The sequence below is a fragment of the Schistocerca nitens genome, chromosome 5 (assembly GCF_023898315.1).
Source record: "Schistocerca nitens isolate TAMUIC-IGC-003100 chromosome 5, iqSchNite1.1, whole genome shotgun sequence".
Classification (NCBI taxonomy): Eukaryota; Metazoa; Arthropoda; class Insecta; order Orthoptera; family Acrididae; genus Schistocerca; species Schistocerca nitens.
Window position 1 is genome coordinate 682,090,334 of NC_064618.1, and position 72,089 is coordinate 682,162,422.

The 72,089-nt window shown below is 45.0% G+C and overlaps 1 protein-coding gene across 1 annotated transcript; it reads left to right on the plus strand.

Moving 5' to 3' along the window:
* Window positions 1–22,023: 22,023 nt before the first annotated feature.
* On the plus strand, window positions 22,024–55,833 carry LOC126260655 (skin secretory protein xP2-like). The gene is made up of 2 exons (XM_049957991.1): window positions 22,024–22,206; window positions 55,168–55,833. Exons 1-2 carry the CDS (start codon window positions 22,024–22,026, stop codon window positions 55,831–55,833), a joined length of 849 nt encoding a protein of 282 aa, XP_049813948.1.
* Window positions 55,834–72,089: the final 16,256 nt, after the last annotated feature.

Genomic DNA, 72,089 nt, shown 5'->3' on the forward strand with positions numbered 1-72,089 from the left:
TTCGGCTGTTCAGTTCAGAATGTGAGATCAACAACCATTCAGCTATCTAATTTGCAAACTGTTATTTTACTGGGCTAACAGTTTCTGCGATGTATTACGCTGTCTTCAAGTCCCGCGATCGACGCAGAGGAAGATTTCAACCTCGGTTCCGGTCAAAACTGGAGCCAGCATTAGAAGACTGGTGTCTATGGATTTCTACTTGATCCAGCGATCACTTCAAACGTCATCTGCCGACACTGTTCTCTCGCTATTTTTTAAATTTTTATTTTAAAGTGGAGTCGACTATCTTTCTCTGTGAGTATGTATGTGTGTGTGTGTATAAAACCTCTCTCTCTCTCTCTCTCTCTCTCTCTCTCTCTCTCCGCCTCCCTCCCTCCTAGTTGGTGGAAAATATAAGCACTCGTAGAACTATAGCAGATGCTTCCAGTATATCAAAACAAACAAAAGGTGAACGCATCCCTCAGTAGTAAAACAAAACACGTGAAATAGCGAAAGAACAGTGATACGTGAAATAGCGAGAGGACAGTGATGCTTCCCAACGCAGGAATGTTACTGTGTTAATTGCAGTGACAGTGGTGTGTGAAAAAACTCAATAATAAATGGAAAACTAAGAAGTAATAATAAACAGTGAGTAACGAAAAGAATAAAGGCTTGTTATGGTAATAAGTAAAGAATGTGAACTGTTAATTATCGTAACAAATAAAATTGTAAGAGGAAAAAAAACATGTTGTTATAGTGACCACTGAAGATGCTTTAAAATAAAGCAAATCGCATCTGGTCTTAATGAGACTGTTATTACAGTTCCTAAACGTGTCAGTTAACCTATACAACTTGATAGACACTCGAACGTTATGAACATGTCTTCGGCCTGAAATTTTACTGGCTGGAAATCAGTTGTCTTCAGTAATGAATTCCGCTCGAACAGAGCCCTGATGACAAGGAAAGATACTTCTGGAGACACCTCAGACAGCGGTCGGATACCAACCTGACTGTCGCCTGCTATGTGACGCGTCAACCACGAGTGATTATCTGGCATGACATTTCTTTTCATAGACAGACCTCTTTGGTTGTCACCAGCCTACCCTTAGAGCATAGCATTGCGTAGACGGTATTCTACGCCCCGTCTTGTTGCCTTTCATGACAAGCCATCCTGGCCTTAAATTTCAGCAAGATAACGGCCACCCACACGCCACGGGTGTTTCTGCTGCTTGTCTTCGTGCTCGCCAAACCCCGCCGTGGCCAGTAAGGTTCACGGATCTTTCCCCAGTTGAGAATGTTTGGTGCATTATGGGCGGGGCCCTCCAACCGACTCTGGATTTTGAAGATCCAGTGCGCCAATTGGACAGAAATTGGCACGATATCCCTCAGAAGGACACGCAGCAACTCTGTCAGTCAGTGCGACGCCGAATAACCGCTTGCATAAAGGCCAGTGGTGGACCAACGTGTTACTGTCTTGCTCAATTTTTGAAGTTCTTTCTCTTGAATAAATCATCGATTTTTTTATGAAATTGCGATCATTTGTTCGTCTTCACATGTACAGCACATGTACCGACTTGCGTCCCATTCGGATAATTCCTTCGTGGTGCGTCTTTTTATGTGTGTGTGTCCTAGAATGTAGCGCCCATCACCCCGTTTTGGAGAAGGTTTCGGGAGGTTTTCCTCAGCTGTAAGCCAATGCTGGAAATGGAACTCTACTCTCAAACATTCCCTCTGCCACAGTACGAAAAGTGCCTGACACTACAGTGTATGAGAAGTCGAACAAACCGCGTTGCCTAGAGAATAATAAGAATGATAAGCACTCTCATTTCTGATATGAAAGTGGACGATCGTAAACTAATTTTCCAAGGTAAATGCAAATCTGATCCCAGAATTTCGTTTTCAAGACTATTTTAGGGACAGTTCACAGGGAAGGAGATTTCTCATAAATACGTCGAATGACATCTCAGTTCTGCTGTTTCCACAATGGAAATAAAATGTCCTCTTTCGCAACTGCGTACACTAGCTCCACTTAAAATGTTTACTAGTTCTTAGGAAGTATGTTAATTTCATTGCAATGCATTGAAAACGGAGGAATAACACTTGGCGACTTCAAAGTAATTGCAGTGGTAGGGCCTACTGGGAATACAAGGGTTCACAGAGTATGCACGTTTATTTTGTGAGATGGGATTCACAACAAAAAATTTGGCTATGTGTCAAAGAAGTTGACTAAGTGAAGTTGGAAAATGAGCAAAAAGAAATGTACCCATTTCCTACCTCTACCACTTGACACTGAACTTGGCCTAATGAAATAGTTCACATTACCATTCATCGAACAGGCAGACTATATGCATATCTAGCGGACACAGTCGCCCATCTTTCAGCTGCAGAGATAAAGGAGTCCGCGAATCAATGATCCCGCATTTCCACTGCTCTCGACCCTCGGCTGACTGCCTGATTCTCGGTGCCTCAGTGGTCAACCCTGTATCAGTCACTGCCTGAGCGTCGCCGTAAATGCTAATGGAAGACGAGTAGCAGTTCGACCCTCCACTTCCTCGGAGCGCGAAAAGCTTTGCGTGCCCGGTTGTCAGCAACACACGCGGCGGCGCTACGCGACCACTAAATACGAGCAACCGTTTGCGTTAAATGACCTATACAGTACTAAAAAAATTATAATCTTTTTCCAAACATGGGACATCTTTATAATTTTACGATATATCATAGCATCTTTGACACTCATATGTTTGTAAGCACTTTGTATATATCAAAACATGTGGTGCATGTTAGAAATCTATTCTGTGACAAATCCAAAGTGTTCAGTGAGAAAAATTTACGTGTGCAACGATAAGAATGCAGTGGGAATGTATTCACATCTGTTGGACGAATGTAATGAAAACAAACACTCCAAACCGACATTTCACGTAAGTCACATCCAATGAAAATCTATAACGCAACCATCTGTGTGGCGTGCGTGTATTATTTATATTTTAGGACAATTAACCTGTAAAAAAACGCACCACATGTTGTAATGAAAGCATGAAAACCGTCTGAAGACGAATCGTAATGATTCGAAACCGGTAACAGTACCCTTTGAATAAAGTAACTGAAAATTTTGTGGCTGGTTGCTGTCTCAACACCATCAACATTTGTCTTCAAATAACAGCCACGGTCTCCAAACATGTCATGATGTGACAAAATTGCATTATTATTCGTGTTCTCACTATTACCAAGTGACCCACAAATGACTATCGAAATCCTTCGACGTGCGAAAGCCGCAGCCAGTCCGTTCCCCCCTGCTGGCCGGTACCTGCCAGACGCGGGGTGTAGGTGTGGAAAGCGGCGACCCCCGGCCTTCCCTCCCCGGTCACGCCAGGCGGCCATTAGCCGGGCTGACAAGTGGCGCCCCTAATCCGGCTATCGCATGCCGGCCGCCCGTTTCCGCGGCCTTGGCCCTGCCTCCACTTCGCGCCCGGCTCACCCCAAACTACGCACTCCCGAGGGGATTACACGGACGACCGAACTCGCTTCCGAGCTCTCTGGTCCGGCGTCCGCCCACCAGGCGACACCGACTCTGTACATCATCTGCCCGCTTACTTGCAAAATTTCATATTCTGCAGAGCGTATTGCCTTCATAATACGCTTCACGCATCAGTTTTTATAAGGCTTTCAGTACTGGTGTCCGAATTCTGTTTTATCCTCGTGTATTTTCCGAACCGAAGCTCGACTTCTTACTTATGGAAATACAGGCTCTTTCACGGGCAAACCCAAATGTTGTGTGTGGCGTTGCGCGGGAAGCTATTACGAGAAAATACACTACTGGCCATTAAAATTGCTACACCAAGAAGAAATGCAGATGATAAACGGGTATTCATTGGACAAATATATTATACTAGAACTGACATGTGAATACATTTTCACGCAATTTGGGTGCATAGATCCTGAGAAATCAGTACTCAAAACAGTCCACCTCTGGCCTTAATAACGGCCTTGATACGCCTGGGCATTGAGTCAAACAGAATTTGGATGGCATGTACAGGTACAGCTGCCATGCAGCTTCAACACGATACGACAGTTCATCGAGAGTAGTGATTGGAGTATTGTGACGGGGCAGTTGCTCGGCCACCAATGACCAGACGTTTTCAGTTGTTGAGAGATGTGGAGAATGTGCTGGCCAGGGCAACAGTCGAACATTTTCTGTATCCAGAAAGGCCCGTACAGGACCTGCAACAGGCGGTCGTGCATTATCCTGCTGAAATGTAGGGTTTCGCAGGGGTCGAATGAAGGGTAGAGCCACGGGTCGTAACACATCTGAAATGTAACGTCCACAGTTCAAAGTGCCGTCAATGCGAACAAGAGGTGACCGAGACGTCTAACCAGTGGCACCCCACACCATCACGCCGGGTGATACGCCAGTATGGCGATGACGAATACACGATTCCAATGTGCGTTCACCACGAAGTCGCCAAACACGGATGCGATAATCGTGATGCTGTAAAAAGAACCTGGATTCATCAGAAAAAATGACGTTTTGCCATTCGTGCACCCAGATTCGTCGTCGAGTACACCATAGCAGGCGTTCCTGTCTGTGATGCAGCGTCAAGGGTAACCGCAGCCATGGTCTCCGAGCTGATAGTCCATGGTGCTGCAAACGTCGTCGAACTGTTCGTGGGGATGGTTGTTGTCTTGCAAACGTCCCCATCTGTTGACTCAGGGATCGGGACGTGGCTGCACGATCCGTTACAGCCATGCGGATAAGATGCCTGTCATCTCGACTGCTAGTGATAAGAGGCGTTGCGATCCAGCACGGCGTTCCGTATTACCCTCCTGAACCCACCGATTCCATATTCTGCTAACAGTCATTGTATCTCGACCAACGCGAGCAGCAATGTCGCGATACGATAAACCGCAATCGCGCTTACCAAAGTCGGGAACGTGATGGTAGGCATTTCTCCTCCTTACACGAGGCATCACAACAACGTTTCACCAGGCAACGCCGATCAACTGCTGTTTGTGTATGAGAAATCGGTTGGAAACTTTCCTCATGTCAGCACGTTGTAGGTGTCGCCACCGGCGCCAACCTTGTGTGAATGGTTTGGAAAGCTAATCAATTGCATATCACAGTACTTTCTTCCTGTCGGTTAAGTTTCGCGTCTGTAGCACGTCATCTTCGTGGTGTAGCAACTTTAATGGCCAGTAGTGTACGTTCCGATCGTCACGTAAGGTGCTGTTCGTTTCTCAGAGTCTGGGAAGTGGTGCATCAATTTCAGCCGAAATGGATGAGTTAGAAGCAGCCTTGCAGAGAAGTCTGAGAAAATACAGGGCTATTCAAAAGGAATAAACAGATTTCAAGCATTCATTGCTTCCAAACTACGAAAGATAGAAACTCAGTTTCAGTGTTCCTGGAAAGGGATAAGTTCAAATTGTTGTGCATTTAGTATGACCACCATACGTTACACGACAAATATCAAAACGGTGATTCTTTTCCTGCCACACACGGAGCATCTGGTCTCTCTTTATCGAGTTCACAGCTTCAACAAGCGAGGTCGGAGACTTACAAGAGTTTCAGGCATAGGGGGAATGAAAACGGTGTCTTTTACGTAACCCCACGAATAAAAGTCACAAGGTGTGAGGTCTGGAGACCACCGGCGATGAAGTTCATCTTCTGCTCCTCCTCTTCCAATCCGACGTTCGGAATAGTGTCATTCAGATAACGTCGGACGTGCTTAGAGAATTTCTCATTGTCAAAGCTTCACCCTCCAGTACCAGTATTGGAGGGTGAAGCTTTGACAGTGAGAATTTCTCTGAGCGCGTCCGAAGTTAGCTGCATAAGAAATTGAACTTTTCTCGTCCCAGAAACGTTGAAACTGTGTGTCTATCTTTTGCAGTTTGGAAGCAATAAATATTTGAATCTGTTCCTTCTTTTTGGATATCACTGTAGTTACAAACCGAAGTGTTAGCAACATCGGCTCACAGAGCTGTGAAGGGCCTACAAGCTGGAACTTAGAAATGAAGGTGGATATTCGACTTAACAATTCAGGTGTATTTGCTCGACATCAGTATTGCAAATGGCTAGTACAGTTTGTGGGTGATGGAAATAATTCTAAGATGCTTTTTTATACCACGTTTTTGTTAGGATACTTTCTTCACTGTATGTTCGGTGCAAATTTCTCAGCTGATTTTAAACTAACTTCCCAAGGGGTTAGACACTTGAAATTTTAAACATAGCCCAGAAATGGATGACTGTGTAATATTAACTCGCTTTCTTGTCGGTCTGTTCAGAAGAGGTGGGAGTAGGGGTGGAAAAGGTTGGTACACCTGACACATAGACTGCCCAGCACGACTTGCATGTTTATGCACAACTGCCGTTTCCCCTTTTTCCTGTTTCAGTCGCGAATGATTCATGGAAAGAACGAAAGCTGGTAAGCGTCCACGTGAGTTCGAATCTCTCTAATTTTTACCTTCATGGTCTTTACGTGGGATATGAATAGGAAGAAGCAATGTATTGGTCAGCTGAAGAGAAACTGAAATATACCTAAAATTTACCACATGTTTCGTTCGCAGCTCGTGGTCGTGCGGTAGCGTTCTCGCTTCCCACGCCCGGCTTCCCGGATTCGATTCCCGACGGGGTCAGGGATATTCTCTGCCTCGTGATGAGTGTGTGTTGTGTGATGTCCTTAGGTTAGTTAGGTTTAAGTAGTTCTGAGTTCTAGGGAACTGATGACCATAGATGTTAAGTCCCATAGTGCTCAGAGCCATTTGAACCATTTTTTTCCACATGTTTCTGTTGTGTTCTCATCAAAGTTTTCGAAATAGGTTGAAAAATTTTATTTACGCAAGACTAAAAAGCAGAAACCTGTATGGGGTTAGGAGGAATTATTTTATACTTTTTGGGCCGATTGAGAAACATGGTAAATAAAAATTTATTTTTATTTAAATGGTTGTTTCTGTGGTACGTCCACACGCAGAACAGTCGACACTGGAGAGTTGAAAATACTGATCAATCAGATCAGGCATCTCCGTTGACATGAGAAAGGACTGTGGTGTGGAACTTTGGTTAAGACGAACTGTTGAAATGATCTTTTTTGCACCAAACTATAGCTTCTGATAGGCGCGTGAACACTCTGTTGTAACCTTTCTTTAGACAACTGACAGTGACAGTTCCTTTCATCAAAATCGCTTCATAACAGTGTCATAGACGCACTGGCTGTGTTCTGTTGCATGTCCTGCGTGGAGTAGCTGTAGTTTTAGGTAGTTTGTGATATATTCGCCCGTAGACGTCAGGCAGCCAGCATACAATGACCGCACTCTGAGGAAGGAGCTCGACGCCCTCTGTGAAAGGCACGTACCTCTTGCAGAGAGGAGTCCTACAGCGCGTCACACAGCTTCTGTTGTACGTGAGGAGAATAAAAACGCTTCGCGCCCTACGAGCGGGCTGTCTGCCATTGAGAAGTGAGAAAAGGGTGCGGACTCTGAACACATTGCCAGGCTGGAGATAAGAAGACGTTATGTATGTTGCCAACGGAAGGAATACTTGCTATGAATGCCTTTTTTAATGTTATTGCGTGATCCTCTGTAGTTAGAATTGTGGGATCCATATACACATTGTCAAGATGGATTGAAAGCAGATGTTTGCAGGTGCAGGGGTAGAGGTGGCGGTGATTCGACAGGACGCATGACGTCTACTCTTAGCTGACAGTGCAGTTTGACAGGCGAGGGACAGCTGTGCGACAGTAACGTGCGTGTGGACATCCTGCGCGAGTTTATTTAACAAAAACGTTGAACAGTAATCTCATTGGCTGGTACGTGAACATGAGGTGGAAAATCGGGCGTATCTACATCTACATCAACATGGATACCCTGCAAATCACATTTAAGTGCTTGGCAGAGGGTTCATCGAACCACCTTCACAATTCTTTATTATTCCAATCTCGTACAGCGCGCGGAAAGAATGAACACCTATATCTTTCCGTACGAGCTTTTCCCTTATTTTATCTAGGTGATCGTTCCTCCCTATGTAGGTCGGTGTCAACAAAATATTTTCGCATTCGGAGGAGAAATTTGGTGATTGGAATTTGGTGAGAAGATTTCGTCGCAACGCCTCTCTTTTAATGATGCCAGCCCAAATCCTGTATCATTTCTGTGACACCCTCTCCCATATTTCGCGATAATACAAAACGTGCTGCCTTTCTTTAGACTTTTTCGATGTACTCCGTCAGTCCTATCTCGTAAGGATCCCACACCGCGCAGCAGTATTCTAAAAGAGGACGGACAAGCGTAGAGTAGGCAGTCTCCTTAGTAGACCTCTTACATTTTCGAAGTGTCCTGCCAATAAAACGCAGTTTTTGGTTAGCCTTCCCCACAACATTTTCTATGTGTTCCTTCCAATTTAAGTTGTTCGTAATTGTAATACCTATGTATTTAGTTGAATTTACGGCTTTTAGATTAGACTGATTTATCGTGTAACCGAAGTTTAACGAGTTCCTTTCAGCACTCATGTGGATGACCTCACACTTTTCGTTATTTAGGGTCAACTGCCACGTTTCGCACCATTCAGATATTTTTTCTAACGTTTTTCAGTTTGTTTTGATCTTCTGATGACTTTACTATCGATAAACGACAGCGTCATCTGCAAACAACCGAAGCCGGCTGCTCATACTGTCTCCAAAATCGTTAATATAGATCAGGAACAGCAAAGGGCCTATAACACTACCTTCGGTAACGCCAGAAATCACTTCTGCTTTACTCGATGACTTTCCGTCAATTACTTCGAACTGTGACCTCTCTGACAGGAAATCGCAAATCCAGTCACATAACTGAGACGATATTCCATAAGCACGCAATTTCACTGCGAGCCGCTTGTGTGGTACAGTGTCAAAAGCCTTCCGGAAATCCAGAAATACGGAATCGATCTGAAATCCCCTGTCAATAGCACTCACCACTTCATGTGAATAAAGAGCTAGTTGTGTTTCACAGGAACGATGTTTTCTAAAACACCTGTGTGTCAATAGACCGTTTCTTTCGAGGGAGTTCATAATGTTCGAGCGCAGTGTATGTTCAAAAACCCTACTGCATATCGACGTTAACGATATGGGCCTGTAATTTAGTGGATTACTCGTACTACCTATCTTGAATATTGGTGTGACTTGTGCAACTTTCCAGTCTTTGGGTACGGATCTTTCGTCGAGCGAACGGTTGTATATGATTGTTAAGTATGAAGCTAATGCATCAGCATACTCCGAAAGGAACCTAATTGGTGTACAGTCTGGACCATAAGACTTGCTTTTATTAAGTGATTGAAGTTGCTTCACTACTCCGAGGATATTTACTTCTGCGTTACTCATGTTGGTAGCTGTTCTCGATTCGAGTTCTGGAATATTTACTTCGTCTTCTTTTGTGAAGGCATTTCGGAAGGCTGTGTTTAGTAACTCTGCTTTGGCAGCACTGTCTTCGATAGTATCTCCATTGCTATCGTGCAGAGAAGGCATTGGTCACGCCCAAGGATATGGCTCTGGAGAAAGGAAAGATAACGTCCTCGAAGACACTTGTCGTGGAGCAGGCAAAGGGGACAGTTGGTGTCCGGCGTGTGAACGGCAGCTGTCTGTGCGCCGCCAGACATCCAGCGCAGGCGACTGACAGGGGCGCACGCTCCGCCCGCCGCGTGCCACCGCCGAGACCTGGCCACCCCTAGCACGCGTGCCCGCTGCCTTCACAGTTCACACCGCTACAGCTTGAAGCTAACCGATTCCAGCGCGTCTACAGTTTCGCCACCAGCAGCCCGGTCATCGTCCGATAAAAGCACTACAACTTTCTCATCAAAGTCCGTCCGAAAATTCATCTACATCTACGTGATTACTCTGCTGTTCACAATAAAGTGCTTGGCAGGGGGTTCAACCTGTCTCTCTACCGTTCCACTCTCGAACAGCGCGCGGGAGAAACGAGAACTTAAATTTTTCTCTGCGAGCCCTAATTCCTCTTATTTCATCGTGATGATCATTTCTCTTTGCGAAGGTGGGAACCAACAGAATGTTTTCGCAATCGGAGGAGGAAACTGGTGATGGAAATTTCATGAGAAGATCCCGCAGCAACGAAAAATGCATTTGTTTTAATGATTGCCACTCCAATTCTCGTATCATGCCTGTGGCACTATCTACCCTATTTCGCGATAATACAAAACGTGCTGCCCTTCTTTGAACTTTTTCGATGCCATCCGTCAGTCTCACCTGATGCGGATCCCACACCGCACAGCAATACTCCAGAATAGGGTGGACAAACGTGGTGTAAGCAGTCTCTTTGGTAGACCTGTTGCATCTTCTAACTGTTCTGCCAATGAATCGCAGTCTTTGGTTTGCTCTACCCACAACATTATGTATGTAATCGTTCCAATTTAGATTATTTGTATTTGTAATCCCTTTGTATTTAGTTGAATTTACAGCCTTCAGATTTATGTGACTTATCGCGTAAACGAAATTTAGCGGATTTCTTTTAGTACTCATGTTGATAACTTCACACTTTTCTATATGCAGGGTCAATTGCCACTTTTCACACCATACAGATATCGTATCTAAAGCATTTTGCAATTAGTTTTGGTCATCTGATGACTTAACAAGAAGGAAAAATCACAGCATAATCTGCAAACAATCTAATAGGGCTACACAGATTGTCTCCTATGTCGTTAACATAGACCAGGAACAATTGAGGGCCTGTAACACTTCCTTGGGGAACGCCGGATATTATTTCTGTTTTACTCGATGACTTTCCGTCTATTACTACGAACTGTGACCTTTCTGACAGGGAATCACGAATCCAGTCACACAACTGAGGCGATATTCCATAGGCACGCAGTATGGTTAGAAGACGCTTGTGAGGAACGGTGTCGAAAGTCATCTGGATATCTAAAACTATGGAATCAATTTGACATCCCTTGTCGATAGCACTCATTACTTCACGGGTATAAGAAGCTAGTTGTGTTTCACAAGAACGGTATTTTCTAAACCCGTGCTGGCTATGTGTCAATAAATCGTTTTCTTCGAGGTACTTCATAACGTTCGAACTCAGTAATGTTCCAAAACCCTATTGCAAATCGACGTTCCCTTTTTGTGTATTGGTGTGATTTAAGCAATTTTCCAGTCTTTAAGTACGGAACTTTCTGTGAGCGAGCGGCTGTATATAATTGCTAAACATGGAGCTATTGTATCAGCATACTGTGAAAGGAACCTGACTGGTATACAGTCTGGACCGGAGGCCTTGCCTTTATTAAGTGATTTAGGCTGCTTTGCTACACCGAGTATATCTGCTTCTATGTTTCTCATATTGGCAGTTGTTCTTGATTGGAATCAGGAATCTTTACTTCGTCTTCTTTAGTGAAGGAGTTTCGGAAAACTGTGTTTTTAGTAACCCTGCTTTAGTGGCACTGTCATCAGCGATTTCACCGTTGTTATCGCGCAGTGAAGATACTGATTCTATTTTCCTCTTAGTGGTCTGTCCAGTAGTTTCTCGCTGTCGTCGGTCATAGTCTGTATTAAAGAGTGGCACCATTCCTATACTGAAAGTGTTTTGCGAAGTGCAGTATGAGTGAGGTACAATGCTCCATTTACTTTAAAAGATTAGTTCAAAAATGGTTCAAATGGCTCTGAGCACTATGGGACTCAACATCTTAGGTCATAAGTCCCCTAGAACTTAGAACTACTTAAACCTAACTAACCTAAGGACATCACACACACCCATGCCCGAGGCAGGATTCGAACCTGCGACCGTAGCAGTCCCGCGGTTCCGGACTGCAGCGCCAGAACCGCACGGCCACCGCGGCCGGCTTAAAAGATTAAGGATTAAAAACGGGTGGATGCACAACAGACTGCCGAGATCAGATGAAGAGAAAATTTTAAAAAAAGAAGCTATTCATAGTTTAAAAAAAAGTAGAAAGTAGTCTGCTGCCTGTGTCTACATAATATGCGTTTCTGTGCTTGTAATCCCTGAAAAACGGACAAATTAATACGAAGAAAAAGAGTTCTTCAACCTCAGTTTTCACCCTTTAGTGCTGACTATTCCTAACGCCAAAATAGTGTTACGATCCTCAGTTACAATGATTATTGAGCGGAGTTTCAAAAAATTTGAAACAGCAAGAGAATACTGGTGACTTTTGTAGTATATCACCTTTTACCACTTTTACAAGAAGAGAAGAACCATGGACGGACTATTTTTCTCTTTTATTTGCGTATTTAATTTAATATTTTGATCCTATGTATCTTGAAACCGAGGAAGTCAAAATTTTTCAACCTTTGTTCGATTTCTGCATTTACTACAGGGGAATAAAGGATGGAAGATAGGGTTTAATGTCCCGTCGACATCGAGGTCATTATAGACGGAGAACAGGCTCGAATTGTGTCAAGAGTGGGGATGGAAATTGGGCGTGCCCTTTAAAAGAAACCGTCCCGGTATTGGGCTGGAGTAATTTTAGGGAAATCACGGAAAACCTAAATCTGGGTGGCTGGACGCAGGTTTGAACCGTCGTCCTCAAGAATTCGAGTCCAGTGTGCTAACCACCGCACCAACTCGCTCGGTAATAAGAGGAATTAAAATAAATAAATAAATAAAAGAACGAAAATCGGTTATTTCAGAAACTATTTATTATGGGCCATTTTAGCAGTCAGGTGGAACTGGCTTTGAAAAAGCGGATATAACCTAAAACCGGTTGTTTCCGCATTAACTGTCATCTCTACCATACAACGCACCACCGTGGTTTAGTAAGGTTTCAGTTTTAGCGGTGGACAGCTATGAGAGTATTTCCTGCCTGCCTGTAGTGTTACATGTGTCAATGATTTCCTCGAGCTTCTTTCCAAATCCACCTCTAAGGTGACTCCAGTATAAACGAACGATTAAGAACTAATTCATAAAATTGCAGACCAGCACCCTTAACACCAGTTTGATGCAAAGTTCTCGAACATATTCTGAGTTCGAATAGAATACATTTCCTTGAGGAAGAAAAGATTCTGTTCACAAATAAGCACGGACTTAGGAAACATCTCTCGTGCGAAACTAAGGGTTCACTTTTCTCGTAAGATGTCTTGCAAATCATGGATAAAGGGCATTACCATATTCGTAGATTCCCAGAAAGAGTTTGACACAGTGCCCGGCGCACAATGTTAACTAAGGTGCGAGCATACAGAATAGGTTTCCAGATATGTGAGTGAACTGAAGACGTTCTAAGTAATGCAAACCAGTACGTTATCCTGGACAGCGACTGTTCATAGATGAGGTTAAGCAGCAGTTTGAGTGCATGTAGGAGGATACTGGATGACTTCGACATAGTATTATTTGACGCGATGACTGTCAGCTTGCTCTAAATGTGGTGAAAGTGTAAATTAAGGAAGGTGAATAGGAAAAATAACCTTTTATTGTTCAAATACAGAATTAGTGCTGTGCTGCTTGTTAAAGTCACGTCGTTAGGTCGTTGCAAAGCGCTATGAAATGGTATTAGCACGAAAGGGCGATTGTAAGGAAGATGAGTGGTCGATTTCGGTTTATCGGGAGAATTCTAGGAAAGTGTAGCTTATCCATAAGGGAGACTGTGTACAGTAAACTTTGGCGACCCATTCTTAATTACTGCTCTAGTCTTTGGAATCGCTACCACACAGGGTGAAAGATAGACGTGGAAGCAATTCCGAAGTGTGCTGCTAGCTTCTGTTACCGGTATGTTCACTCAGCACGCTAGTATTATGGAAGTGCTCCATTACCTCAAAAGGGAATTTCTGGAGGGAAGAAGACTTTGTTTTCACGGAACACAGTTGAGAAATTTTAGAGAAGTAGCATTGGCGACAGACAGCAGCGCGATCCGACTTCCACCAAAATACATCTTACGAATGTATTAGCGTTCTTTTTAACATACAACGCACCTCTCATTGCCACAAGCTCCCCTAACTGTAACTCACTCACACCCACTAGTCCACCGCTGTAAGTCGTTCATACCCATTCACTCGCTCTTGACGATTCTCACACACTCATTCAGCCCAACTCACTATCATTATCTCTTTGTGTCCCCGTGCACTGTCTCCACGTCACAGCCACACAGCCACAGTGCCATTCCTCATGCCTTCCTAATAGTGTCTCCTCTCATTGTCACTATTCCCCTTGCTCTCTCGTTCTGCTATCTCGTTCATTACTTCCCACTTCTGCTGTCTCTTCTCAGTGTCACTATCTCTCTCTTCCTCGTTGTCGTTGAAGATGAAGACGAAATGGGAGATATGATACTGCGTGAAGAGTTTGACAAAGAACTGAAAGACATAAGTCGAAACAAGGCCCCCGGAGTAGACAACATTCCATTAGAACTACTGACAGCCTTGGGAGAGCCGGTCCTGACAAAACTCTACCATCCGGTGAGCAAAATGTATGAGACAGGCGAAATACCCTCAGACTTCAAGAAGAATATAATAATTCCAATCCCAAAGAAAGCAGGCGTTGACAGATGTGAAAATTACCGAACTATCAGTTTAATAATAAGTCACGGCTACAAAATACTAACGCGAATTCTTTACAGACGAATGGAAAAACTGGTAGAAGCCGACCTCGGGAAGATCAGTTTGGATTCCGTAGAAATATGGGAACACGTGAGGCAATACTGACCCTACGACTTATCTTACAAGCTAGATTAAGAAAAGGCAAACCTACTTTCTAGCATTTGTAGACTTAGAGAAAGCTTTTGAAAATGTTGACTGGAATGACTGGAATGACTGGAATACTCTCTTTCAAATTCTGAAGGTGGCAGGGATAAAATACAGGGAGCAAAAGGCTATTTACAATTTGTACAGAAACCAGACGGCAGTTATAAGAGTCGAGGGGCATGAAAGGGAAGCAGTGGTTGGGAAGGGAGTGAGATAGGGTTGTAGCCTATCCCCGATGACATTCAATCTGTGTATTGAGCAAGCAATAAAGGAAACAAAAGAAAAATTCGGAGTAAGTACTAAAATCCATGGAGAAGAAATAAAAACTTTGAGGTTCGCCGATGACATTGTAATTCTGTCAGAGACAGCAAAGGACTTGGAAGAGCAGTTGAACGGAATGGACAGTGTCTTGAAAGGAGGATATAAAATGAACATCAACAAAAGCAAAACGAGGATAATGGAATGTAGTCGAATTAAGTCGGATGATGCTGAGGGAATTAGATTAGGAAATGAGACACTTAAAGTAGTAAAGGAGTTTTGCTATTTGGGGAGCAAAATAACTGATGATGGTCGGTGAGGACACAAAATGTAGACTGTCAATGGCAAGGAAAGCGTTTCTGAAGACGAGAAAATTGTTAACATCGAGTATAGATTTAAATGTCGGGAAGTCGTTTCTGAAAGTATTTGTATGGAGTGTAGCCATGTATGGAAGTGAAACGCGGACGATCAATAGTTTAGACAAAAAGAGAATAGAAGCTTTTGAAATGCGGTGCTGCAGAAGAATGCTGAAGATTAGATGGGTAAATCACATAACTAATGAGGAGGTTTTTTTTTAATAGAATTGGGGAGAAGAGGAGCTTGTGGCACAACAAGACTAGAAGAAGGGATCGGTTGGTAGGGCATATTCTGAGGTATCAAGGGATCACCAATTTAGTACGGGAGGGCAGCGTGGAGGGTAAAAATCGTAGAGGGGGACCAAGAGATGAATACACTAAGCAGATTCAGAAGGATGTAGGCTGCAATACGTACTGGGAGATGAAGAAGCTTGCACACGATAGTGTTGCATGGAGAGCTGCATCAAACCAGTCTCAGGACTTAAGATCACAACAACAACAACGACAACAGCAACACCCACTTCCACTTCCTCTCTCTCTTTATTCCTCCCCACTGGCAGTGTCTCTTTCAACTCTTTTCCTAGTAATGTACCGCCACTGTAAACTATATTCCACTGCCACTGGGTCCCTCTCTTTCTCTCACACTGCCACTGTCTCCTTCGCTGTTTCTATATCACAACCACTGTCTACTATGTCCAGTATTTATTACTTTTTCGTCTTCTTGCCACTGCCACTGTCTTCTCTCTCATGATGAGAAATCGTATGTATGTTCGCGTGCTATTTGTAGGAAAATTTTTAAAGGTGCTGAGGAAAGTAGAATGAGGCAGCTGGACCCCACTTTTCACTCAGTATTTTAAATAACCAGGAATATATTCGCATTTTTTGCGTTCCGATAGGAGCGTTTTTCCTCTGGTTGCATTCATTTCGCTGCTGGAACAGATAACGTAAATCAAATGAAAAGAAATGTGTTGCTTAGTAAAACGTAGATACTTTTCTGAGAGCTCTGCATATGTTTCAGTACTACAACATGGAGTTCCCAGATAGTAAGTGAGACACTTTACAGCACATTTCTCCTTGCCTCATCACTTTATCAACTACATTCTTATCTCACACCGGACGTAAAGTGTACAAGTAGGATAATTTTGAATCTATGCGTCTCGGAAATGGATAAAGTTATGCAGAATTTTCAAGGTTGTTCGATATTGGGGTTTTTGGAATACATCGTGAAAATTTCAGCCATTTGTTGTGTATAGCTTCTTTGAATCCTCGGCTTGGTTTTGTTCCACCGGTGACGGAGAAAACATATTAATAAAGTCCTTTGTTGGTGGTTTTCCGAGGAACTGTCTATGAAATAATGGTGCCTCCATAATTCCCATGCAGCCCACCGTAGACAATATCAAATTCAAAAATTCTGTTTCATTTGCCTAACCAGAAGGAAGTGTGTAATATTTGTGCTTTGACCCTACACTGTAGGATTCTGATACCAAAACGATTTGTCTGTTCAATAAACAAATGGTCCCTAGCCCAATGGGCATCGGAAACACTTGATACTACCTTTTTATCACCTATAGAACCTGAGGTATGAACACTGGAAAATCCCGTTTTTATGCGCGGTGTTTTGGATCGTATTAGGTACGTACGCTGTCGCATGCATAGCAGCAGGAAGAGACTGTGACTACCAGATTTTTCCTGGAGTGCCTACTTATCCACAACGCTTGATCGCCAAGATCACTAGTGGCCCGTATCTAATTAAGAAATGGTTCAAATGGCTCTAAGCACTATGGGACTTAACATCAGAGGTCATCAGTCCCCTAGACTTAGAACTACTTAAACCTAACAAACCTAAGGACATCACACACATCCATGACCGAGGCAGTCTAATTAAGAAGTAGTTGACACTCTGGGTGCTTTAAAGTGATACTGTCACTGACGGAAGTACCAGCCTGAATATTGAAGGCGCTAGGGGCATCGAATGTGTTGAGGGAGATGTGCACGACACGATGTTACTGATATGACGGTAGTAAAAACGTTGGGCCAGTGGGTAGCCGTGGTGGAAGAAGTGCCTAGTCAGCACGTTTCTCTGATATCAGAGATGTCGCATTTCCAACCACAGTTTCATTACTCGGAAGTGATAGACAGCGACCTCTTCCCCCCCCCCTCCTTCCCCCTCTCCCCCTCCCACAGACACTTTAACGGCAGTGACACATGTTTCTGTCCTCGCCGTACCGGAGCAGGCTGTAGGCGCCGCAGAATGGTAGCGGCCCTGACCAGCTGCCAGCCGCCCGCGCGTTATAAAGTGCCTCCTCGGGGGTTCCCCGGCGATACGTCGGCGCGACGACACTCGGCGCCCTCTCAACTGCGGCGCGGGAAAGCTTGGCGCAAATAAAAGTCGCTATGAAGTTATAACGCAGGTATTAACATTTCAGCAGCGGCGTTGGCGGCAGCTCGTAAAGCGAGCGCTGTAAAGCCGCCCCTTTACGACGCCGGCCAGGGGAGTTGCGGTGCGGTGGCAACGACTGCGCCGCTACTGCCGGCCGTGGCGCAGGGGGCGGCCGGCTGCGTGCAGGCCGGGAGCGGGGGCTGACCACCGCGCTGCCCGGCGTTGTTAAGCACGTGACACGAGCGTCTTCGTGCCGGTGTTGAAGGACATCTTCGTGTTTCACTCCCAAATGGCCGTGGCAACAACAGTATCCTGCAGGCGAACTACACTACTGGCTATTAAAATTGCTACACCACGAAGATTACGTGCTATAGACGCGAAATTTAACCGACAGGAAGAAGATGCTGTGATATGCAAATGATTAGCTTTTCAGAGCATTCACACAAGGTTGGCGCCGGTGGCGACACCTACAACGTGCTGACATGAGGAAAGTTTCCAACCGATTTCTCATACACAAGCAGCAGTTGACCGGCGTTGCCTGGTGAAACGTTGTTGTGATTCCTCGTGTAAGGAGGAGAAATGCGTACCATCACGTACCCGACTTTGATAAAGGTCGGATTGTAGCCTATCGCGGTTGCGGTTTATCATACCGCGACATTGGTGCTCACGTTGGTCGAGATCCAATGTCTGTTAGCAGAATATGGAATTGGTGTGTTGAGGAGGGTAATACGGAACGCCGTGCTGGATCCCAACGGCCTCGTATCACTAGCAGTCGAGATGACAGGCATCTTATCCGCATGGCTGTAACGGATGGTCCAGCCACGTCTCGATCCCTGAGCCAACAGATGGGGACGTTTTCAAGACAACAACCATCTGCACGAACAGAGCACTTGCCCGCGAAAGGCAAAGGTCCCGAGTTCAAGTCTCGGTCGGGCACACAGTTTTAATCCGCCAGGAAGTTACAGAAAATGTTCGACTGCTGCCCTGGCCTGCACATTCTTCAGATCTCTCACCAATTGAAAACGTCTGGTCAGTGGTGGCCGAGAAACTGGCTCGTCACAATACGCCAGTGACTACACTTAATGGACTGTGGTATCGTGCTGAAGCTGCATGGTCAGCTGTACCTGTACACGTCATCCAAGCTCTGTTTGACTCAATGCCCAGGCGTATCAAGGCCGTTATTACGGCCAGAGGTGGTTGTCCTGGGTACTGATTTCTCAGCATCTATGCACCCACATTGCTTGAAAATTTAATTACAAGTCAGTTCTAGTATAATATATTTGTCCAATGAATACCCGTTTATCATCTGCATTTCTCCTTGGTGTAGCAATGTTAATGGCCAGTAGTGTGTATAGCGAGGATGCGAGAACACGACATTGGTTCAATTGGCTCTGAGCACTATGGGACTTTACATCTACGGTCATCAGTCCCGTAGAACTTAGAACTACTTAAACCTAACTAACCTAAGGACATCACACAACACCTAGTCATCACGAGGCAGAGAAAATCCCAGACCCCGCCGGGAATCGAACCCGGGAGCCCGGGCGTGGGAAGCGAGAACGCTACCGCAACACGACATTCCTCCCCCCCCCCCCCCCCTCTCTCGCTCCCTGTCTTTTCAAACCACAACATTACACAGTGAATCACATCTGAATAGGAAAAAAGTGACAAGACTGACACTTTTAAAAGACAATCCATGTATAGATTATAAATACAGAACGCAATACTTATCCGTCTTAATGGATGCATATTCACAGTCTCCAGCTAAATAGATGGATCGATTTTGCGTTTTTAGCATCGTATAGTGTAACAATTCTCTCGATAAATTCGTCTTTTTCACTTAACTGCCAATAATATTTTGTAGGGAGCACATTGTGCTCATGTGGGAGCGATCTAGGTGCTTGTAAAACAATAAACTGATAGCCGAAAAAAATGCTACTAATGCAAAACATTTCATATGTATTATCTGAACTCTCCTGAGTGAGCGCGCCAAGTTTCCGTCACTTCCGACAGACAGCGTAGCTGCAGGACAGTTTCAAAATGGCATCTATAGGTGATGTACGTTGCAAGCAACTTGCCGTCATTGAATATCTCGATGCAGAGAAAGAAACTGTGGGGAATATTCACAAACGCTTGTGCAAAGTCTATGGAGCATCTGCTGTCGTCAGAAGTACAGTTAGTCGCTGGGCACGGAGGGTGGGGTCATCAGAAGGCGGTTCGGCGGAGCTCCACGATTTGCGGCGGTCGGGGAGACCATCCACGTCTATCACACCTGACCTAGCTCCCTCGGACTTCCAGTTGTTTGGGTCATTAAAGGACGCCATTCGTGGAAGACATTTTGAGGACGATGAGGATGTGATTCATACCGTGAAGGACTGGCTCCGGCACCAGGACAAGGAATGGTACCAAAAGGACATACAAGGTTTCGCGCTATAGGAAAGCCCTAGAACGGGTTGGAGATTACTTGGAAATATACGATGTTTAGATAAAACACCATTGTTTCGTGTGTGTCAATAAAGAATTGTTGAAGAAAAAAAATGCGGTTCATTACTTTCTGAGCAACCCCCGTAGTTATGATTTTTTAAAATTCGGATGATTCTTTTTGATAAACCTATATTTGTTTCTCCCTGTGCGGTAATCAAGAAACGTACGACCATAAGAATTGTAAACCCCTTGATATATGGAGGTTTGGATCTATGCTGGAAGCATGCTTGGATAGCCCAAGTGATTAAAGTGACCATTAGCGATAAGCGTAAAATACAGGTTCGACTGCCGACACGGCATTCGTCACTTATCTCAAATTGTTGATGTACATTCGTATCTTGCCAGAAGAACTGATATAAGAAGATCTGCCGCAAAGTTTGTTCTAAGATTGTTTTAAGACAGTCAGAATTAAAATCGTGTGAAAAGAGCCACAAGACGATCGAAACTTACTCTGTTGTTATTGTGATGAAAGTAGGATTCATGGCTACGACCTTGAAACTAAGCAGCAGTCGTAGCAACGGAAGAGTCTTTGTTCATTTCGGCCAAATGTAGCTCGACAGGTCGAAAGTAACAGTAAGTCCCCGTTGACCAGTGTTGTCCTCATATCGACGGGATTTTTCTAGAGAGGTTGAACGTCGTGGTCAAATATTTAAAAAGAGTTCTGTCGAGATGTTCTGAGACGTTTGCGGAAGGATATGAGAGGAAAGGCCCACAAAAGTGGCGTAAAAACGACTGAGTACTCCACCATGTCAGTGTACAAGCACCCGTGGCCTACATTACTCAGGAAATTTTGACTAAAGATGGGATGACAGTTGATTCATACCCGAAGTAGTCACTACACTTCGTGTAACCTCTTCCTCTTCTGCAAGAAGATCAGTCAAGTTATCAAAGATGTGGTACAGTGGACGGTATTCCAGCGCATCCGTAAAGGGCACTAAACACGAACAAAGACAAATTTCAAGTATTCATTTCAAAATTGGCAGAATCGTTGGGATTGGTGTATTCGCTCCGAAAGTGTAAGTTTTGAAGATTGTGGTGCACAATAAGATCTAGGTAAGGTGTAACAATTTTAATTAATATATTTCAGGAGCTCTAGGATACCACCTCTTATCTGGAAGGAAGTAGTACGTTGACTGAATATTTTGACACATGCCCCTTGTATTTTAACAGTATACCTTTTCTTGAGGTACTACGTCTCTTGCTCTTGCGTTTGCCGCTGAAGTTTGTGGAGCATATCAGTGTTACTATGGCGCTGAGTAAACAGACCCGTAAAGCGAAGTATTCCGCTCGTATTTGAAGTCTTTCAATCTCAGGAAGTTTCAGTGCAACAGACACTCCGCAGCATAGTGGAGGTTACATTTAGGGAAGTCCAGGATTATTCCACAACTTTTTTTTTCTTTTTTTTTCGAATATTATCATTACGGAAATTCGGTCAGCTGGTGCCGTTGAAAAAAATTGGTTTAAATGGCTCTGAGCACTATGGGACTTAACATCTAAGGTCATCAGTCCCCTAGAACTTAGAACTACTTAAACCTAACTAACCTAAGGACATCACACACATCCATGCCCGAGGCAGGATTCGAACGTGCGACCGTAGCGCTCGCGCGGTTCCAGACTGAAGCGCCTAGAACGGTGCCGTTGATTTTGACTGATGCTGGTAGTGTTGCACAGCAGCAAACTAGAGTAAGTGCGGCACGTGCTGGCTTGTACTCATTTCGCAGGGGCGCAGTGCGCGCTCTCATTTGTATGCAGGGGTAGAAGGTCCGCGCAGAGTTACCGGACGCGATACTGGCTCACGAGAATGGCACCGCGTTACCCCGCAAAGAGTCCGCACAACTCACAACAATGAGCGGGCCCGCAGTAATCCATTAGCCGGCGCGCGGCTGCCCGGCCACCCGGCTACCTGCGTGATTAGATGGGCAAGTTACTGGCGCCAACTTGCGCGCCAGCTTTAAATTCCCCGCCGGGCGCCTGGGCGCGCTCGCGTCCTTGCGCCTCGCCTTCTACACGGGCCGCCGGTAATTATATTTGCAGCTCCGTGCCACTTCTGGACGGACCGGGCTTTCCAATTAACGGTGAAAAATGTCAGTTGGCTCAGGTAACGCAATTGCAGCGAGACGAGGTAACTCAACGGCCACACCTTACCAAACCGGGCGACCCTCTGTGTTACTGCGTCCCCTTTCGTCGTTCGCGAAAGGAGCGTAATATCAGCACGGTGCCTATGGAAACCAGACCAGTTCGTCCAAGTGCAGTTTATACGTTACCGCACATGTTACGATTGTCCATCGATCCTTCCAGTAGCAACATATGTATGAGCCATGTGCCAGTTTAAACAGCTGATCGAGGTGACGCAATGGTTAAGGTTCTGAACTTCTATTCGGAAGGAGCGGAGTTCAGACCTCCCAGGCTATCCCGATTCGCACGAAAATGAGTCAATAAATAAGTCGCAAGAGACAGAGTACCGCATATCGCTTTAAATTTGGCGCCTATACGTATCTAGAAGGTGGCAGCAGACGTCGCGTGGACAGTAGCCAATACAAAGCGTTCCGCGGTAATTGGTTACTGATCTGCAATCAGCTTAAGATGGCAGATGAGCTACGGGTATGTATCCGACTGGAACAACGCCACTTTTGCGAACCGACGGACTGTCCACAGAGCACGTCCATTGTGAAATTCGTCCCACGTACTGTTGTAACCGTATTTCAAGGTAATATGTGTTTAGTTGGATACAGGAATTCCACAAAGGACAAGAAAAAGTCACAAACGTCTTTGCCACATTGGTTATCCAGTCTAGGGAATTTGGACACATCGGTCTTGTGGGCTGCAGCTATTTAAGGAACCAAATAAACCTGTTATGTCCCGATATGCCACTCGTTAGATTCGAACGCTGTCAAAAGAATTCTATGCTGCAGGCTTTCGACGCCTTGTCGAACGGTGGGTGACTGCTGAAGTTCACAAGGGAAGTATGGTAAAATAAATTTCAGGCTCATTTCCATGGTCTGCTTATTTCGCTTTAGCCGAATATCCTGATAGTTCGATTGAAAAGGACACGACCAATGTTCCGTCCCTCTTCATTGTTTTCATGATGGATCTCGTGAACTCCGCGGCCGTTGATAACGCATCCAGCCACAAATACTTCCAAAAAAGCTTTTATTTCAGTGCCGTAACTAGTTTCGGAGTATCACGCCCACGACCAGTGTTTACGATTACACTAATATTTTCATCAGCAGCATGACGCCCGCTCGTGCACTGCACAAGAATATTTGAAAATTTAGCGCCGCTTTGGATGTTTTTTCGACAGTAAAAAAACCTAACGTGTCTGTATTGGATTACATGTATAGTGGAAACAGTTGTAGGCATTTACATATGTTGCAGCTGACGGTGCTTTGTACGCATTCGTCCACTCAGTTTTTAACCCTGTTTGATAGCACCACATTTCAAATGCTTCCAGTTTATTCCTCTCATTTCTAGATGCCAATAGTCTTGCCGTAGTGATAACACCTGTTCCCGTCGGATCACCGACGTTAAGCGCTGTCGAGGTTGCGTCACACTTGGATGGGTGAACGTCCGGCTCTACCGAGCGCTGTTGGCAAGCAGGCTGCACTCAATCCTTCTGAGGCCAGTTGAAAAGTAATTAAGTCATTTTTCCAGACGTACACTTTCAGCAACTTCTTCCCTAACCAATATCAGGTGCCAATAGCACTTTTATTGAAGAAAGCTTGCTTGGCCTGTGTCACTGTATCTCCGATACCTTTCTTGCATCTCGTCTAATTCTGTTTGCCAGTTTTGAAATAAAGCTAGTGGTCCTCCTTTTTACTGTTCTTCCTCGCTTTCGTCTTTCCTGTGTTCACCTGTGAGCATTTCCTGTGCTCAGTATGCTGTCCATTCCTCTCGACATGTCTTCTAAATCTTGTTTACAAATGAGCCGCGTCGTGTCGTCCGCAAAATTCAGCGTTCCTGTTCTTACTGTCACATTAATTTTGATCTATCCTTGTATACTCACAGAATGTATTCTTCCTCCATTGAACTTCCTAGCCATCAGATCGTTACAGCATATTCTTCCTTCCCCCTTGTCACTTATTTTTCGTATGCTACATATTGACCTTACGGATACCAGCTTGGTGTAATATTTTCTCTTGAAAATGTTTAGTGTTGACCATGTTTTATCGATAAACTGGATATAACTAATGTTCATTTGGGTGAAACTGAACCAGCACGGGGTACTTTATATTATTCTTATTCTTATGACAACAAATGAGTTCACTATCCTGGATTTCGTATTTTTTCACTAGTCGGACACTTTCAAAGCGTCTAGGACTGCGTGATGTGTCGGCGGATAATTCTTGCAGATCCCAGTGAATTGGTTGTTGCATTTGTATTTGGAATTTTATCGATGACAATGGTTTTCAAGTGCCCATTAAGACCTTACGGCACTGTTTCCAGTGAGCCGAGGGCCATTGGAACCACTTTCACTGGTTTACGCCACAGTCGCTGTAGTTTGATTTTGAAGTCTTAGTATTTTCCAAATTATTTGTTTCTCATCGATTCTGCTATCACATGGGATGGCAGTGTCAATGATCCACAATTTCTTTGTCTCCACAAATGTGATGTCTGGTGTGCTTGTGTTCCAGCATTCGACCTGTCTGAAGTCAGAAGTCCCATTTGGCATGTCCGTTTTCGACAACTGTTTCTGGCTTATGGTCCCATCAGTTTCTTACCACACGCAGATACTAAGTTTGACATAGATTGCAGATGACTATTCGTGACACATCATTGTATCTCTGCTTGTAATCAGTCTGCGAGCTATTTTTGCACCAGTTAAGATATGGTCAGTTTTTTCTCCAGCTTGTTAGCAGAGCGTACACTTTGAGTCTTTTGCTGATTTCTTGATGGCGTTCTGATGGCTTGTTGCTGTGCAGCAAAAATAAGTCTTTCAGTTTCCTTCCTTAGGATTGCTTGGTCAGACAAGACCAGATTGTTTCTTTATCTGTATTGCCTTCAATCTTCTCCAAAAACTGCCCATGCGATGCTTTGTGGCGCAACTCTCAGTCTGGCACTGGCGTACAGCTGTCCTGTATTGATTCTTAGTTTGCTATACCATGAGAGGATTACTGTTGTTCATTTTAGTCAGAGCTGATTCTTTGATGTCTTTCACATAGTCTGTCAATGTATGCTTATCATCTCCCTATCACTGCTCACTTGTAAGAGTTCTGTACAGCCTGCTGTTCTGTGCAAGTACAGCATGTCGTCCATCACCGCGAGGGAAGTACAGGCTGAACTCTCATGAGTTTCCTTGTTTTTCCTGTCCATGTTATGCAGCTATACTTGTGTACAGTCGAAAATGCTTACAGCGTGTCTGACCAAGGGAATGACCCAGGTATTGAGTGCCTTGATGGTATTAACATGATTTAGTTTGAATCTCAGAATTTTTCCAACCCTTTTTGTGTACTTTTTGCTGACCACATTTCTTACGTGCCCATGCTTGACATTGTCCTAATTGTAAAATTCCTAGGTTTGATTATTATTATTATTATTATTATTATTATTATTATTATTATTATTATTATTACTAAAAGCGTTTAGTTTCAATTGCTCCTTAATGTGTAAATTACTGTCCACTAATTTGGTGCATGGTAGGAAATTTCGTTCCCTTCAAGCATTAAGGAGTAACTAAAAGTCATATTCCTCAATATTTCATATAGAATATAGTACTTCACGGAAGTCTGCAGTATAATAGACACTGAGTGCGATTGGAATAGGCATTAAATAAGGTCTCATCTTTAAAGTTCAAAAAGGCTCATATTTATTGAATGACGAGCGTCCATTTGTATGCTCGACTTCGTGCAACAGAAGCGAGTGAAACGGTACAGTATTTAATATGCCCAGAGTGCACTAAAAATGTAATGGAATTTACTGGCAACAATACTTACTTAAAATTAAAAACAAGCTTATACTATCTCAATACGTTTTGTGGAATTAATTCTTTAGGTCGAGTTTTCTCAAGTGTTGCATTTTTTATTTGCTTCGCTGTTCTCACCGGGGTGCGATATGGGAGGCGTAATGTTCAGCTGTATTGTGGCCATCAGCTTAAGTTCTGCAGTTTCCCTAAATCGCTGAACAGGAATGCCGGGCAAAGGATAGAGCCATTTTCCTTCCCCAACCGAGACTGTGGTCTGTCTAATGACATCGCCGTCGACAGGACTTCAAACGTATATCCTCCTTCCTTAGACAACCGAAACGCTCATCGCAGGCATTGATAGCGCGGCGGAAAAACCGGCGTCATAACCCGCCGCGCTGCAACACGCGTCGGCCGGAGCCGCTCTCCAATTACGGCGGTCACGGCCGCTTCCAGGAACGGCGCGCCCTTATCTCCCTCGCTTATTAGCCGCCGTAGGATGCGGCGTTTTTCGTCGGAAGTTCTTTCTAGCACTTTATTTCCGGAGATAACTGTGCGTGACTGTTTGCCGTTCTTCATCTGCTTCCGAGAAGTGGCACGTGTTAGTGCGATAGGCGGCAGAAGTAATCCGCGTTACTGCCTCCGAGCGGTGAAATTTAATTCAGTGCCGAACATCATCACCGCTCTCTCCGCCTTCCGTTACGCTATTACTGCTTCAAACAATGTATTTATTTACACGCATCTGAGGCAGACCTAAATCATGACTCCCCAATCGTCCACTGACCTGTTTTGCTTCTACAAAAGGGGACATTTCCTTGCTCAGTTTCTACGTCGTGCTTCCATAATGTGTATATTTCCTTCTGCAGTAGTATTCTAGTTATTTCGTCCAACAGTTGCTATATATTTCTGGAAATAATCCATTTTCCAGCGTGAGGAGTGTTTTTCATTTCGAATAAACAGTTTATTTAATTTCATTTCCGATTAGCTAATATGACCCACTTCGGAATTGTCAAACGACATCACGCAGTATGTATCATGAACCGCAACAACCAGAGTTGCTGGGCATTGCAACAGTTGCCCGATGTTGGACTGCTTGGAACGTGAGGCCAGGCGTATTGGCCGTCGATTACCACAAGGTGGGATTGGAGCATCGTGCAACAATTACATCGTAAAACCGTGACTTCACCGCACCTGCCGTTTGAGAATTGTAATGAAACGTTCTGTGTCATCCCGAACCATTGGTGGAGGACTAGCAGCAGCGGAGAAGGGAAACAAAGTAATAGCCTACGGAATATCAGACCAGTTGTGCGGTTAGATTGAAGAGTTTTTCTCAATGGAGAGACGTCTACAGACGATAAAGTAACCTCTGGCGTGCCACAGGGGAGTGTTATGGGATCATTGCTTTTCACAATATACTGTATATAAATGACCTAGTAGATTGTGTCGGAAGTTCCATGCGGCTTTTCGTGGATGATGCTGTAGTATACAGAGAAGTTGTAGCATTAGAAAATTGCAGCGAAATGCAGGAAGATCTGCAGCGGATAGGCAGTTGGTGCAGGGAGTGGCAACTGCCCTTAACATAGGCAAAGGTAATGTATTGCGCGCGTGACCACTACGGTCGCAGGTTCGAATCCTGCCTCGGGCATGGATGTGTGTGATGTCCTTAGGTTAGTTAGGTTTAATTAGTTCTAAGTTCTAGGCGACTGATGACCTCAGAAGTTAAGTCGCATAGTGCTCAGAGCCATTTGAACCATTTGAATGTATTGCGAATACATAGAAAGAAGGATCCTTTATTGTATGATTAAATGGTAGCGGAACAAACACTGGTAGCAGTTACTTCTGTAAAATATCTGGGAGTATGCATATGGAACGATTTGAAGTGGAATGATCATATGAAATTAATTGTTGGTAAGGCGAGTGCCAGGTTGAGATTCTTTGGGAGAGTCCTTGGAAAATGTAGTTCATCAACAAAGGAGGTGGCTTACAAAACACTCGTTCGATCTATACTTGAGTATTGCTCATCAGTGTGGGATCCGTACCAGGTCGGGTTGACGGAGGAGATAGAGAAGATCCAAAGAACAGCAGCGCGTTTCGTCACAGGGTTATGTGGTAAGCGTGATATCGTTACGTAGATGTTTAGCAAACTCAAGTGGCAGACTCTGCAAGAGAGGCGCTCTGCATCGCTGTGTAGCTTGCTGTCCAGGTTTCGAGACGGTGCGTTTCTGGATGAGGTATCGAATATATTGCTTCCCTCTACTTATACCTCCCGAGGAGATCACGAATGTAAAATTAGAGAGATTCGAGCGCGCACGGAGGCTTTCTGGCAGTCGTTCTTCCCGCGAACCATACGCGACTGGAACAGGAAAGGGAGGTAATGACAGTGACACGTAAAGTGCCCTCCGCCACACACCGTTGGGTGGCGTTCGGAGTATAAATGTAGATGTAGAATTATCGTCCCACGTGTAGGTTGCCGTTAACACCACAACACACACGGCTGCTTTTGCAGTTGAGCCGTAACAGGGAAACATTGGTTGCTGGTGAATGGCGTCGCATTGTCTTCAGTAATGGTCATGTCGTCGTCGTCGATGGCAACCTACCGAGAGGTCTCATTCTTGCAACGGTTTGGAAAGGCAGAACAGTGTTCCTGCTGGCCTCGGGTACAACTGAAGGTCACGGTAGGTAGTGATAGAGGAAACACAACGGTGCGTCATTGGCATCCTGCGCCCTCATGTGTTACCTCTCATTCGACAATATCGTAGTGCCATTTTTCAACATGGCACGTGTCTCTACGAACTGTCTGCGTGATGATGAGGTACTCCTGTGGAGAGTAAGATCCTCAGGTCTGTTTCCGATGGAACGTATGTGGGACCAGGTCAGACGTCAACTCCGTCTCAGTGCCATTGTCCAGGATATCAAGGTCCTGTTGCAACATGTGTGGGCCCTTTAGCCTCAGGAGACGATAAAACGGCTTTAAGACACCTTTCCCAACTCCATAAGTGCATCAGCGCGTCCAGACCAGAGGAGGTGCAATGTCAAATTTCCAAGTGAGCTCATACTGGCAAGATCCTTGTAACTGTGACTCGATATTGTAGTCACTCAGATAACATCACCAGAGTTTTTTTAGTTCTGCCCTCTCCCTTCTGGGTGCTTCAGTTCTTCTTTCAGGCAGTGCACATAAAGCGCATATTCTGAACATCTGAAGGTGAGTGATTACCTACTTGAAACTACACAGTCCAGTCACATTAATGTGACCGCCGCCTATATTCGACATCAACGTGCAATAACCACTCACAGAGGGTGGATGGGAGCACTCGCAGTCATTAAATTTTCTCACACGTCGTCTCTCACTGCATTTGCCTTGTCGAAATATCTGCGGTTGTCGCAGACATCACCCGGTATGCATTCCCGTAAGTTGTTTGACTGTTTTACACGCCGAGACAAAACACAAGTTCCATACTAGTTCAGAATTATCTACCGTCTGTGTAATGGTTAGGTGCTCTCTGTAGTCACTGGTTCATTACACACATAATTAAAATGTTGTGTTAAAATATCTTTTCAACTGTTGTGTACGCTAGTCTTTTAACCGGCATTGAGAAACTGTAGCCCACCATATAACTACTAGTACTGCCAACATTTTTCTCGGCACCGTTATTGAAACCGACTTCCTCGTCTTCGTGTAATAGTTATTTCAGCACAAAGGTATGTGAGCTGCTTCTATCATGGGAGGAGTACCTGCATATACACCCTGGAAATTGAAATAACAACACCGTGAATTCATTGTCCCAGGAAGGGGAAACTTTATTGACACATTCCTGGGGTCAGATACATCACATGATCACACTGACAGAACCACAGGCACATAGACACAGGCAACAGAGCATGCACAATGTCGGCACTAGTACAGTGTATATCCACCTTTCGCAGCAATGCAGACTGCTATTCTCCCATGGAGACGATCGTAGAGATGCTGGATGTAGTCCTGTGGAACGGCTTGCCATGCCATTTCCACCTGGCGCCTCAGTTGGACCAGCGTTCGTGCTGGACGTGCAGACCGCGTGAGACGACGCTTCATCCAGTCCCAAACATGCTCAATGGGGGACAGATCCGGAGATCTTGCTGGCCAGGGTAGTTGACTTACACCTTGTAGAGCACGTTGGGTGGCACGGGATACATGCGGACGTGCATTGTCCTGTTGGAACAGCAAGTTCCCTTGCCGGTCTAGGAATGGTAGAACGATGGGTTCGATGACGGTTTGGATGTACCGTGCACTATTCAGTGTCCCCTCGACGATCACCAGTGGTGTACGGCCAGTGTAGGAGATCGCTCCCCACACCATGATGCCGGGTGTTGGCCCTGTGTGCCTCGGTCGTATGCAGTCCTGATTGTGGCGCTCACCTGCACGGCGCCAAATACGCATACGACCATCATTGGCACCAAGGCAGAAGCGACTCTCATCGCTGAAGACGACACGTCTCCATTCGTCCCTCCATTCACGCCTGTCGCGACACCACTGGAGGCGGGCTGCACGATGTTGGGGCGTGAGCGGAAGACGGCCTAACGGTGTGCGGGACCGTAGCCCAGCTTCATGGAGACGGTTGCGAATGGTCCTCGCCGATACCCCAGGAGCAACAGTGTCCCTAATTTGCTGGGAAGTGGCGGTGCGGTCCCCTACGGCACTGCGTAGGATCCTACGGTCTTGGCGTGCATCCGTGCGTCGCTGCGGTCCGGTCCCAGGTCGACGGGCACGTGCACCTTCCGCCGACCACTGGCGACAACATCGATGTACTGTGGAGACCTCACGCCCCACGTGTTGAGCAATTCGGCGGTACGTCCACCCGGCCTCCCGCATGCCCACTATACGCCCTCGCTCAAAGTCCGTCAACTGCACATACGGTTCACGTCCACGCTGTCGCGGCATGTTACCAGTGTTAAAGACTGCGATGGAGCTCCGTATGCCACGGCAAACTGGCTGACACTGACGGCGGCGGTGCACAAATGCTGCGCAGCTAGCGCCATTCGACGGCCAACACCGCGGTTCCTGGTGTGTCCGCTGTGCCGTGCGTGTGATCATTGCTTGTACAGCCCTCTCGCAGTGTCCGGAGCAAGTATGGTGGGTCTGACACACCGGTGTCAATGTGTTCTTTTTTCCATTTCCAGGAGTGTACTAAGATACCTCCTAAGTAGGTAGGTCTTTACGTAGTCCCTTGCAAATATTGTACGAACCAGCTACGGGCAGTAATATAGCTAGCTGATGGCAGTGTGTAAGTAAATGCGTATTGGCTTCACGGAAGGCGTGCGTAAGACCTGAAAGTTCATTTCTTTTCCTTAATTCCTTTCTCATCCTTTTGTGGTTATGTTTGAGTGGTGTCGTGCGTAAAGACAACTGAACTGTTATTAATTTGTAGAGCAGATGTCATAATGGAGGAATGTGAAGGCGATATCGCTTCGGTTGCTGGACTGGAGCGCGCAGTATCCGTACGTGGCAGTAGTGGAGTGTATACAAGCGTGTGGGGGGAAGGGGGGGAGGCGGAAAAACAGTGCAGTCGTTGCCGTAATGCGGAAACGGAGCGATTTATCTGACGTCAAAAAGGCAATATGATCTTCAGGAAACATTTCCGAAACTACTGAATTTTAAAACTTGTTCGCGCGTTGGAATGGTTAAATATATCGCGCATAGCGAAATGATGCTATCTAGAACTGGCACCGAGGCAACTGTGGTACACCGTGGCCGTAGATGACAGGGTCGAACGACGGCTGCGGAGTGTGTACGAGCGAACAGACGTGCAGTTGTTGAGCAACTAATTGGCCAGATAATCCAAGAGACTACCAACAATGTTAAAATTCATGGCTAAAACTTCCAGCTGTTATTTATTTTGCACAGTTCGCTAGTAGTTTCGGTCAATGACCATTATCAAGCGTAGGTGGCATAGACAAAAGTAATTTTCTCTTTTAAGCCCACCATAGTACGTAAATAATAACTGTGTACGATAATTTTCGTCGAGAAGCAAGCCCACATCGGCAGCTACTTTCGCACTGTATTACTTGCTGTAAAACACTGTGTTACTAGCTGTCGATGTGGACTTGCTTCTTGACGAAAATTATCGTACACAGTTATTATGGTGAGAAATTTTTTACGTACTATGGTGGGCTTAAAAGAGCAAATTACTTTTGTTCAAATTATGGTATAGCTTCCGTGCCGTTTATGCCAGCTAAGCTCGGTAATGCTCACTGACCGAAACTAGTAGCGAATTGTACAAAATAAATGACAGCTGCAGGTTTCAGCATTAATTTTAACAGCTGTATGGCGGATGAATATCCCCATCTGCAAACACACATATACTGCCAACAATGTCTCCTTAACGACCGTTGAGGCGACTGTTTCTTGCACCCATACTGACTGCTGTTTATCGACGACGAGGGCTGGCATTTGCACTCAGCTGGACGTCCACTATGTGGGTACAGGTGGCCTTTCCAGATGACAGAGTGTACGGTGTGAAACGTCCAAAAACAAACACCTCGGTTCTAGATGCTTCAGTCCGGAACCACGCGGCTGCTACAGTCGCAGGTTCGAATCCTGCCTCGGGCATGGATGTGTGTGATTTCCTTAGGTTAGTTAGGTTTCAGTAGTTCTAACTTCTAGGGGACTGATGACCTCACATGTTTAGTCCCATAGTGCTCAGAGTCATTTGAACCATTTTTGAACAAAGACCCTGCAACAGTCGTACGAAGATTCCAGGCCGCAGGAGGGAGCAATATGGTCTGGTGAATGTTTTTCGTGGCATTCCCTGTGTGACCTTGTCATTCTGGAAGGCACAGTGGATCAAAACAAGTGTGCATCTCTCCTCGCGGATCATGTCCACCCATACATGCGGTTTGTGTTTCCTCGGCACGACGACGTCGACCAACAGGACAATGCAACTTGTCACACAGACATCAGTGTACGAGCACGAGTCGAAGAACAGTTGGGCGAGTTTACCGTACTCCAAGGCTACCAAATTCCCCAGATTAAAACCCAATCGAGAATAAGTCGAACCACCTCGATCGGGTTGTTCACGCTGTAGATTCTCAGCCTAGAAACCTATCGCAGCTGGTCACGGCGCTAGAGTCATCATGGCTCCACATCCCTGTCAGACCCTTTCAGAGCCCCATTGACGCTCTTTCTTCATATCTAGCAGCGGGCCGCGCTGCAAAAGGTGGTTATTCAGGCTATTGACAGTTGGTCACATCAGTGTGACTGGACAGTGTAGTTGTGCATTGTAAATAAACAAAGAGGAGTCAAAAGTAACTGGCAGCGGAAGTTACATTAATACTTAAAATACACATTTAGTTTTTCCGGCCGATTTCCAGCCCCATCTTTGTCCAGTCTGTGCTTCGTCTCCAATAACACCATCGCCAACGTGACGTTAAACCGTACTTTCCTCTCTAGAGCACAATGCACATCACTAAAACTTGCGTTTCCTTTCTCTGAGGGACTGGTAGCCGCCGCCTCCTTTCACCGAGCGTTTCTCGAACAACGACCGCCCCTCCAGCCTGTAAACTTAACATTATGGCCGTCCGACTGGCGTAGCTAAACAGTACATAGTGTGCGTTCAACATCGGTAGTCCTCTCCTTGTTTTAGTGGAGCAGCAAGGCGATAGATTATGTCGAAAGCTAACCCGTACAAGCTGAAGGTTACACTCCCAGCACCTGTGTGGCAGCGTAGCCGGGCTCCCATTCCATTTATTCATGGGAGCGGTGCCTGCAAACAGCGCGGTCCCGCCTTTACAGGTAGGCAGCCTTTGTCCCCGGTGGGACTGCAGACCGAATCGATGCGGGTCGCGCCTCTACGACTCCAGCGGGCAGACATCCTCGCTACTGCCACGTACGGAAACTGCGCGCTCCAGTCCGGCAACCGAAGCGAATCGCCTTCACATTGCTCCGTTACGACATTTGCTCTCCAAACATAATCGCCCACTTATCCTTGCTTACGACACCACTCACACATGAACACAGAAGATTAAGAAGGGAATTAAGGAAAGGAAATGAACTGTCAAGCCTTATGCATGCCTTCCATGAAGCCAATAGGCATTTAGTCACACTGTGCCGTCTCCTAGCTATATTACTGCCCGTAGCGTGTGTCGTACAATATTTGTAAGACACGGCGTAAAGATCTACCTACATAGGCGGAATCTTAGTATAGGCAGGTACTGATCCCATGATACACTACTGGCCATTAAAATAGATACACCACGAAGATGACGTGCTACAGACGCGAAATTTAACCGACATGAAGAAGATGATGTGATATACAAATGATTAGCTTTTCAGAGCATTCACACAAGGTTGGCGCCGGTGGCGACACCTACAACGTGCTGACATGAGGAAAGTTTCCAACCGATTTCTCATACACAAACAGCAATTGACCGGCGTTGCCTGGTGAAACGTTGTTGTGATGCCCCGTGTAAGGAGAAAAAATGCGTACCATCACGTTTCCGGCTTTGATAAAGGTCGGATTATAACCCATCGCGATTGCGGTTTATCGTATCGAGACATTGCTGCTCGCTTTGGTCGATATCCAATGACTGTTAGCAGAATATGGAATCGGTGGGTTCAGGAGGGTAATACGGAACGCCGTGCTGGATCCCAACGGCCTCGTATCACCAGCAGTCGAGATGACAGGCATCTTATCCGCATGGCTGTAACGGATCGTGCAGCCACGTCTCGATCCCTGAGTCAACAGATGGGGACGTTTGCAAGGCAACAACCATCTGCACGAACTGTTCGACGACGTTTGCAGCAGCATGGACTATCAGCTCGGAGACCATGGCTGCGGCTACCCTTGACGCTGCATCGCAGAGAGGAGCGCCTGCGATGGTGTACTCAACGACGAACCTGGGTGCACGAATGGCAAAACGTCATTTTTTCGGATGAATCCAGGTTTTGTTTACAGCATCATGATGGTCGCATCCGTGTTTGGCGACATAGCGGTGAACGCACATTGGAAGCGTATATTCGTCATCGCCATACTGGCGTGTCACCCGGCGTTACGGTATGGGGCGCCATTGGTTACACGTCTCGGTCACCTCTTGTTCGCATTGACGGCACTTTGAACAGTGGACGTTACATTTCAGATGTGTTACGACCCGTGGCTCTACCCTTCATTCGATCCCTGCGAAACCCTACATTTCAGCAGGATAATGCACGACCGCATGTTGCAGGTCCTGTACGGGCCTTTGTGGATACAGAAAATGATCGACTGCTGCCCTGGCCAGCACATTCTCCAGATCTCTCACCAAATGAAAACGTCTGGTCAATGGTGGGCGAGCAACTGGTTCGTCACAATACGCCAGTCACTACCCTTGATGAACTGTGGTATCGTGTTGAAGCTGCATGGGCAGCTGTACCTGTACACGCCATACAAGCTCTGTTTGCTTTAATGCCCAGGCATATCAAGACCGTTATTATGGCCAGAGGTGGTTGTTCTGGGTACTGATTTCTCTGGATCTATGCACCCAAACTGTCTGAAAATGTAATCACATGTCAGTTCTAGTATTTTATATTTGTCCAATGAATACCCGTTTATCATCTGCATTTCTTCTTGGTGTAGCAATTTTCATGGCCAGTAGTGTCGAAACAGATAATGACATACCTTTGTGCTCAAATCACGATTATTCGAAGACGAGGAAGTCGGTTTCAATAACGGTGCCGATAAAAATGTAGGCAATACCGATAGTTATTTGGCGGGCTGTATTGTCTCAGTGCCGGTTAAAAGACTAGCTTACACATCAGTTAAAAGGCAGTTGAATGAAATCATTAAGTATTTGAAGTATGTGTGCAACGAACTAATAAATACATGGAGCACCTAACCATTGTACAAGACGATAGATAATCCTAAACTGAGTATGAAACTCGAGTTTTCTCTTGGCGCGTAAAATACTGAAACAACTTACGGGAGTGCAGCGGGGTGACGGCGACCACCTATATTTCGACAGTGCAAATGCAGTGAGAGACCGCTGTGCGAGGACCCTCCTTTTTTGTAATAGTCTCTTTCACTACCTATTAAGAAAATAAGTCTCTTTCCATATCATCTAAAATCTCCTTCTCCCTCGTCCTGGCGATCTTCGTTCTTGCGGGATTTTTTCTGCCACAATCTCGATGCATCTGTTTTTTACTATCTCATCTCATAACCCGTGTACCTAATTTGCCTACAGTGTCAGCTAGTTCAGTAATTTTTTTGCCAGGTTAGGCTTTGTACACTACAGAATCCTATTTTATTGCTCCAAGACTTTTCTAGTGTTGTACCCTCACATATCCTCATGATATTTTCATCTTTTGTTGTCAGAGCCCGCATTTCACAAGGACGTGTAAGAACGTAAGTGACTTATATAAGTTTCCTTTTGGGGGCGTAGCTGCAGCTTATATGCAACCCAGCGCGACTCCGATACGGTTCTGTAAGCACCGACATTTTGGCAAGAGGGTGGTGAGGCCTTCGTACGGAAACTTATCATCGTCCATTATAGACACGTAGTTTGGTTTTGCTGTTTAAAGTATTTGGCAGGTTATAACATGTTTCATTTCCTGTTTTGAATCCTTTTTTTAAATTTAACCTCTTACCTTATTTGCAATATATAAAAGAAGATTCTCGGATATTTAAATTCGTTTACGTGTACATATGTTTCAAGCTGGCCTTCCGTAATCTTTGGGAGTACAGTTGAACATAAAATATTTAGTTTTTTTGGCATTTAATTAAAAACAAATACATCTGAGGGATTCGATCACCTGCTGCATGAGACCTGTAATTTCTCGTTTGTTGTTGTTTTGGTCTTCAGTCCTGAGACTGGTTTGGTGCAGCTCTCCACGGTACTTTATCCTGTGCAAGCTTCTTCATCTCCCAGTACGTACTGCGGCCTACATCCCTCTGAATCTGCTTAGTGTATTCATCTCTTGCTCTCCCTCTACGATTTTTACCCTCCACGCTGCCCTCCAATACTAAATTGGTGATCCCTTGATGCCTCAGAACATGTCCTACCAACCGATCCCTTCTTCTAGTCAAGTTGTGCCACAAACTCCTCTTCTCCCCAATCCTATTCAGTACCTCCTCAATAGTTATGTGATCTACCCATCTAATCTTCAGCATTCTTCTATAGCACCACATTTCGAAAGCTTCTTTTCTCTTCTTGTCCAAACTAGTTATCGTCCATGTTTCACTTCCATACATGGCTACACTCCATACATATACTTTCAGAAACGACTTCCTGACACTCAAATCTATACTCGATGTTAACAAATTTCTCTTCTTCAGAAACGCTTTCCTTGCCATTGCCAGTCTACATTTTATATCCTCTCTACTTCGACCATCATCAGTTATTTTGCTCCCCAAATAGCAAAACTCATTTACTACTTTAAGTGTCTCATTTCCTAATCTAATTCCCTCAGCATCGCCCGACATAATTCGACTACATTCCATTATCGTCGTTTTGCTTTTGTTGATGTTCATCTTATATCCTCCTTTCAAGACACTGTTCATTCCATTCAACTGCTCTTCCAGGTCCTTTGCTGTCTCTGACAGAATTACAATGTCATCGGCGAACGTCAAAGTTTTTATTTCTTCTCCATGGATTTTAATACCTACTCCGAATTTTTCTTTTGTTTCCTTTACTGCTTGTTCAATATACAGATTGAACAACATCGGGGAGAGGCTACAACCCTGTCTCACTCCCTTCCCAACCACTGCTTTCCTTTCATGCCCCTCGACTCTTATAACTGCCATCTGGTTTCTGTACAAATTGTAAATAGCCTTTCGCTCCCTGTATTTTACCCCTGCCACCTCCAGAATTTGAAAGAGAGTATTCCAGTCAACATTGTCAAAAGCTTTCTCTAAGTCTACAAATGCAAGAAACGTAGGTTTGCCTTTTCTTAATGTAGCTTCTAAAATAAGTCGTAAGGTAAGTATTGCCTCGCGTGTTCCCATATTTCTACAGAATCCAAACTGTTCTTCCCCAAGGTCGGCTTCTACCAGTTTTTCCATTCGTCTGTAAAGAATTCGCGTTAGTATTTTGCACCCATGACTTATTAAACTGATAGTTCGGTAATTTTCACATCTGTCAACGCCTCCTTTCTTTGGGATTGGAATTATTATATTCTTCTTGAAGTCTAAGGGTATTTCGCTTGTCTCATACATTTTGCTCACCAGATGGTAGAGTCTTGTCAGGACTGGCTCTCTCGAGGCTGTCAGTAGTTCTGATGGAATGTTGCCTACTTCCGGGGCCGTGTTTCGACTTAGGTCTTTCAGTGCTCTATCAAACTCTTCACGCAGTATCATATCTCCCATTTCATCTTCATCTACATCCTCTTCCATTTCTATGACATTGCCCTCAAGTACATCGCCCTTGTATAGACCCTCTATACAGGGTGTTACAAAAAGGTACGGCCAAACTTTCAGGAAACATTCCTCACACACAAATAAAGAAAAGATGTTTTGTGGACATGTATCCGGAAACGCTTAATTTCCATGTTAGAGCTCATTTTAGTTTGTTCTTCCACCTACGCTCAATGATGCACGTTATCATGATTTCATACGGGATACTCTACCTGTGCTGTTAGAACATGTGCCTTTACAAGTACGACACAACATGTGGTTCATGCACGATGGAGCTCCTGCACATTTCAGTCGAAGTGTTCGTACGCTTCTCAACAACAGATTCGGTGACCGATGGTTTGATAGAGGCGGACCAATTCCATGGCCTCCACGCTCTCCTGACCTCAAGCCTCTTGACTTTCATTTATGGGGGCATTTGAAAGCTCTTATCTACGCAACCCCGGTACGAAATGAAGAGGCTCTTCGTGCTCGTATTGTGGACGGCTGTGGTACAATACGCCATTCTCCAGGGCTGCATCAGCGCATCAGGGATTCCATGCGACGGAGGGTGGATGTATGTATCCTCGCTAAAGGAGGACATTTTGAACATTTCCTGTAACAAAGTGTTTGAAGTCACGATGGTACGTTCTGTTGCTGTGTGTTTCCATTCCATGATTAATGTGATTTGAAGAGAAGTAATAAAATGAGCTCTAACATGGAAAGTAAGCGTTTCCGGACACATGTCCAGCCGGCCGAGGTGGCCAAGCGGTTAAAGGCGCTAGTCTGGAACCGCGCGACCGCTACGGTCGCAGGTTCGAATCCTGCCTCGGGCATGGGCGTGTGTGATGTTCTTAGGTTAGTTAGGTTTAAGTAGTTCTAAGTTCTAGGGGACTGATGACCTTAGACGTTAAGTCACATAGTGCTCAGAGCCATTTGAACCATTTTGAACACATGTCCACATAACATATTTTCTTTCTTTGTGTGTGAGGAATGTTTCCTGAAAGTTTGGCCGTACCTTTTTGTAGCACCCTGTATACTCCTTCCACCTTTCTGCTTTCCCTTCTTTGCTTAGAACTGGGTTCCCATCTGAGCTCTTGATATTCATACAAGTCGTTCTCTTTTCTCCAAAGGTCTCTTTAATTTTCCTGTATGCAGTATCTATCTTACCCCTAGTGAGATAAGCCTCTACATCCTTACATTTGTCCTCTAGCCATGCCTGCTTAGCCATTTTGCACTTCCTATCGATCACATTTTTGAGACGTTTGTTTTCCTTTTTGCCTGCTTCTTTTACTGCATTTTTATATTTTCTCCTCTCGTCAATTAAATTCAATATTTCTTCTGTCACCCAAGGATTTCTACTAGCCCTCGTCTTATTACCTTCTTGATCCTCTGCTGCCTTCACTACTTCATCCCTCAAAGCTACCCATTCTTCTTCTACTGTATTTCTTTCCCCCATTTTTGTCAATTGTTCCCTTATGCTCTCCCTGAAACTCTGTACATCCTCTGGTTTAGTCAGTTTATCCAGGTCCCATCTCCTTAAATTCCCACCTTTTTGCAGTTTTTTCAGTTTTAATCTACAGTTCATAACCATTAGATTGTGGTCAGAGTCCACATCTGCCCCTGGAAATGCCTTACAATTTAAAACCTGGTTCCTAAATCTCTGTCTTACCATTATATAATCTATCTGATACCTTTTAGTATCTCCAAGCTTCTTCCATGTATACAACCTTCTTTTATGATTCTTGAACCAAGTGTTAGCTATGATTAAGTTGTGCTCTGTGCAAAATTCCACCAGGCGGCTTCCTCATTTATTTCTTACCCCCCATCCATATTCACCTACTACGTTTCTTTCTCTCCCTTTTCCTACTACCAAATTCCAGTCACCCATGACTATTAAATTTTCGTCTCCCTTCACTATCTGAATAATTTCTTTTATTTCATCATATATTTCTTCAATTTCTTCGTCATCTGCAGAGCTAGTTGGCATATAGACTTATACTACTGTTGTAGGCGTGGGCTTCGTGTGTATCTAGGCCACAACAATGCGTTCGCTGTGCTGTTTGTGGTAGCTTACCCGCATTCCTATTGTTTTATTCATTATTAAACCTACTCCTGCATTACCCCTATTTGATTTTGTATTTATAACCCTGTATTCACCTGACCAGAAGTCTTGTTCCTCCTGCCATCGAACTTCACTAATTCTTACTATATCCAACTTAAACCTATCCATTTCCCTTTTTAAATTTTCTAACATACCTGCCCGATTAAGGGATCTGACATTCCACGCTCCGATCCGTAGAACGCCAGTTTTCTTTCTCCTGATAACGACGTCCTCCTGAGTAGTCCCCGCCCGGAAATCCGAATGGGGGACTTTCTCTTTTATTGTTTCCTAAACCATATATTTGAACAGTTTTAGTTTGTATTGTAATATTGTTTTTATAATTTTGTGCCCTCATTTTAGTTGTCTGAGATGTGTATTCATTTTTCTCTGACACTAGGGTGAAGGGAACTTCCCTTTTTGACACTGGATTGTATATTGCTGCCATCTACAATGAAATTTTTAATTTTGGCGAGGAACGCTACATTTTTTGTATATATTTTGGTTTCATTTCTAATTTTTTTGTGGCTGTCGAATTCTGTCATAGTCTGCCACAAATAGTGTCTATTAAAACTGCCAAAGGCTTTTTTGAAATTAACTTGAACATACTGATATTCACTCTTCTCTACAATATATCCATCTATTAGCAAATTAACTGTTCTCTTAAGTCCCAGGATATATTCTGTCAGAAAAAGACTTAATAATATACTACTTAAATTTATATTCAGTGTTAACGCGTTCCTCATTTACAGAAAAGCTTTTCTTTATGTTGTGTCTGCATTTTACTTCTTTATTTCTGTCGTCGGTTGCTTTCCAGTCCAATTAGCAAAGCTCGTGTACTATTTTTAGTCGTTTCCTAAACGTATACAAATGAAATTGCTCTGCGTGTGTAGATGGACAATTTTGGGGAACTTAAACGTTTGAGCGCAAATGTCTCTGGAACAACAATAGATATTGAAAAAAGACTTTCACGGGAATGAACGTAAGGCACGGTCTCATGAAAGAAAGTATTATGAGACGTTCTAAAACGTAAGCAAATATTATTTTCAACGCAAACTTACAATTTTTTAATGGAAACCAGGTACTACTTCTTACGCAATCAATAATACGAAAAACCACAAAAATAATGGTGTTGGTTGCAACGCAATACGTCAATTACCTCCCGAGAAATTGCAAAGTGAAGTTGACGTTTGAAATAAACGAAACGCGCCGCTGTTGCACATCCCGAGATGCAAGTTTGAACTCTATGTTGCTCGTAATCACGATGTGATTGGCGTACTACAATGCAGCCTACGCTGTACTTTATAATGTACACTCCTGGAAATTGAAATAAGAACACCGTGAATTCATTGTCCCAGGAAGGGGAAACTTTATTGACACATTCCTGGGGTCAGATACATCACATTATCACACTGACAGAACCACAGGCACATAGACACAGGCAACAGAGCATGCACAATGTCGGCACTAGTACAGTGTATATCCACCTTTCGCAGCAATGCAGGCTGCTATTCTCCCATGGAGACGATCGTAGAGATGCTGGATGTAGTCCTGTGGAACGGCTTGCCATGCCATTTCCACCTGGCGCCTCAGTTGGACCAGCGTTCGTGCTGGACGTGCAGACCGCGTGAGACGACGCTTCATCCAGTCCCAAACATGCTCAATGGGGGACAGATCCGGAGATCTTGCTGGCCAGGGTAGTTGACTTACACCTTCTAGAGCACGTTGGGTGGCACGGGATACATGCGGACGTGCATTGTCCTGTTGGAACAGCAAGTTCCCTTGCCGGTCTAGGAATGGTAGAACGATGGGTTCGATGACGGTTTGGATGTACCGTGCACTATTGAGTGTCCCCTAGACGATCACCAGTGGTGTACGGCCAGTGTAGGAGATCGCTCCCCACACCATGATGCCGGGTGTTGGCCCTGTGTGCCTCGGTCGTATGCAGTCCTGGTTGTGGCGCTCACCTGCACGGCGCCAAACACGCATACGACCATCATTGGCACCAAGGCAGAAGCGACTCTCATCGCTGAAGACGACACGTCTCCATTCGTCCCTCCATTCACGCCTGTCGCGACACCACTGGAGGCGGGCTGCACGATGTTGGGGCGTGAGCGGAAGACGGCCTAACGGTGTGCGGGATCGTAGCCCAGCTTCATGGAAACGGTTGCGAATGGTCCTCGCCGATACCCCAGGAGCAACAGTGTCCCTAATTTGCTGGGAAGTGGCGGTGCGGTCCCCTACGGCACTGCGTAGGATCCTACGGTCTTGGCGTGCATCCGTGCGTCGCTGCGGTCCGGTCCCAGGTCGACGGGCACGTGCACCTTCCGCCGACCACTGGCGACAACATCGATATACTGTGGAGACCTCACGCCCCACGTGTTGAGCAATTCGGCGGTACGTCCACCCGGCCTCCCGCATGCCCACTATACGCCCTCGCTCAAAGTCCGTCAACTGCACATACGGTTCACGTCCACGCTGTCGCGGCATGCTACCAGTGTTAAAGACTGCGATGGAGCTCCGTATGCCACGGCAAACTGGCTGACACTGACGGCGGCGGTGCACAAATGCTGCGCAGCTAGCGCCATTCGACGGCCAACACCGCGGTTCCTGGTGTGTCCGCTGTGCTGTGCGTGTGATCATTGCTTGTACAGCCCTCTCGCAGTGTCCGGAGCAAGTATGGTGGGTCTGACACACCGGTGTCAATGTGTTCTTTTTTCCATTTCCAGGAGTGTATATTACCAAACGTCTCGAAAAGTTAATTCTTGGCCGATATGCTTGAAATTTCTACATGTAATAAATTTCGGAGGATACATTTGTATAACTAACATTTTTAAGTGGTTAATGTCACAAGTTCAAAGGTTAATGTAACTGCGAGATAAATCATTGAAAACGTGAAATGCTGGTTCATTAATAACCTGTGTAGCCGCCAGAATGCTGAATGCAAGCATGCAAACGGGCGAGCACTGTGTTGTGCAGGTGCCGGTTGTACTTGGTCGATCTATTCAGGGACGATTAATGCTGTTTGTGGATGAGACTAGAGTTGTCATCTGATGATGCCTCCTAAGTGCTCGACTGAAGACAGATCTGGTGTCCGAACAGGCCAAGGCACATGTCGACACCCTGCAGAGCATATTGGGTTACAACAGCAGTATGCGGGCGTGCGTTATCCTGTTGGAAAACACCCCAAGGAATGCTGTTCAGCCGGCCGGGGTGGCCGAGCGGTTCTAGGCGCTACAGTCTGGAACCACGCGACCGCTACGGTCGCAAGTTCGAATCCTGCCTCGGGCATGGATGTGTGTGATGTCCTTAGGTTAGTTAGGTTTAAGTAGTTCTAAGTTCTAGGGGACTGATGACCATACATGGTAAGTCCCATAGTGCTCAGAGCCATTTGAACCATTTTTTTTGAATGCTGTTCATGAATGGCAGCACAACAGGTCGAATCACCAAACTGTCGGGGTGTGTGGGGTAACCACGAGCGTACTCTTGCTGTCATACGAAATCGCTCTCCAGACCATAACTCCAGGTCCAGTTCGTCTAGCACGCAGACAGGTTGTTTGCAGGCTCTCAACAGGCCTCCTTGTAACCAACATACGGGCATCACTGACACCAAGGCAGAACCAGCTTTCATCAGAAAACTCAACAGACCTCCATCTTGCCTTCAAATGAGTTCTTCCTTGGTATCAATGTAATCGCAAATGGCGGTGGTTTGCGATCAGTGGAATGCACGCTACAGGGCGTCTGGCTCAGAACTTTCCTCAAAGTGATCAATTTATGACAGTTTGTTGTGCTCAGATTGCTGCTGCAAATGCTGCACGATGCGCCAGACCTGTCTGCAGAACACGATGGTGCTCCATTCCTGAAGCCACATGGCCTTCCGGCGCCCAGTCTTCTTGCGACGGTACATTTCTCGTGACCACCTCTGCGACCTATCGTGTACAGTGGTTCCACTCCTGCCAAGTCTTTCTGCAGTATCGCAGAAGGAACATCCAGCTTCTCCATCTCGTTCAAGATCAGTGAGGTGTTGATAGTTACGTCTTCGTAGCCTTGAAGACATTCCTGACTAACGTCAACTCACCACGTCCAATCTCAAAGATAACTAAGGCTCACGACCGTTATACCGTGTATTTAAAGCAAACCTCATACGTATCCTCATAGTGGCGTCACGAGCGCCGCTCTTATGCAACTGGCCTGAAGTTTGAATAGACTTAATATTTAAGTTGTAGAAACACTCCTACCAACCGTCGTTTATGTCGCACAACTCCTCCTTGGTGATCCGTGCAAGATCCCCTCGCTTCTAAACTGATACTGTTATTGCTCAGCTTAGCCGCGTGTCCGTAGAGGGTGGTATATGTGACGTACAGTATGACTGGTCAGCATTTCCAACCGGAATTTGCGAGTGTAAGTCGGACCTTCCTTGATCCGCCTTGGTGGGTCGTGTCGTCGGATTTCCTCCTACCTGTGCGCGGTGCAGCTCTCGTAAATGTCGTCCCGTGCAGATTCTTCATTGGCGCATTGGATGTCTCTGTCGGTGGAAGCTAATTATCTGAAGTTGCTGTCGATCAACTATGGGGTATCTATTTACTCGAAATTAACATTCATGATGCCGTAATATCACTCTTATTCCTATCAGATCAATAATGAAACACTCATGTCACGAAATACTCGTAACCGAGAGCATGGCTACCATCGAACAAGACAGGAAGAGCTCTTAATGCCGACTGCCGACTATGGCGCGCAGTCTGTATCTCTTACTAGTTTCTTTATAGTTCTTGGATTTCCGATCAAGTTCGTACTTACTAAAATATGCATTTGCTAATGAACGGGTGTGAATTTTAACGAGGCAAAATTATGATAAATAGTATTAAACATCCAGAAGCTCCTCTTAGTTCAAATGGCTCTGAGCACTATGGGACTTACCATGTATGGTCATCAGTCCCCTAGAACTTAGAACTACTTAAACCTAACTAAGGCCGGTATTACACTATCAAATTTCTTTGTCCAATATCTTTGTCCAATAACTTTGTCAAAGATATTTGATAGTGTAATAGGGACTTTGTCAAATGTCGTCCAATATTTGATCAAATCTAGGGCCTCGCCGTATATTTGATCAAAGAAACCGCTTGTCTTCTGTTCACTGCAATGTGACATGTTACCACATGGAGCGCTAGCATCGCTGCAGCATTCTGTCGTCTGTAGTGTTTTTAAAACCATTGCCGGTAAATACAGTTGGTGTGTGCCGACAACTGCCGGCCGCGGTGGTCTCGCGGTTCTAGGCGCGCAGTCCGGAACCGTGTGACTGCTACGGTCGCAGGTTCGAATCCTGCCTCGGGCATGGATGTGTGTGATGTCCTTAGGTTAGTTAGGTTTAAGTAGTTCTAAGTTCTAGGGGACTAATGACCACAGCAGTTGAGTCCCATAGTGCTCAGAGCCATTTGAACCATTTTTTGTGCCGACAACTACAAAATTAATAGAGATGTCTGAAGCTGATGAGGCGCTTTACAACGTGAGGCACCCTGAATACAAAATAGATTAAGAAGATTGGAGACCTGACCTGACCTAACCTAACCTAACCTAACCCTCTCCTGTGTCAAGGAATCGGAGTGTTACAGTGAGCCTGTCTTCTGAAGATGTAGCAGTTCTTAAATGAATATTGTGCTTTGTGATATGAGGATACACGTCATTGAGCACATAGAGAAATGTATGCTCATCCATTCTTAAATAATTGATGTACGACTTGACGTCTTCCACTGTAAGCTCACGTAACAAGTTTTGTTGAATGCTTTTATCGTGTCGTCGTAAAACCCACGGCTTCACCCAGATTAGATTAGATTTTCGTTCCATAGATCCGTGCTGAGGAGATCCTCGTGGATGTGGAACACGTCGATTTTTTTAAAGCTGAAATAACAATACTAATAGTAGGAATAAATACAATACATCATTTGTTTCTATTAAAAATTTCGCCAATGGATTAGAAGGAGTTGGCCAGTAGTAAGTCTTTCAGGCTCCTTTTAAACTGATCTTTATTTCTAACTAAATTTTTTATGTTTCCTGCAAATTATTGAAGATGAGTGTTCCTGAGTAGTGGACCCATTTTTGAACTAAAGTAAGTGCTTTTAAGTCCTTGTGCAGATCATTTTTGTTCCTGGTATTGTATGTATGAACTGAGTTGTTTGTTGGAAAAAGAGATATATTATTTACGACAAATTTCATTAAGAAGTAAATATACTGAGAGGCAGTAGTTAGTATACCCAATTCTTTGAAGAGGTTTCTGCAGGACGTCTGTGAATTTACTCCACAAATAATACGTATTACACGCTTTTGGATTCTGAAAACTTTTGTTTGACTTCAAGATTTATCCCAAAATATTATCCCATATGACATTATGGAATGAAAGTAGGCAAAGTATGCAAGCTCTTTCATTTTTATGTTGCCTATGTCTGCTAACACCCGAATTGCAAATACAGATTTGTTAATTATCAAGTTGTAATCCCAGGACTTTTAAGACTGTCAACCTCGTATGTATGGTTCCATTTTTTCCCCCACTTCTTTTCCGCATGTGCACACAATGCAATTGGGGTACGTACAACTGCTGAGGTTAATAACAAGTTGTTGTCAGCCATCTTGAACTTTGACGAAAAATTTGATGACAGTGTAATACCCCTTCTAGCGCTACGTCAAAGATCTTTGTCAAATATATTGGACGGAATATTGGATCACATCTTTGATCAAATCTTTGACAAAGAAATTTGCTAGTGTAATACCGGCCTAACCTAAGGACATCACACAACACCCAGTCATCACGAGGCAGAGAAAATCCCTGACTCCGCCGGGCATCGAACCAGGGAACCCGGGTGCGGGAAGCGAGAACGCTACCGCACGACCACGAGCTGCGGACGGCTCCTCTTAGTATTCATGTTGTCATGAATAACTTTAATTATTAAATATATATAAACAAAATCGGTGACTTTGGTGCCAAGATGGCGGTACTCCCCGTCATGTATATTTCCCACGCTGACGCTTGTTGCTACGGTCCAGCGCCGAGCCCCACCCCACTACGCGCGACATATGGTCGCTTCGTCACTTAAATCTTATTATTAAAATCCACAGCGCCATACTGACGCTGAGGCAGGTCGTGGATATAGTACCAACAAAAGCCACTAGATCGCCGTCTCATCAAAAGATCGAACAGAACCCGAGATTTATCGGACTGTGACGTAATCTGTCCGAACAGTTCGAGTCGTGCTCAAACACAACCCTACTGTAAACAGTGAAAACTGAGTTGAAACAATGGGAGACGAATTGTCCAAAAACTCAATGAGATACTTATCGCACAATGTAACAACAGATGGCGCAACAAATTATATTTTCATACAGGTGAAAACCAAAGTATTCATTCGTCGCTTTCTGTTGACATCCAGTGATTCAAATATGCTCTTCCATTTTATGCGACTGTAGTCTTCCACGCAGCTTGCATTTGCTGTACCAAGGCACAGGGCTAATCACTTTGTATGGCAGGTATTTAACATCCCAGGTGACGCCGAACACAGCAGCTGGTGCATAATAAAACGAAAGTGATTGCAGTCACACGTTTGGTACGAATAAACATCGTCTGCAGGTGGTATACGGGAAATGGCTAACCAGCCACGGTAGTACCTTTCTAGAACCCACAAATCCAGCATTAGCCAGAGAGTTCGAACATTAATTACGTTTAAGTCAACTCTCATGAATATACGTTTAAACAGAGGATACGACTAGTTTTTACGGAGAGGAGGAATATGACGCACCATCTAACAGCCCTGTCAGCTGCCGAGAGGCTGAGAGACAGTTTGGCAGCTGCCGCCAGCATCTACTGCAGAACGCGGTCCTGATTTATGGCCGAGCCGCCATTTAGATGCGGCACGAACGACGCTACCTCCAACGTCGCTTGATAATTGCTAATGACTCTGCTGGCTCACCGATGCTGGACACTGCTTTAATGCGAGAGTAAGAGCTACGCTGAGGTATGACGAATGACTGGGGCAGCAGTTAAGGAGCGAAGCGGGACGTAAATCACAGGCTGGCGCCGTGTTTTGCCGCTGCCGGCTCCCGCCCCACCTGACGTGTAGGGCAGGCTGGCCTCTTTGTCCGGCTGCGAGTGACAATCGTCCTGTGCAACTGCGGGAGCAGCAGCGCGCTCTATTAGGGTACGCACTAGCACGAGCTGCACCCGGCTCTCTCGGACAGTCTTCACGTTTATGTTCGTGATGGCAAAGGAAATGGCCTTGCAATACATATTTACACTACTGGCCATTAAAATTGCTACACCAAGAAGAGATGCAGATGATAAACGGGTATTCATTGGACAAATATATTATACTAGAACTGACATGTGATTACATTTTCACGCAATTTGGGTACACAGATCCTGATAAATCAGTACCCAGAACAACCACCTCTGGCCCTAATAACGGCCTTGATACGCCTGGGCATTGAGTCAAACAGAGCCTGGATGGCGTGTACAGGTACAGCTGCCCATGCAGCTTCAACACGATACCACAGTTCATCAAGAGTAGTGACTGCTCGACCACCATTGACCAGACGTTTTCAATTGGTGAGACATCTGGAGAACGTGCTGGCCAGGGCAGCAGTCGAACATTTTCTGTATCCAGAAAGGCCCGTACAGGATCTTAAACATGCGGTCGTGCATTATCCTGCTGAAATGTAGGGTTTCCAGGAACCTAATGAAGGGAGAGCCACGGGTCGTAACACATCTGAAATGTAACGTCCACTGTTCAAAGTGCCGTCAATGCGAACAAGAGGTGACCGAGACGTGTAACCAATGGCACCCCATACCATCACGCCGGGTGATACGCCAGTATGGCGATGACGAATACACGCTTCCAATGTGCGTTCACCGCGATGTCGCCAAACTCAGATGCGACCATCATGATGATGTAAACAGAACCTGGATTCATCCGAAAAAGTGACGTCTTGCCATTCGTGCACCCAGGTTCGTCGATGAGTACACCATCGCAGGCGCTCCTGTCTATGATGCACCGTCAAGGGTAACCGCAGCCATGGTCTCCGAGCTGATAGTCCATGCTGCTGCAAACGTCGTCGAAGTGTTCGTGCAGATGGTAGTTGTCTTGCAAACGTCCCCATCTGTTGACTCAGGGATCGAGACGTGGCTGCACGATCCGTTACAGCCATGCGGATAAGATGCCTGTCATCTCGACTGCTAGTGATACGAGGCCGTTGGGATCCAGCACGGCGTTCCGTATTACTCTCCTGAACCCACCGATTCCATATTCTGCTAACAGTCATTGGATCTCTACCGACGCGAGCAGCAATGTCGCGATACGATAAACCGCAATCGCGATAGGCTACAATCCGACCTTTATCAAAGTCGGAAACGTGATGATACGCATTTCTCCTCCTTACGCGAGGCATCACAACAACGTTTCACCAGGCAACGCCGGTCAACTCTTGTTTGTGTATGAGAAATCGGTTGGAAACTTTCCTCATGTCAGCACGTTGTAGGTGTCGCCACCGGCACCAACCTTGTGTGAATGCTCTGAAAAGCTAATCATTTGCATATCGCAGCATCTTCTTGCTGTCGGTTAAATTTCGCGTCTGTAGCACGTCATCTTCGTGGTGTAGCAATTTTAATGGCCAGTAGTGTAAATACACTTAATGTTATTTGGAAACTTACGTCTTTCCAGATATCTATAATCTGCGAGGAACCTTAAGCCGTCCATTCACAGGCTGACCGGTGCGACGAAGCGCTCGCCGACCATCCTGACTGCGGGCAACGGCGACTGCTCGACGGTCCCTGCTTGCTCCCTCCACTGAGTGTGGGCTAGCAGGTAGCGGTCGGGGCTAGCACGTAGCCGTTTAGCCGTCAAGCGGACGCAGCCAAACCGTGGACCCGACCGCTAAAAAATCGCCCACACACAGGCGTAGACGCGCACGAAAGTGGGGGGACGGCCGACTGGTCGGCCTATGTATTTTTGCAGTGTTTGTCTGCCAGTCTACCTCAGTGGTCAGCACGCCTGGCTCCTATGCGGAGGACCAGAGTTCGATCCCTGACAATTCCTCGGTGGTAGGGCTGGAACGAGCTGCGCTCGGGTCTCGTGATACCAGCTGAGGAGCCATGTGAGTGAGAAGTAGTGGCTACGGCCGGAAGAGCATTTTACTAAGCCCATGCCTCTACACACCAATGACTCAACTGGCTGAAGATGACACAGAGGCCAGTCCCAATTCGATGATCTGCGCCAGAACGCAGAGCTACCTTGCAGTGTGTAGCCGGGTGATTCAAAAGTAGCTGTACACCCTTCGTGAGTGTAATGTATGCATTTAAATAAGAGTAAAACGTTAAATAAAGATTTGTCTGAACCTTCTTTATTTCAGCATTATGCAGATAAGTAGGGATCACAAGTGCAACATATAGAACACAAAATTAACTGTTCTCGGAGAGCAATGACGTGAAAGGATCCGAAATTCAACTCGACTCTGTACTGTGCATTTTGCCCTGGACATGTTCAAAATTATGTCCATGTAGACAGAGGCAATGATGTACTCGACTTCTTACCACTTTCGGAATGTTGCAGGCCCCGTTCATCTCATTCTGCACAGCTTCACAGCTGTTTTCAGTTCACTGCTGTAGTTGTGCTACATTCTCATCTGCAACACCATACATGAGCACCTTCAGACGGCCTCAAAATTAGAGATGCAGGAGTTAAGATCTGGAGATCTTCCAGGTCAAGCACCTGGTCCTTCATGACCTGTCCACTTTGAGATGCTCTCCTGCATCCCAACTGAAATGTGCAGGTGTGCAGGTGTGCAGGTGTGCAGGTGAACATGACATGCCAAAAGCCTGCACTGGCTCATGACTTAATGCCTACCACAAATGACATTATGCACCATAACTCGGAAATAAAGCAGTTTCAGACATATATATATATATATATATATATATATATATATATATATATATATATATATATATATATATGCGTTGAGACCCTATAGGAACCCATAGAGCATTCTGCCTTCTTTGAGCATGCTTTCTTATCTTCCACGATTCTCTGATTTTTTTCTCCATGGAGTCTCTTTCTTTTCTCAGGCCACTTTGTCCCTGGTTCCATTGGGACTACATTCTCTGACCCAACATCCCATTTGTATAGTTTTTCTCTGCATATGTTCCTCTCTTGAACTTGTACTGGATGGATGTGTGCTTTTTCTAGGTAGAGATTGTCTTGTGTGAGCCATGGTGTTGTTGTCTTGACCCCTTGTGTATAAGTCAGAATTCTGTTGGTGTGTCTCGTTGGTGGTAGCCTGCATATGTACACATAGAACCTTAACCTTCTTTTTCTGACATCTGCTGCTAGGTTTGACATCTTATCCGTGGTTTTCCTAGAGTGTAAGCTTCGGGCAGAGAATTTTTCTCATGATTTTGCGTTCTTCCTTTGGTATACTTCCCATGTCACTTTTCGTATGGAGCGTTAGTGTCTCACTTCCATACAGTATTTCAGGCTTCATTGCTGTGCTGTAGTGTCTGATCATTCTTTGAATAGACATGCATTTCTTATGTCTTGTGTCCTGCCATAAGCTCTCTTCATTTTTTGTAGTCTACTCTTCTGTGAGATCTTTACTCCTGTTGTAGACTCGAGGTTGTCAACTCTGTTTACCTTGCCGTATTTTGCGTCTAATTTTTGTATTTTTAATTTTGAGCAGAAGAATTCAGACTTATGGTGAGACTTTTACAGGCCAACTTTTTCTGCACATTCTTTTACTATTTCTGTTTGTTGGCTGCTGTTGCCTCGTTATCCGAAAGTATGGCCACGACGTCGGCGATAGCTAGTTTTGTTTTGTGACATGCACAGAACGAACAGCGTATCAAATCTAATCTATAAATGTCACTGACATGATTTTCTTCACACCTGAACGCGTCCATGGGGACATCTTGCGGTGTCTTGTGGTTTATCACTGGCCATAAGTCAACTGCGTGTTCCACGAACGTGTGGCGTCGCTTCGTGCAGCACATCGGGCATCTCGTACCATTCTTCTGCCTGAGGTGTGCCATGTGGGGTGGTACAACACCCTACTGAGAAACACTGTCATGTTTAAGGCGACAATGATAACTGTGCAGGGTAGTTGTAATTACATTTTTGCCCCTTGAACCAGTGTTGGATGGTAAACTACATTTACATCTACATACATACTCCGCAATCCACCATACGGTGCGTGGCGGAGGGTACCTCGTACCACAACTATCATCTTCTCTCCCTGTTCCACTCCCGAACAGAACGAGGGAGAAATGACTGCCTATATGCCTCTGTACGAGCCCTAATCTCTCTTATCTTATCTTTGTGGTCTTTCCGCGAAATGTAAGTTTGCGGCAGTAAAATTGTACTGCAGTCAGCCTCAAATGCTGGTTCTCTAAATTTCCTCAGTAGCGATTCACGAAAAGAACGCCTCCTTTCCTCTAGTGACTCCCACCCGAGTTCCTGAAGCATTTCTGTAACACTCGCGTGATGATCAAACCTACCAGCAACAAATCTAGCAGCCCGCCTCTGAATTGCTTCTATTTCCTCCCTCAATACGACCTGATAGGGATCCCAAACGCTCGAGCAGTACTCAAGAATAGGTCGTATTAGTGTTTTACAAGTGGTCTCCTTTACAGATGAACCACATCTTCCCAAAATTCTACCAATGAACCGAAGACGACTATCCGCCTTCCCCACAACTGCCATTACATGCTTGTCCCACTTCATATCGCTCTGCAATGTTACGCCCAAATATTTAATCGACGTGACTGTGTCAAGCGCTACACTACTGATGGAGTATTCAAACATTACGGGATTCTTTTTCCTATTCATCTGCATTAATTTACTTTTATCTGTATTTAGAATTAGCTGCCATTCTTTACACCAATCACAAATCCTGTCCAAGTCATCTTGTATCCTCCTACAGTCACTCAACGACGATATCTTCCTGTACACCACAGCATCATCAGCAAACAGCCGCACATTGCTATCCACCCTATCCAAAAGATCATTTATGTAGATAGAAAACAACAGCGGACCTACCACACTTCCCTGGGGCACTCCAGATGATAACCCTCACCCCACTAATTACCGTATGAGTACCCATCTTTATGGGAATGATATTCAGGCTGTGCGCTGCAGGATTTGCCTTGTTAGTAGTGTCAGTGTCGTGATTTGTCGTTAGGTGTCGGTGTTAGCACGACGAGGAAGGGCCGAAACACAAGCATCAGCGTGCATTACAGTTGCTCGCACTCAACACAGGCCTGGACTAGGTGAAGAGGGCTTTACTCATAAAGCTGTTTTATCAAAACAACAGCAGTTGTCCTGTTGCTCTTCGCGAGAATCGACGCGTTTAAGGAATACAGAGAGGTCCTCTTTTTCGCTCCGGGGTTGAAGAAAAGGATTCGGAAGTTCAAATTAACTGGCGATGTGGGAGCTGCTCCTGGGAGGAGCCAACAAGCAATTGGGCCACAAGTTGTTGAAGAAGTTTGGTGTCGCCATGGCTGAGAATGCTGGACGCAATGTGCGCTCTTCAAGAATGGCACGAGCTGTGTGTTTCGAAAGCTAACATTCCACGGTCCACCGTTTGAAAAGCGCTGCGAACAATTGTGCAATGGTACATGTAGCGCAGTTCGATAATGTCGCGGACGCAGTTCGTCGTCACATTGAGCAACGTTTGTAACCTGGAATATAGGCATAGTATGCTGTTAACAAATGGTTCAAATGGCTCTGAGCCACTATGGGACTTAACATGTGAGGTCATAAGTCCCCTGGACTTAGAACTACTTAAACCTAACTAACCTAATGACATCACACACATCCACGCCCGAGGCAGGATTCGAACCTTCGATCGTAGCAGCAGAGCGGTTCCGGACTGAAGCACCTAGAACCGCTCGGCCACAACGGCCGGCTGTTAACAAATCTTACCCTCTCATGTGGAAATTGAAATGTGTTTCTTTCGGTGGTTTATTCGTTATTTCTCTTCTGCAAGTGCATACTAGTGTTTCCTCTAAAGTTTCATTGTTCTACGATCACTCGTTTTTCAAGGGAGCCCTCTCAACTAGCGGAAGTTTAATTACAGTTGATAACTACCCCGTAGATTTCAGTTTGTCTGAATGACGATCTGGGTGGTCTAAATAGCTGAACTGTGGGAAGTTGGCTATTTTGCATATCAGTTTGTGTGGAATAGTAGTCCTGGACAGTGAGCGATGCGTAAGGAGAGTAGTGCGGTTTTTGTGGCTTCCAGAGATGACGACCGTATATGCTAGTGTACTGCTTCCTGGATCACTGCACATTACACCAGTCGCTGAAACGAGTTCCACAAAAATTTTTCCTATTTTTGAGAACCACCTCACTTTCGATCAGTGACTGGAACATCAGCAGATCCGTTCATTTTCTGACATTTACCACTTCTTCGGCAGTGTTCACAATTTTATGACTATGAAACGACCACTGTATCTTATTTAGTCGGAGAGATAATCTTTGTGACTACAGCGCATGCTTTCTATAGTTAGTCGTTTTATTGGTAGTAGTGCCTCGCACTAGCTGTCTTCATCATCAAAATTGCACACGGAGAATTAAGAGGTGGAGGCGGCACAAAACAGACAGCGCTCAGCGCCCATTGCAGCTGCAGCACCGCTCCCATCTGTTCCAGGGGAATCGACTGAGGTGGCGTGTGGTCTTTGTCTTGTTTCAGGTGAAGATCTGGTTCCAGAACCGGCGCACCAAGTGGAAGAAGCAGGACAATATCAGCAACGCGGAGGCCGCCGAGCACAAGAACCAGGCGACGGGCAAGCCAGAGGCCGGCGCCGCCAAGCCCAAGGAGGGCGCGCCCGCCAAGCCGGCGCAGCCGGGGGCCAAGGCGGCGCCGTTGGCTGCGCTGCCCGGCGCCAAGCTGGGGGCGGGGGGCGGCGCCGCGCCAGCTCCCGCGCCGTCCACCGGAGGCGGGGGGCCCGCGGCAGCTCCAGCGTCGCTACCGTCTCCCAGCAGCGGGGAGGACCACTCCAACGCGTCCGTCTTCACGGCCGGCGACGGCTCCGCCTCCGAGTCGTGCTTCGGCGACCCCACGCAGCCGCCGCCCCCGCCGCCACCGCACCACGTGCTGACGGTGAGCGTGCAGGACAGCAGCCGGTCGCCCACCGTGTCGCCGCCCAAGACGCCGGCGCTGGCGCCGACGCCGCCTTCCGTCGCCGCCCCCGTGCCCATGGTGGTGGATCCCCTGCCGGCGCCGACGCCCCCGACGCCGACGCCCGCCCCTGCCGCCGTCTCGACGCCGCCCCTCGCCGTGCAGATGCAGATGTCCGCTCCGCTGGCGCAGCCCGAGCTGATGGAGGCGCCGCGGCCCGTGTCGCCCTCCAGCTAACTACGCGACAAGCAGCGCCGACAAGCGGGACTGCAGGCGCACCGCGAGCTCTGAGCGCTCACTCCCTACAAAACTTGTGTCTTTGTAGCTCCGAGGACGGTCCTTCCCGAAGATCGCCAAAGCTGGAGGAATTTGCGACGGCAGTGTTGTGCCACGCTTGTGACGAAATGACTCAGGACGGAGCGTTTCAGGTCCCATACGGGGGACAGGACATGACAGACGTGTGCCATACGTTTACGATGCTATTTTTCCTTATGTTCTCGTTACAGTGTTTGTTACTACAGCGCCCACCTGTCAGGGCAGGTAAACTCTTTGTACCGCGCCGTCACCAATCATTTTTTGCTTTTATCGGATAACGTTCCAAATTTACGGGAATAGTTGTTTCTTTTGCCAACATATTCAGTAAGCCACCGTTAGTGATAGTTAAAACTGGGCATGTCAGATGCTTACTTTTTTTTTTTTTAATTCTTAGCCCAGTGTCTCCCAGGACACTTAAAATGAGGGGGGTAAACGAGAAAACGGGAGGGGGAAAAATGAAGGGGAAGGGTATCTCGCAGCGATACGTCGGATGCCAAATTATTTATACTGTTGGTCCAAACTGTAATCTAAGTGTAGGCCTTATTGGAGGTAGAATCATCTTCTATGTTGATCCTTCTGGTCCACGGTACTGCGTCAAGCTCCAAAAACCAGCAGACTTCTCTCTCGGACTTCGAATTTCCTGGAGCATTCGTTGAAAAAGGCGTTTTAATTAGGTAAAGTCCTTTATTGTACACACACGGTAGTGCAGGGACGCACGTATCTATGACGGTTTTTTTTATCTACGACGTTTCAATTTCAGTCCAGTGTTTCCGAGTCCTTCGTGTAGTAATTTTCGTCCCGTAGCTTTGCCAGAGATGAGAGTGGTGGCCGAGAGCCCGTGGCGTTGAGCGGGGCGTGTTTTCTCTTTACGACGACCCTGATCAGACGACCGGAAGCTTAATTTCGCAAATATGGATGAGACAGCGGCGGTGCGGCGCTGCTGTCGGGGGGAACTAAAACAAACGCCGGCGGACGCGGCCAGCCACGGCCAGTGTACACTGCGAGAGCGGGGTGGCACACAAAGGGGGCGGCTCTCCCTCCCCCGCTGTCCTGCCACGCGCGAGGGCCAGCGAGTCGGAAGGGCCGGCAGGTTAGGCGAGAGCGAGCGTTGGCGCCGGAGGCCGCTCGAACACTTACCGCGACGCTGTTGGTTCTGCTCACGTTCCGCTCACAAATTTTATTTTATATGCTAGCGGCTCACAGCGTCACGACTCTAGAATTTGTAGGCGGCCACTGTGTTGTCACAAATTTGACATCTCTTCCGCTCTGCCAAACAGACCTGAGTCGTCTTCTCTACGTATCAATAATAAACGAGCACACAGCAGTCCCGCATAGTCGAAGTTTGTACTGACTGAAAAAAAATAATAATATTGAAACTGTCCAACAAGCTATGTTGAAACAAACATTTGGTATCGGTTGGAATAAAGATAACTCACAGCAAAAAGAAAGGTGCTGCACGAGCACTGTGAAATTAACAAATGCTTACGTCACTCAAGAGAGATACAGGTGACAGAAACGAAGTTCTTTGTTAGGACAAGAGATAGTGAGCGGAGGGAACCTCTCTGGTGACACGAGACTGATACCATCATTCACAACTGAAGGTGATCCAAAGAGAGCAGAGGAAAATATTATCGAAAGAAAGAGATAAAAGTGGTGAAGGCATTATCGAATCGAGAATTTAAAAGAAGAGGTGCCAATGTAGGAATTTTGTTGACAAGGATGTGCGAAGGAGAGACCGGACGAATAGTCTGGATGCAGAAGAAAAATGACTGTTTGTTGAGACTAAATGTGTCAACAAGAAAATTGCTGAAGTGTAAAGTCAAATGAACGCCGAACAAATAATCCGTTTCGTTAGTACTACGGGTACATTAAAAGCTGCGAAATAGAACTAAGCTTTTCAGTAACAGCTGGAAAAGGTTTCTGTTGTTTTATTCTAGGAATGTTTCCTGCTACATGGGGAAAAATTTGGCAGAAATTGCTGTGTAAGTGAAAACGAAGTACGGACGAAATATTGTACTGCTTTTGTAAATTCCTGCTAGTAATGTGGAAATTTTGCATTTTAAATGGATATTTATGGCGTCCCTTTTCCTATTGTCGCAGAAGTCTGCCACGCTAGAAAAGTCATATTTCGCCAAACTCGTCCCATAAATTAGTAATCTTCATTTGATTGAGTCCGGCGTTAGCATAATTACCTTGCTGAAGGACATCATTCTCACTTTTGACTGATCAGTACAAATCACCATCATTGCAGCTTCGTTTTTATACTGATTTTTAGTAGTGAACGCACTGATATAAAAATTTAGAAATCTTTTGAAATATAGAAACATTTCTTGCCGTAACCACACCCACACACACAAAAAGAAAACCCAGTCTTATTGCGGATTCCGTTGTTCGAACTGGGTGAAATATCAGCAGTAAATGTTTATTTACGAAACAATGTTTTAAATTTTTTGACAAGACAGGAAATGTTGCTCTTGAAAATGACGATTGCAATCGTGGTTATCGACAGAGAGTCAACGATAAAAATGTTGGCCTTCAAAAATTCCTATACCACTATGAATCTTGCCTTGTGTTTGGATGTTTGCTGAAAGGATAAGAAGCCAGAAAAAATTCGGACATACTTATCTACTGTGCACCTGGAAATGATTCGAAGACAGGAAATTTATGTTTTACGCGGATGAAATAGAAGGCAAGACAACGCTCACTTTAGAGACTATTATTGCTTACCAATTGGGATGCATAGCTTTAGAATTGTCCTAATGTGCAGATGAGTACAACGACTGCAACATGTTTATGGAGGTCCTCTTAAGCGCACGATTCTCGCTCGCTTCGTGACATTCCTCATTACAACAATGGTACTCTGGGAGCCTTATCATTTAATTACGAGCCACTCTGTAACTCAGAGCCATTTTAAATCGCCGCTGTCGCATTAGTACGGGAGCCTCGTATCTCCAGGGCAGGAGCGACTGCCGCAACATCTGTGCCCTATCTGTAATTTGTTTAACGTCACGCTAAGTAAATTATTAAGTATGACGTATCGGGCCGGGCAGTAAACATCGCAGCGGCGCTCTTACAGTCGCAGCCGCACACAATTCACCGCCCTAATCTCCGATCGGCGGCGGACGCGCCCGGCTCCACGGCCTCGCCACTCGATTATATCGCACTTAACGACAAACGTATGCAAATCGCTGTCATAAATATCGGCATTGTGAAACAAGATGTAATCACTTCCCGGCCCATAACTGTCGCGCCAGACGAGCTCCGGAGTTCCAAATACGGCCGTCGGTAACTACGTCGGTCGCCTATTAACCCTTCATAGCCTACCCCGGGCCTCGTGCTCTAGACCGGGCACGGGCAAATGCGCCGACACTGATACGAGATTTCGTCAGGTACTGGCTGAAACCAGAAGGAAGTTAGCACACGGAATCAGCAGAAGGCACGACCTGAAAAAAGTTCTGTCTAGAAATGTGAAAAATTTAAATGTTTTTTTTTTCTGAAAGCAATTCCTAGAGTAAAACTGTTTTCGAAGTACGGAGGGCGGGGAACTTGTCGCAAAGTACCGTGGACCACTCTCGCAAACTGCACACAAGCTCAAACGAGTCTGTTTTTTACGATATTGTCGTCGGAGTGTTACAGCTTAGAATTTTGTCGTCCCAGTCACTTAAAAATACTTATTACGTATGATCTGTTCTCTTGTTCGGTCACACGATTGTCTTAGGCTGTGTCCATTATTGTGGCAAAAAGTTTCTCTAATATATTTAATTTGTGTTTCGGTTTATTCTTTATTATGATAAAATATATACAATAGAAAAGAAAAATTACTAATTTGTAAATAAATTAAATTTGAAAGATGTCTTCTCTATTTGTTTGTTTTGTAAATCGTATTTCCCTGTAACCAGTGTTCCTTTCCGCTTATACGGTGCAGACAGTTTCGGCAAAAAGTTATTCGTTAAACATTATTACAGGTGGATATGTTTTATAGCTTATACCAACCACTAAATTGATGACATGGCTTTTTTTTAAAAAAAAACTGTTTTGTCAGTGTGAAACGAGGTTGTTCATCGTCCAAGTGCAAATGGTTTAACTCGAAACATAAGCGGCTCTGCGGACAAAAGCTCGTAATACTGTGATAAGTATATCAACGCCATGATTTGCTCTACACAAAACAAGCAACATATAAATAATAACTGGGACACTTTCAATGACACCATCGCACCAAAAAAACACAACAGCTGGCAAGTAGCTAGCCATGTAAATACAATGCAGTCACATTATGATGAACAATATATTTTGAAACGGTAATGGTACGCAGTGCGTTACACACACACACACACACACACACACACACACACACACATCTCTGTTCCATGTATTTTTTATGTTTCTTCTTTTGTTTCCTGTAAACATAGTCGATTTTTTGTATTCCCTCCATGCATGTCATTCTATCCAGTATTACACATTTATTATCCGACGCACATATTTGTTCCTTAGTTCTATAATCGCCGCTTCTCCAATGGCGAGTCCGGCTGAAAATCCAGTCATTCGATCTCTTTAATTCCAAATATACGAGCTTCTTTTTCTCGTGTAAATTTCCAGTTTGTTTGTTGTGATAAAGTCTTTGTTATGTTTGTTTCCGAACTCAGAATCCGCTGATCATACAGTGAAGGCCTTCACGAGCGGATTTCTTAGTTGCTAGTGAATCTTCCGGGTTGTGTGGATGTGGTCCAAGAAACTTTTCGGATCCTGACATTTCACCCAGAAATGCGCTGGATATTTTCGGAGGTGCTCCTGGGGCGATGCTGAGTCTTGCCGATTGACGAGTCGGAAATTGGAAAGCGACTTAAACGCTGTGTAAAATGGGCGTGGTCTAGTTTACATGTGATCAGCAGAGATAATCCATGTCAGAGATGAAATTTAATTACCGATTGTCGCTTGTCAAGGATAAAACGTATGTATAGATTCTGCAGAGCCATTGTCCATATATCACTAAGTGTCATTGCTTCTTCTGTTCTGTGAAGTATACAAGCATTGGAATAATTTTAACAGAAATGAAGAAGCCAGTGATATATTGGTAGTGGTTCTGCATAATCGATAGACAAGTTTTTATCCTTGACATGTGGCAATCGATAGTTATGTTTCATCACTGACAAGGATTCTCTCTGTCGATCACATGCAAACTAGACCACGCCCATAGTACACAGTTTTTACTCACTCTCCGACGTCCAACTCATCAGTCGGCAAGACTCAGCACCGCCAGGAGTACCTCCGAAGATTTCCAGCGCAGCCCGGAAAGAAACGTGAGAAATCGAGAAGTCTTGGACCCCAGCCATACAACCCGGAAGACTCACCAGCAAATATCACAATCCACTGTTTTCGGCGAGTCCAAGACATTTCACTTTTTAATCGCCCTTTACTTCACCGCTTCCAATTTTTCTGACACATCTTTAAAATCTCTATTGTGAATAATGTATTGAAATTCGGAAAACCTTCTTGCTACTGCTTTTATGAGTTGGTTACCTAATTTCATTTTTGGTTCAAATGGCTCTGAGCACTATGGGACTTAAATTCTGAGGTCATCAGTCCCCTAGAACTTAGAACTACTTAAACCTAACTAACCTAAGGACATCCCACACATCCATGCCCGAGGCAGGATTCGAACCTGCGACCGTAGCTGTCGCGCGGTTCCAGACTGTAGCGCCTAGAACCGCTCGGCCACCCCGGCCCGCCAATTTCATTTTTCTTCTTGCTTTCTTTTGAAAACATAACGAACTAATTGGGTGTCGAAATTTTCCACTGTTATGCGATTATTATCGATATGTTACAATCTCACAATTCAATATTTTCATTTGGAAGAATATTTCAGCTATTAGATGTGATGTAAGCTACGAATATGATAATGACGTCTCCAATGAGTTAAATAAGTTTAAAATGATGTCACACTATACATAGAACACCAACCAATAAAACCAATAAAGACACAAAAAAATTCTGCCAAGTAATGCCAACGCCAGTGCTCACATGCTGGAAACTAACTAAGAAAGATTAAAGAAGTATACAGTCAGCTGAAGTGACATTTTTGTGGGGAAGTCAACTGGTATACCTGAGGGATCAAATAAAGAATTATGAGATAAGGAAAAATTTCAATCCATTTTGCATGAAAGAAAGAATATAAAACGGGATAACAAAATGGAAGAAGCATATTGAAAGAATGGGGGCAGAAAGGAAAGGCAGAAATGTAATAGATTACAGATCTGCAGGAAAGAGAGATACAGGACGAGCGAGGGAAAGGTAGCTTCTTTGAAGACGGAAGAAGCTTGATATAAGCCTACTCCTTGACGTGAAGAAGAGGAAGACTGTTTCCATTGATCATAAGAAAACTACTGATTTCAGAACAAACGTAATGAAGCTGAATTCTAATCTTGTGTCTTTTTGAGACAGCTGCTTAAATAGTAAATCCAGAGCGTTTCTTTGAATGTTCTAGTTACACAAACCACGTTGCTAAACTATCACAACTGCAGTTTTCGGTAAGCATTATCACTATTAATGTCAAGGTAGAAAAAAAAAAAAAAAACTGCAGCTACCAGCGAATAATCTTTAACCCTGATGATGAGGATGAAGACTGAGAACTCAATGTGATATAGTGGAAGTATTAGCTTGCACACAAAAAACTTGCCGTCACCTAAAATTCATATTCAACATCAAAATGGTTTGTAAAATTTTATCGATAATTTACTAAACGTAACAACAATAATAGTAGCCTACGATTATTAAAGATATTTAAATCCGTCATTCAAATTACTACTTGAGAAGATGGTTTCTAGATGCCTACAATAACTGTAATACAACTACAGATAACACGGCCATACAAATGGAGAACATAATAGTACAGTTTGAGATTCGCATTTCATATAATAAAAGCTCGAGCACATAAACTGCAACATTGATACAGATTACATTGTCATCAGGTTGGATAAATGCAGTATCTGGGTAACAAGGAGTTTCAAAACAGTATATGCTAACTAATGACATTTATTCTACTTCAATAACAGCATATAACACACTTACGTCCCTGAAATTTTATAAAGAATTCACTATAACAACGTGACTGATATGTGGCTGGAAAGGATTTCTTCTTCGACCCTACAGCTATCTGCTCCAGGTAAGTGGCCATCCTTACACTAAAACACGATATCACTACTTTTACATCCCTCCTCTGACGTTGAAAGTATTGTTCCTGGGTTAATACACACCCTTCAGTTTTACTAATTCAGTAGACAGGAAGGCCATAGATGGTAAAAAATGTTCATTAATGAATGAACGAACTTCCAATGCTCTTATAATGAAGCCTGGATACTCGGAGGAAAGAGACAAATCATTGTAGTAACTGAAAAGTGGCAGGTCCTTCCATTCAACGAAACCTTTAAGAAAGCACGAAGCACACGCAATACAATCAAAGGTCGACAGTCTGAAGGAAATACAGTTAGGTCCATTGAGCGACGACGAACAATGGACACTGAATGGGACCTTTCCAAAGGTGAGTAAATCACTTTTTATTATTATCTGTTGTCTCACAGTGCTTAAAAACATTTACGTTATACAAACGATGCCACAATGACTCGAGGCGAAATTTCACCTTTTTTTACTTTTGAAACAATGTAAACCAATAATAATATCTAAATCCTATGGTTTGAAAAACTGGCAACCGCATTTCCAAGTGAAAGCTTTAAAAACAAAGCTGAAATTTATGAATGTAATTCGCAAATAGAACATGTGCAGACATGCAACATGTATTATTTTCAAGGAATGCACTGACATTAATCTGAAAAAGAAGCTCCGCAAAGTTTATTCTTTAGATCTTTAGACGAGAGCAACCCACTAAAACTAAAACCTACTGTTGAGTACTGAGTACATGAAGATTGTATACTAGCTCGTTCACCACAGCAAGGAGAGGCAGGCTTCGGAGTGGTGCGACAACTGTCGTCCTAGGGAGGTTGGACAGAAGTAGAAATGATTAGCAAACGAGTTAACACAGCAAACAGAAGATTTAATTAACTTGTATTTCTCCAAGCGAACGAAGACTCATTCAAATAACGCAGCGAAAAAACAGAGTCCAGCTATCACAATGTTAACAAGGATGAGGCTTGCTGTACTAACCACGACAGTGGGGTCGTAGCGATGAGACCCCAAGTGCAAGTGGCTTGAATGGCTGCCAGCGGCCGTCCTGTCTCGCGGTGGCAGAGGACGCTATGCCATGCTAGTTTATGCAGCCGCTCGGTGTGGCCGAGCGGATCTAGGCGCTACAATCTGGAACCGCGCGACAGCTACGGTCGCAGGTTCGAATCCTGCCTCGAGCATGGATGTGTGTGGTGTCCTTAGGTTAGTTAGGTTTAAGTAGTTCTAAGTTCTAGGGGACTGATGAACTCAGCAGTTAAGTCCCATAGTGCTCAGAGCCATTTGAACCATTTGAACTAGTGTATGCAGCCACTGGAGGCATGGCTCAGTGTGCGCGCACCATTGGGTCTGCCAGATTCCACGCGACCGCTAATGGCGTCGGACGGAAACTTGCAGTTCCGTTAGCAACTTCGCGACACCCGTGGGTTGGTATGAAACGAGAAAGCAGTTGGCAAAAATAAACGGAGGCACCGCTGAGTGACTATAAAATTTAGTTTCACAGCGGCTACTCTTCACGACCATCAAGAACACACAGAATAACGACGAACTGCTGCAGCAGACGCATTCCAAAGAATAAGTAAACATCTTCGAGAATGTGGCCGTTTGTTTCGAATCCAACAGTTCCTTAAAATTTATGGATTCGAATAAGGTCTGAGAAGCTGGAAAGGCATTCAACCGATGCTGCATGTAGCGTTTGATGTTTATTCAGGGGCGTTATTATGGAGGGACTGTTGTTGCTCATTAAGAATAGACAAATGTGATTCTTGAGTTTCTCCCGGCGTATTTGATAATCAAAATATCCACGGGTGTACTGCCGGTCTACAGGGGTACTTAAAACTCTAGTACATAGGGCGCGCACTATCTCTGACGCCGAGAGTCTACCCCAGGAATTGGAACATCTGAGAACTGTATTTCGAAAAAATGGGTACTCAGAGTGGCAGATTCAACGTGCTCTTCGCCCAACCACTACAGCACAACCTGTGGAGATCGATGAAATCACGAAGGAGGAGGTAGGAACTGCGTTTATCCCATATACAGGCGCACTCTCGGGGAAAATCGCCCGCATTTTGAAGAAACACCGGGTCGGAACTGTGTTTTGTCCTCCGAATAAAACTCGTGCACTGGTGGGGAGCGCCAAAGATGACCTCGGTTTGAGGAAGGCCGGCGTGTATCAGATTCCGTGTCAATGTGGCAAGTCGTATATTGGTCAGACGATGCGTACCGTCGAGGATCGATGCCGTGAACACCAGAGGCACACTCGACTGACGTATCCGAGCAAGTCGGCGGTCGCTGAACATTGTTTGTCGGAAAATCACGCTATGGAGTATGAACGTACAAGGATTCTGGTACAGACGTCGAGATACTGGGACAGCGTTGTTAGAGAGGCCATCGAAATTCGCACCAATGACGACCTCATAAACCGTGACTGTGGCTATAATCTTAGCGATTGGGTTAGTCAAGAGTAAATCGAGCAAATGTATATAGTCCGTGAGACGAGTGATTGGTACTGACAGTTCCGGCGGGCAGACGGCGCTGTTGCCGAACGTGGCTCACAGCACGCGGCGCCCTGTCTGCTACACGCATTCTCTAGCAGCAGAAATAAAAGCGAGACAAAATACAAGTCTATTGGTACGCGTGAATTTATTTAAAGTTGATGCTTGAAATATATTAACTCGAAAACTGATAAGAGCTATTTAGTACAAGTATCTAAGATGCTGAAACATAAAAACGTTATTTGTTAAACTTCACAACTGAAATGAAAACTATTTTCGCAAGTTGTTGAACATTAGCAGTTTTAGTTTCCATTGTTAAGTATTAGCATTATTAATTTGTTCTACTACAAGCTACAGAATAATTGGTCAGTGTATTAAGAGTTATAATCTGAAGAAAGTACTCACAATATGATGATCTTGTTGTAGATCGATAGCAAACTCCCTCCTTACATTCCTGAATGCGTTGTAGTTACTGTAATGGAAAAACACCACTCACATCACTGTCAGAATCTGATTTGACATTGTCTTCCTCAGCACTACTCGAACTATCACTGCTCTCTCCCAGATGTATAATTAAATTTTCGATGCATTCTTCCACAACCCCTTTTGTTTTGGCCGCCTCTCTGATGGCACTTGCACTGCTGTTTACAATTTTAGCCCACGTCTCGCTTGTCACTTCATTGATAGCTGCTGGAAGGAGAGTTTCCACTTCAGAGATCGTGAATTTTTTATTGTTTGCAGCAATGTAATTTTTTTATCTGCGCCCACACTCCTTCAATTGCATTGAAGTGACAGTGGTATGGAGGAAGCCGAACGATTTCATGCCCGTGCCTTTTAGCAATCTCGTCAATTACATATGTTGGAAATTGGGGTTTGTTTTGTGCCATAATTTCGAGCGGTTCCGCCTTCCTTAAATCTTCTCTGAAATCTACTTTTCGCCGTTTCAACCACTGAATGATATCGTCTTTTTTTGTTGCCAAGGTTGGTGCCTTATCGTGAACAACGGAATGATAAGGCGCATTGTCCATAACAATCACTGATGGACTTGTCAGATTCGTCATAAGCGATGTCTCGAACCATTCTTGAAATACTACACTGTTCATTTCTTCATGGTAATCTCCCGTCTTTTTTGACCGAAACATTTTCAAGCAGTTTGGCACAAAACCTTTCGATGTTCCTGCATGTAAGACAATAATACACCCTCCTTTGCCAACAGGCACTGCTATTGTCCCCTCGGGCGTTCCATCATTCCAGCCTCTACGTAAAGAATGGCTCGTATTGACCCAAGTTTCATCTAACCACACTATACTTTCGAATTCCACACCCATGATCCTGCGCAGAAATCTGCACCGCCATGCAACTACATCTGTCCTTTCCATTAATATTTTGCGTCCGTTAAACGCAATGAAAATTTGCTCCCTTTAAAAAGATCGTCTTTCTGAAGCGACACCTATAATTTAGATAGAGTGGGATGTTCCCTTCTCTTATAATAGCTGTATATATGACGACGAATAGCGTCTTTCTGAAAATCGTCCAAAGCTGTCACCTGCTTATTTCTCGGTCGCTTCTTTCCTGGTGTGTGCAGCTTTGTTGTGCCACTCTCGTCACAATCTACACTATACTGTTCTTTCCCTATCTTTACAACAGTGTTCGTACTTATTTTCAATGCTGCTGCAGTTCTCTTCATAACCTGAACAACAGGAATTAAGGGCCCACCTTTGTCCTTTTCTTTCTCAAAGTAATCCCTCACAGAGCACACGAATTCACGGGCCTGGGTGTGTAGCTCACTTTTCTTCCTCCGTTTCATTTCTTGTGTTGGGCTGGTACTACCCGCCACACTAGACATTATTTACAACGAAACATAAACAAAGAAACACTAAAAACAACAAAAACGAAATAAACTGCGAATTCAACTTCAGACAAACGACGAACGACCGCACCGCCTGCACGTGAGACACTGGTAAGTTTCATAAGCGCGTGCGACCGGGTTTCAGAGCGGCAACGTGGCCCTTGCTACCGGCTCAAAGTCAGGCCGTCATTGGCTGCCTGCCTGCGGTCGCTAGGCAACGGAAAGACGCTACCGAGCTGTCAATACCAAAGACTCGTCTCCCAGACTATAGTTGTGACGACCACGGCGGACAGAGCCATCACACCGACGTCATCTCAGACGCCGTCGCAATCTGTTCCACCGCGCGACCGTGGCGCGGGGCGGCGGAGTGAGCGCGCCGCGGACGGAGGGTATTTAAATCGGCCGCCGCCGCGACCGAACCCAGTTCCCCCTGAGCAGCCATAATGTACGGATCTCCGTGCCGGCACGTTCACAGGAGCTCAGTCCGTCAGTTCACCTGATGATGGCGACATGTATGATCGCCGAAATATTGTGCCCGTTGGACGCTGTAGACCGGCAGTACACCCGTGGATATTTTGAATAGAAAAATGGCTTCCTAACTGCGGAAGAGGGATAAAGATAATTGAGGATCTATTACATGGCGTGAATTTTGACTTTCAGAGAACTAAGGACACCAAAGACGGAGTTCTGATGTTGTGATTGATGATGGAAGCAAGACTTAAGGAACATCTACACAAGTCAGTAGGATTTGTCGACTTGGAGTAAGACATCGACAGTGCAAAATGGTACAAGGTGTACGAAATTCTGAGAAAAATAGCAGTAAACTCTAAGTGAGACGGATACTATATAATATATACAAGAACCAAGAAGGAACAATAAGAATGGAAGACCAAGAATGAAGTGCTCGGATTAAAAATGGGATCAGACAGCGATGTCTTTCGCCGCTCCGGTTCAATCTATACAGTGAAGAAGCAATGACAGAAATAAAAGAAAGCTTCAGGGGTGTGATTAAACTACAGGGTGAAAGGGTCCCAATGATAAGATTTACTGATGACAAGACTGTCCTCAGTGAAAATCGAGAGAAATTACAAGAGCTGTTGAACTGAATGAACAGTCTCATGAGTACAGAAGTTGGACCGAGAGTAAACTAAAGAAAGACGAAACCAATGAGCGGTAGCAAATGTGAGATTAACGATAAGACTGACATCGAAATTGGGGATCACGAAGTGTATCAAATATCAGAATTGATCAGAGATATAAATTTGTGAGAATGTACGTTATGGTAGTGAGTCATGAACTGTAGAAAACTGAAAAAGAAGAGAACCAAAGCATTTGTAGTATGGACCTTGCCGAGGTGTGGTGATTTGCGTGTCTCAGTTACAGAGATATCCGTACCATAGGCCTAACCACAGTAGGGGTATCTGTTGAGAGACCAGACAAATTTGTGAAGTGGAGCAAGACCCTTTCCAATAGCTGCAGGGGCAACAGTCTAGATGATTGACCCATCTGGCCCTGTAACATCAGCCAACGAGAACTTTTCTGCGCTGATACCGCGAGTAGGCTGAAATCAAGGGGAAACTACGGCCATAACTTTTCCTGAGGGCATGCAGCTCTTTTTTTATGGCTGAATGATGATAATAACATCCTTCTGGATAAAATATTCTGGAGGTAAAGTAGTCCCTTGGATCTCCGGTTTGGGGACTACTCATGAGGATGTCATCGTCAAGAGAAACAAAACTAGCTTTCTACAGGTTGGAGCGTGCAATCTTAGATCCCTTAATTGTGCAGATAGGTTAGAAAATTTAAAAAGAGAAATGGATACGTTGAAGTTAGATACACTCATCAGCCAGAACGTTGCGATCACCTACCTAATAGCTGGTATGTCCACCTGGACGAAAGCGGCGATGCGTCGTGGCGTGGAAGCAATGATGCCTTGGTAGGGTGCTCGAGGGAGTTGGGCACCACATCTGCACACACAAGTCATCATCCAGTTCCCGTAAATTCCGTATGGTGGGAGGGGGGGGGGGGGAGTGATGTGATGAGCTCTCACGTCACCTTCAATCACATCTCAGATCTGGTGAGCTGAGGAGCTAACAGATCAACTGGAACTTGTGGCATGGCGGACTATGTTGTTGAAAATGCCACTGTCATCTGGAAATATGATCGTCATGAAGGGGTGTACATGGTTTGCAACCAGTGGACGATACTCCTTGCCCAAATAAGAATGTGTGTAAGGTACTAGAACAACATAATGGATGCCTTGCCATTGCTAAGATAGACACAAGGTCAGCACGCAACAAGTTTATATTCCATCAAGCTCCGCAGATGATGAAGAGTTTGAAGGAATTTATGATGAGATAAGAGAAATTGTTCAGATAGTTAAAGCTAACGAACATTTAGTTCTGATGGAGGACTGGAACTCGATAGTATTAAAAGGAAGAGATGGATAAATAGTAGGCAAATATGGACTAGAGGAAAAGAATGAAACAGGAAGCCGCCTTGTAAAATTTTGCAGAGAGAATAATTTAATTATCGTTAATTTTTGCTATAAAAATCATAAAATAAAGTTGCTTACAATGGAACAGCCTTGGAGATACCGGAAGGTTTCAGATGATTATATAGTGCCAAGGTGGAGATTTCGGAACCAGATTTTAAACTGTAAGTCATTTTCAGGGTCAGTTGTGGAGTTTGACAAAATTTATTGGTTATGAACTGTGGATTAAAACTGAAGAAATTGCTAAAGTGTAGGAAATTAAAGAGTTGGAGCCTGGATAAGTCGAAAGAATCAGAGGTCATTGAGAGTGTCAGAGGGAGAATTACGCAACGATTGACTTAATCCGGGAAAGGAATACAGTAGTAGACGAATGGGTAGCTTTGAGAGAAAAAATAGTGAAGCCAGCAGAGGATCAAATAGGTAAAAAGACAAGGCCATAAGTCCTTGGATATCACAGGAGATACTGAATTTATTTGATGAAAGGAGAAAATGTAAAAATGCAGAAATTGAAACAGGCGAAAGGGAATACAAAGTTCTAAAAAAATGAGATTGCCAAGAAGTGCAAAATGGCTAAGCAGGAATAGGCTAGAGGACAAGTGTAAAGATAAAGAAGCATACCTCATTAGGGGAAAGACAAATGCCACTTACAGGAAACTTAAAGAGGCCTTTGTAGAAAAGGGAAGCCGCTGTATGAATATAAAGAGCTCAAATGGAAAACCGGTACATAGCAAAGATGGGAAGGCTGAAAAGTGGAAAGAGTTTACAGAGGGGCTATACAAGAGAGATAAACTAGAGGGAAACTTAGAAAAGAAAGAGGATCTAGATGAAGATGAGATGGAAGGTATGATTCTGCAAGAAGAATTTGACAGAGAACTGAAAGATGTAAATCAAAACGAGTCACCGTGATAGAAGGCATTCCGTCAGAAATACTAATATCGCTGAGAGAGCCAGCGATGACAAAACTATTCCACCTGGCGTGCAAGACGTATGAGACAGGCGACATACTCTCAGACTTCAAGAAGAATGTAATAATTCCAAATCCCAAGAAAACAGAGGCTCTCGGGTGTGAATATTACAGGAGTATCAGTTTAATAAGTCATTGCTTCAAAGTACTGACACGAATTTCTTACGAAAGAATGAAAAATTTGATATAATCTAACCTCAGGGAAGATAGGTTTGGATTCGAGAGAAATGTTGAACACACAAAAAAATAATGGAAGGTAGTCGAAAGAAATCGGGTGATGCTGAGGGTTATGTTAAGAAAAGTCAAACCAACATTTATAGCTGATGTAGACTTAGATAAAGCTTTTGACAATGCTGAGTGGAATACACTCTTCGAAATTCTGAAGGTAGTAGGAGTAAAATACAGGGAGCGAAAGGTTATTTATAACTTGTACAGGAAACAGATGAGAGTTATGAGTCGAGGAGCACGAGAGGTAAGCAGGGGTTGAAATGAAAGTAAGGCATTGTTGTAGCCTATCCCTGATGTTCTTCAATTACTATAACGATCAGGTACATATGTGCTGTCTAACGCACTGCTTTCCAGGCGGGAAGGCTTGCCGGTCCCCGGCACGAATCCGCCCAGTGAATTAGTGTCGAGGTCCGGTGTGTCGGCCTGTCTGTGGATGGTTTTTAAGGCGGTTTTCCATCTGCCTCGGCGAATGTGGGCTGGTTCCCCTTATTCCTCCTCAGTTACACTATGTCGGCGATTGCGGCGCAAACACTGTCTACACGTATGCATACACCATAATTACTCTACCACGCAAACATTGGGGTTACACTCGTCTGGTGTGAGACGTTCCCGGGGAGAGGGGGGGGGGACGCAGGGGGGCCGAATCGCAAAATAACCCTGGGTTTGGTGTGGGGCGGCGGTGGGGTGAGTGAACTGCTGTAGCCTGTTGTGGGGTTGTATACCACTGCGGGCTACGGCGGGGACGCAAGCCTCTCCGTCGTTTCTAGGTCCCCAGTTCAATATACACTCCTGGAAATGGAAAAAAGAACACATTGACACCGGTGTGTCAGACCCACCATACTTGCTCCGGACACTGCGAGAGGGCTGTACAAGCAATGATCACACGCACGGCACAGCGGACACACCAGGAACCGCGGTGTTGGCCGTCGAATGGCGCTAGCTGTGCAGCATTTGTGCACCGCCGCCGTCAGTGTCAGC

Coding starts and splice junctions, on each gene's coding strand:
- LOC126260655 (XM_049957991.1), top strand. CDS start 22,024: ATGGGCAAGTTACTGGCGCCAACTTGCGCGCCAGCTTTAAATTCCCCG. Junction 22,207..55,167: donor AAAAATGTCAGTTGGCTCAG/GTAACGCAATTG, acceptor GTCTTGTTTCAG/GTGAAGATCTGGTTCCAGAA.